Source organism: Oryza sativa, chromosome 7 (assembly GCF_034140825.1).
Source record: "Oryza sativa Japonica Group chromosome 7, ASM3414082v1".
Lineage (NCBI taxonomy): Eukaryota > Viridiplantae > Streptophyta > Magnoliopsida > Poales > Poaceae > Oryza > Oryza sativa.
Window position 1 is genome coordinate 19,265,601 of NC_089041.1, and position 70,096 is coordinate 19,335,696.

The 70,096-nt window shown below is 44.7% G+C and overlaps 8 protein-coding genes, 3 long non-coding RNA genes, 1 other non-coding gene and 1 pseudogene across 12 annotated transcripts; 8 read left to right on the forward strand and 5 right to left on the reverse strand.

Moving 5' to 3' along the window:
* Positions 1–5,437: 5,437 nt before the first annotated feature.
* Positions 5,438–8,065, forward strand: LOC4343322 (anthocyanidin 3-O-glucosyltransferase 6). The gene is made up of 2 exons (XM_015789792.3): positions 5,438–7,443; positions 7,505–8,065. Exon 1 carries the CDS (start codon positions 5,992–5,994, stop codon positions 7,414–7,416), a length of 1,425 nt encoding a protein of 474 aa, XP_015645278.1. The 5' UTR covers positions 5,438–5,991; the 3' UTR covers positions 7,417–7,443; positions 7,505–8,065.
* On the reverse strand, positions 7,343–7,837 carry LOC112939679 (uncharacterized). The gene has a single exon (XM_026027197.2). It carries the CDS (start codon positions 7,835–7,837, stop codon positions 7,493–7,495), a length of 345 nt encoding a protein of 114 aa, XP_025882982.1. The 3' UTR covers positions 7,343–7,492.
* A 5,676-nt stretch (positions 8,066–13,741) lies between the features above and the next one.
* Positions 13,742–16,068, forward strand: LOC4343324 (eukaryotic translation initiation factor 3 subunit E). Its single transcript, XM_015790939.2, has 7 exons — positions 13,742–14,119; positions 14,231–14,458; positions 14,577–14,698; positions 14,914–15,133; positions 15,263–15,405; positions 15,715–15,852; positions 15,987–16,068. The coding sequence occupies exons 1-7, from the start codon at positions 13,742–13,744 to the stop codon at positions 16,066–16,068; spliced, it is 1,311 nt and encodes a 436-aa protein (XP_015646425.1).
* Positions 16,069–20,911: 4,843 nt separating this feature from the next.
* On the forward strand, positions 20,912–22,723 carry LOC4343325 (anthocyanidin 3-O-glucosyltransferase 2). The gene has a single exon (XM_015789990.3). The coding sequence runs from the start codon at positions 20,940–20,942 to the stop codon at positions 22,410–22,412; it is 1,473 nt and encodes a 490-aa protein (XP_015645476.1). The 5' UTR covers positions 20,912–20,939; the 3' UTR covers positions 22,413–22,723.
* A 2,047-nt stretch (positions 22,724–24,770) lies between these two features.
* LOC107281626 (UDP-glycosyltransferase 71A16) lies at positions 24,771–25,817 on the forward strand. The gene is made up of 2 exons (XM_015790509.1): positions 24,771–25,215; positions 25,705–25,817. The coding sequence occupies exons 1-2, from the start codon at positions 24,771–24,773 to the stop codon at positions 25,815–25,817; spliced, it is 558 nt and encodes a 185-aa protein (XP_015645995.1).
* A 2,539-nt stretch (positions 25,818–28,356) lies between these two features.
* Positions 28,357–29,649, forward strand: LOC107277507 (transcription initiation factor IIB-like). The gene has a single exon (XM_015790836.3). It carries the CDS (start codon positions 28,421–28,423, stop codon positions 29,483–29,485), a length of 1,065 nt encoding a protein of 354 aa, XP_015646322.1. The 5' UTR covers positions 28,357–28,420; the 3' UTR covers positions 29,486–29,649.
* A 3,104-nt stretch (positions 29,650–32,753) lies between these two features.
* LOC136357377 (uncharacterized) lies at positions 32,754–35,181 on the forward strand. Its single transcript, XM_066312612.1, has 9 exons — positions 32,754–32,900; positions 32,992–33,316; positions 33,403–33,471; positions 33,546–33,840; positions 33,922–34,120; positions 34,192–34,290; positions 34,380–34,636; positions 34,713–34,788; positions 34,877–35,181. The coding sequence occupies exons 2-9, from the start codon at positions 33,244–33,246 to the stop codon at positions 34,988–34,990; spliced, it is 1,182 nt and encodes a 393-aa protein (XP_066168709.1). The 5' UTR covers positions 32,754–32,900; positions 32,992–33,243; the 3' UTR covers positions 34,991–35,181.
* A 2,252-nt stretch (positions 35,182–37,433) lies between these two features.
* On the reverse strand, positions 37,434–38,915 carry LOC136357231 (uncharacterized). Its single transcript, XR_010742429.1, has 3 exons — positions 38,836–38,915; positions 38,683–38,757; positions 37,434–38,601 (listed from the first exon to the last, which is right to left on the reverse strand). It is a non-coding gene; the product is annotated as an uncharacterized lncRNA (long non-coding RNA).
* A 4,860-nt stretch (positions 38,916–43,775) lies between these two features.
* LOC107275702 (transcription initiation factor IIB-like) lies at positions 43,776–44,965 on the forward strand (annotated as a pseudogene).
* Positions 44,966–45,822: 857 nt separating this feature from the next.
* Positions 45,823–46,466, reverse strand: LOC136357508 (uncharacterized). The gene is made up of 2 exons (XR_010742829.1): positions 46,220–46,466; positions 45,823–46,087 (listed from the first exon to the last, which is right to left on the reverse strand). It is a non-coding gene; the product is annotated as an uncharacterized lncRNA (long non-coding RNA).
* Positions 46,467–49,155: 2,689 nt separating this feature from the next.
* LOC107281491 (uncharacterized) lies at positions 49,156–51,190 on the forward strand. The gene is made up of 2 exons (XR_010742592.1): positions 49,156–50,251; positions 50,329–51,190. It is a non-coding gene; the product is annotated as an uncharacterized lncRNA (long non-coding RNA).
* Positions 51,191–52,852: 1,662 nt separating this feature from the next.
* LOC107275779 (uncharacterized) lies at positions 52,853–54,303 on the reverse strand. Its single transcript, XR_010742591.1, has 2 exons — positions 54,188–54,303; positions 52,853–53,095 (listed from the first exon to the last, which is right to left on the reverse strand). It is a non-coding gene; the product is annotated as an uncharacterized protein (transcript).
* Positions 54,304–59,973: 5,670 nt separating this feature from the next.
* Positions 59,974–63,632, reverse strand: LOC9270355 (squamosa promoter-binding-like protein 13). The gene is made up of 2 exons (NM_001404895.1): positions 62,935–63,632; positions 59,974–60,957 (listed from the first exon to the last, which is right to left on the reverse strand). Exons 1-2 carry the CDS (start codon positions 63,399–63,401, stop codon positions 60,774–60,776), a joined length of 651 nt encoding a protein of 216 aa, NP_001391824.1. The 5' UTR covers positions 63,402–63,632; the 3' UTR covers positions 59,974–60,773.
* Positions 63,633–70,096: the final 6,464 nt, after the last annotated feature.

The following is a 70,096-nucleotide window of genomic DNA, read 5'->3' on the forward strand; positions in this document are numbered from 1 at the left end:
AGTCTGATCCACGATCAGACTATCCGAAAATATCAGATAGTCTGATGTTGGATCAAACTGTCTGATCCACTAATGAAGCACAACAAATAGATCTATCACACAAACAAGAGTAAAGCACAAACAACGACTAGATCTATAGCGGCACAATTAAGCAAAGCTAAAAGGAGGATGAAGGGAGATCACCAATGATGAAGTTCACGAAGTTGTTCCCGGAGTTCAAATCCTTGAGGGGATTCTACTCTCCGTTGAGGAGCTCACTAAGAGCCAGGTCTTTGCTAACCCTTTCCTCAAGAGGTTGCACTAAGCACTCCTCATTCCACTAAGGGTTATCTCTTTCCTTGCGAAGGCGAGATCCGGCCTCCACAAACTTCTCCCGGCCAACCACACGTAGATCGGTAGCTCGGGAGTGACACCTAGCCGTCTAGGAGTACTCAACCTCCAAGAGTAACAAACACCACACAACTCTTGGTCAAACCCTAGCGCTCAAGATCGAGTTAAACACACACTAGGCCCTCAAACACCAAATCCACAACCACCAAGATCCACCATACAAAGAACGAGAAGGGATTTGAGAAAGGGAGAAAGAGCTCAAAGATCCAAAGCACCTTAGCACCAAGCTCAACCCAAAGTGAATGAGAATGACATGAGTTGGGTAACCTTAGAAAAAGGTTAGGTGGGGGGGTTTATATAGATCCCCCAAAATATGACTGTTGGAGGGAAATCTTTCAGCCCATGTCGGATAGTCCGATATTTTAAACCTCTAAGGCAACGAGAAACAGAGAACGAAGTTCCATGAAATTTCGGACTTTCCGAGACATCGGATTATCTGATGTTAAATCGGAGTGTCCGATATTATAGAAGCAAAAACTTCGTCCTCAAACAGAGACTCAAGTTCCATAAAATTTTGGAGTCTCTGTATCATCGGACTATCTGATCCAACATCAGATACTCTGACACATCGAAAAACTCACTCGAAAGGATTTTTCAAACAAAGACTGAGAGTGAAGTTATGTGAAAAATCGGATAGTCCGATACATCGGATAGTCTGATGTTGCTCAAGTAAAAATGCAATAACTTTTTACTCCGAACTCCGATTTCGAAGATCTTGGACTCTACGGAAAGCTAGTTTCGTGGGCTATCAAACCCAACATAAAACATGGTCCAAAACCTTCAAGAGATGTTGAAAAACTTGAAAAGAAACCCGGTGTAAGTGTTGTGACAAGTGAAACAACTCGGAATTGAAATTTTGGCTTAGGTTTTTCAACTCACACAAAGATGAAGCATTTTGAGCACTAGTGTTCTACCAATAATATGCATGTGGTATCCCTCTTAATAGTACGACATTCCTACGACACAATGCAAGGTAAAAGATACAATATACCATTTGATCATTGCCGCATTGCATCGTGATGTCGCATTCACGGGGTATGCATCTTATTACAACATGTTGAGGACATAACAACCTTCACATTTGCTTGAATAAAAGTGTTAGTCCTCTCTAATCGCATTGTAATCAATCATCAAAATTATTAGGTGCCTAGATGCACTTTCAGAACTAAACACAGTCTCAGAGTCTGGACACGACCTTATAGACCTAAATCCAGATCCTTTAAGTGCATCATCAACAGATTAGTAATAATACAACCCAAAATTCTGCTTTTAGGTTTTCTAAATTGAATATAAGAAGTGAAAATACTCACCCCTCCGAAAGAAAACCTAAAATTGATTTCCTAAAACAAAAAAAAACTGGGTCAATTAAACTAGGAAAAATATCGAATTACGACCTGAACTATTGTGGCAATCCGAATTACCCTTCTCAATTCAACAAACAGATATTCTTCATTCTCAAACTATTCATACTGGACGAATTACTCCCTCCTCGACTCCAAAACGATTTGGTCTTATGTAACGCACATGTGGCAGTCCACTGAGCATAAAAAAGTTAAAAAACATGGTGGGGGTCCACTTATCAGTTCAGCTTCTTTACTCGGTCACCACCTTTTTTATATTTTTTATACTGACTGGACGGTCACATATGTGTCACGTAAAATCAAAACCGGTCCGAAGTTTGTCAGGAGTAATACGTTCTATAAAAAGTTGAAGGTGAATAATGTTTGGTTTTTGAATTTGCTAGGGGACGGGATACCGTCCCCCAACGAGATGCTCCTCCTCCACGACGTGATTCTCACCCACGCGACGCGGTCGAAGCCTTCAACGCGCACCAGGCCTCCTCTGTAGTGCCACACCTGCCCCCCGCTGCCGCCGTCGCGCTCATCCCTGTCGCCGCCGCCGTCGCGCCCACGCCGCCCGTCTTTCACCCTCAACACGCACCAGGCCTCCTTTGCGGCGCCGTCGGCTCAGGCTCGGCCTACCGTGGGGGCGGAGGTCCCAACATTCGCGGAGTTCTCGCAGGCAGAGCTTCGGGCTGCCATGGGTGGGTTCGCGGCGTCGAACATTGTGTCAGAGAGCGGCGAGAAGGCGTCCAACCTGGTCTACAGGGGACGGCTGCAGGGGGCTGGCCGCGCCGTCGGAATGCTCCTCCCCCAACAGGATGCCCAGCTATATCTAGTAGGAATCACCTGATACCTGATAACTCGCGAGTATCATGCGATTCATGGTAGAAATCGTCTGATACCTGACACGTATCACATGATACCTCACGAGTATCATGCGATACGTGGTAGAAATCGTCTGATACCTGACAGGTATCACATGATAACTCGCGAGTATCACGTGATACGTGGTAGAAATCGCATGATACCTGATAAATATCACCTGATACTCGCAAGTATCACCTGAAACGTGTGTAGAATCGTCTGATACCTGATAGGTATCACACCTGATACTTATTCAGGATCATCCCGTTCGAAAACGGGATTTCGTTATATAGCAACCCTCTTTATATAACCATAATAGTTTAGTTTGAGAGGGTAATTTGGATTTTTTTTCCCACTAAACTACTAACAGAAATCCCGTTTTTCTCCTGCTCCCGTGCGGAGCGCGATCGCGCGTCCCTTCCCCGAAACCAATCTCCCCCCACGTGCTCCTGCCTAACGCAGATCTCCCCAGCGCCATCAGGAACCAAGCAGCAGGAACCAACAGTTGTTTTCATCTAGCAGCCATCATGAGCGCTATTCCAGCGGCTTTCGTCATCAAACCGCCATACTAGGAGTAGCTTTCAGCACAGTACAGTCATCAACCATCACGAAGAAAGAACAGCGACAGAGCAACCACACATCAACACGACAAGGTGCATCAGGCAACTCAGGAAATTGAAGCAATCAACAGCTCAGCTCCATAGCAGCAGCAAGATCAATAGAAACACAACCCTTATGAGAGTTACACCTCATGCTTGCTGGACAGAAATGAACTAAATTTGAAACACTAAATCATTGCAATTCCCTAAATGCTGGATGTATCTTAAAGAGAAATATAGCATCAGATCAGCTTCTGTAGTCCGAATGGAAACTCAAGTTAAAACAGAAATGACATACTGAACATTTTATTTGTCAGACCAAAATTTGCCAAAATGTTCTATATATCTAAATCTTTGAGGTAACAAGAAAAACACTGAACAATTATTTATCGTCTCATGTTTTCAGCTTACTATTTTCCAGAACAATCAACCTACATACCATCTTGTGTTCAGAAAAATCAACCTACATACCTACACACTGCATTTTTCTTGATGAGTGGAAGACAAAATTATTTCCTTGGCTTTGCCACATCTCTTTGGTTCATCTAATTCTACTGTACTGCCACTGCTAGTGTACTACTCCTACTTACCAGCTTATCCATAAAAAAGTCCCAACTTAGTTTCATCAGCTACATCATTCCATCACAGAGTCATCGCTGGAAATTTCATAACAGTGAAATTTTACTTATAGAAAACTTACATGGTTTAAGTTTCATTTTTATATCACAGGCAATTTCATTGCTCAGCTTTGAAACAAAACCAAAAACAAACAGGAACAGAGTCTCATGGTACTGGAATAAAAAAAGTTCAGGTAAACACAAAAGCCACTACCGGGGACAACAGCAACCATCAAGCTCATTCTCGCCTGATAGACCTAGCACACAATTTCATACATACACCAATGTCATGAACATTTGTCAGTTGGTAGTACATTTGTCACCGAGCTATAGCACGTGAAAAGAGCAAGTACAATATTTTTTGAATATTTATTGGATGAACGATAGAGACTAGAGAGAATTACAAAATGATCCCATAGCAAGTAGTAACATATTACAAGATAGCTATTGCATTACCGATATAGGTCCCTTTTGGTTCAGATTAGATTTCTTTTCTAATGGTTTGTATTAGACCTCAAATTAATTTAAGATGAGAATCCTAATTCTATTTCATACAAATAAAAAAATTACTAAAACCATTTCTTTTTTGATATCCTCGTTAGGTTTAGACTTATTAGTTTAGACTTTCAAGATGATTTCTGTTTTCCTTTCAGAATTTAAAAGTCAGTAGCTTTTTACGACTTAAGTTTAAAGGTGAAGTCCTACCTTCACTTTTTATAAGGAAAAATTAGAAACCTACATCAACCTATCTTTTAGTGTAAAAATAATTTATGACTTAAAAAATCAAATGAAAAGATACATGCTTGTTTAGCTTGATTTTTTGAAATCCTGCTTTAAACTTTTGAAAAATTGTAAAAATTCAACAGTTCTGTTATATGTTTGCTTTGGCTTTAGGGTTTGACTTGTAAGCCGACTCACCTCGTGTGTTCGTTTGGTCAGGTTGGGAACTAGCACGTAAAATGGAGCGACTCATTAGCACATAATTAATTAAGTATTTGCTATTTATTTTAAAAAAAGAATTAGTATGATTTTTTGAGAGCAACTTTTATATAGAAACTTTTTACAAACAACGCACTGTTTAACAATCTGAAAAATGTGTGCATGGAGAACGTGGACGGTGAGTTCCGAGGATAGATTCTAATCTCTCAGGTGGACATCCACCCGTTTCTTTCATGCCACCTAAATGATTATGAAAAAATTCGAAAAAATTTTATAAGATAGGTTAATATGTAAAATATCACTTCACAAACATGCAAGTTCAAATTCGACTTCTACAAGTTGTAACAAAAATAAGAAATTAAACTCTAACTAGTATACGTATATTCACAGTCAGATTTGTTATTTTTGTTACAATTTGTAGAAGTCGAATTTGAACTTGCATGTTTGTGAAGTGATATATTACATATTAATCTATCATGTCAATTTTTTTTAAAAAAAATTCATAATTATTTAGATGTCATGCAAAAAATGGGTGGACATCCATACGAGTGTTTAAAACAGTTTCCCGGTAAGTTCCTCGTAGACTAGACAAAGATGGCCTCACTTGAGGGGAGTGGATTTTGATCTCGAGGGGATATCCCCTTATTGTTGAATGTCACTTAAATAGTTATTAAAAAAATTGAGAAGATGTATTAACATGTAATATATCAGTCCACAAACATACAAGTTCAAAATCAACTCCTATATCTCATAAAAAAATGTTTTTTTCCCCTCACGTGAGCTATAGCCTATAGTCAGCGGCTACCGCTCTTGTTGTGCTTGCTCTAAACAGTCTTGCGGCTACATTTATTATTTTATTTGCGTACTTTCTCTAAACTACAACAATTCAGTGCCGCTTTGTAGATAAGGTGCCTAATTCTACTGTTCCGTGTAGAAAGTGCTTCGGCGATTTGAGCTTTGATCTAGTAATAAGATCTACCGTAAAAAGTTACCACCGGATACGCATCACTTCATGAGAATCGTCCCAAATCCCACAGGCCCAGATGGGCCGGAGAACGTGTGGTGCAACGCAACGCAGAATTGGTACCTACCCACCGGTGGTTGTACACACGCAGCTCGCGCGTGCTTTGGATGCAACCAACAACCGCAATAATTCACTCACCTTTTATAGCTTCTTCGCAACTCCAAACTTCCCGAGCATCTTATCTTTGCAGCTAATAGTAGCCATCTCGCACTAAAATGGCGATCCCGACCCTCGTGCTGCTGCCAACCTGGGGCACCGGCCACCTCATGTCCCTGCTCGACGCCGGCAAGCGGCTGCTCGGCTGCCGCGGCGGCGGAGGCCTCTCGCTCACGGTGCTCGTCATGCAGCCGCCGAGGAAGGAGTATGCGTCCGCCGTCGCCGCCACCGTGCGCCGGGAGGAGGCATCGGGCCTCGACATCCGCTTCCGCCACCTCCCCGCCGTCGAGCCCCCGACCGGCTGCGCGGGCGTCGAGGAGTTCGTCTCCCGCTTCGTGCAGCTCCACGCGGACCACGTGAGGGCGGCCGTCTCCGGCCTGGACTGCCCGGTGGCCGGCCTCGTCATCGACTTCTTTTGCACGACGCTGCTCGACGTGGCCCGGGAGCTCGCCGTCCCGGCCTACGTGTACTTCACCTCCAATGCCGCGTGCCTCGCTCTCTTGTTGCGCCTGCCGGCGCTGGAGGGGGAGGTCACCGTGGAGTTCGAGGAGATGGACGGCGAGGTGGACATCCCTGGGTTGCCGCCGGTGCCGCCGTCGTCGCTGCCGATGCCGGTGATGGACAAGAAGAACCCGAACTACACGTGGTTCGTGTACCACGGCAGGCGTTTCATGGAAGCCAACGGCATTATCGTCAACACGGTGCGCGAGATCGAGCGGAGCGTCCTTGCCGCCATCGCCGACGGCCGCGTCACGCCGGGAGTCCGTGCCCCGGTGATCCATCCGGTAGGCCCGGTGATCTCGTTCACCCCGCCCTCCGATGACCCGCCGCACGAGTGCGTGCGGTGGCTCGACGCGCAGCCTCCGGCCTCCGTCGTGTTCCTCTGCTTCGGGAGCATGGGCAGCCTCGCGCCGCCGCAGGTGCTCGAGGTGGCGCACGGCCTGGAACGCAGCGGGCACCGGTTCCTGTGGGTGCTGCGCGGCGCTCCGGCCGCCGGCGGCAGCATGAATCCCACCGACGCCGATCTCGACGAGCTTCTCCCGGAGGGTTTCCTGGAGAGGACGACGGGGAGAGCTCTCGTGTGGCCGACGTGGGCGCCGCAGAAGGAGATCCTCGCGCACGCCGCCGTGGGCGGGTTCGTGACGCACGGCGGGTGGAACTCGACGCTGGAGAGCCTGTGGTTCGGCGTGCCGATGGTGCCGTGGCCGCTCTACGCGGAGCAGCACTTGAACGCGTTCACGCTGGTGGCCGCCATGGGCGTGGCCGTGGCCATGAAGGTGGACAGGAAACGGAACAACTTCGTCGAGGCGTCCGAGGTGGAGCGCGCGGTGAGGTCGCTGATGGGTGGGTCGGAGGAAGGGAGGAAGGCAAGGGAGAAGGCGGCGGAGATGAAGGCCGTGTGCCGGAAGGCTGTGGAGGAGGGTGGGTCGTCGGACATGGCGGTGCACAAGCTCTACGAGGAGCTCTCCACGCAGACGGCTTAAAATACTACTCTCTCTGTTCCGTTTCAGGTTATAAAATATTTTGACTTCACTTAAAGTTAAATTATTTAAAATTTGATTAAGATAATAGCTGCTGCATGAACCGGGAGATGAAGTCCTCGCCGCCGCGGAAGTCCGGGAGCTCCTCGGCGGGGAGGCAGTGGAACCGGACGTCGAAGCCGGAGTGCTCCGACGCGCCGGCCGCTTCACGGCGGATGATCTCGTCGATCTCGGGCGCGCGGTGGGACTCCGGCAGCTGCGCGAGGAGCACGGTGGGCGACATGGCGCCGCGGCCGTCGTCGGCGTTGCCGCAGAAGCCAACGCGGAGCATCCGCTTGCCGACTTCCAGCATGGGCGTGAGGTGGCCGGGGACGCAGAACGGGATCAGCACCACCGTCGCTGGGCTCGCCGTGGCTGGAGCCATAGCTCACAGATTACGCGCGGGAAGCAGGCCGGAAACGAGATTGTGTTGCGTGCTTTCGTGAGGCTTACAGCGTTTCTTCTTTCTTCTTTTCGCGTGCACATGGGGTGCCTCAAATGGGGATGTCTAACATGAATGAACAGACACTGATCGGCCACCGGCCGCGTCACTAATGCACTGTTTGGTTGGTTGGTTGTCTAACATTCAAATATTCCTGGCTACTTTAAATTACTTCCTCCGTCTTAAATTATAGCTACCTAGTACACTGTCCAGATTTCTAGTACTAGGTAATGTCCCATCCAGATAGCTACATTTTGGAAAAGGGAAGTAGAACATATGCGATGTGGGTTTTTGAGAAGTTCCTAAAGAAGGAGGGTAGATTTTAAACTCTCAAGGTGATGTCCCCTTATTGTTTGTATATCACTTGAATAGTTGTGAAAATTTTTTGACAAATTTGAGTAATGTATTAACATGTGATATATCACTCATAAACATACAAGTTAAAATTTAATTTCTACATGTGTAATGAAAAAAACAAATTGTCGATGTTTGGGATCGTGACTACGGTATTTACATATTATGGAGATCGTTGGTACTAGGGTATATGCGAAATTGAGGTAAAAGAGATGGAGACAGGGATTTTTATACAGGTTCGGGCCTCATATTTGACCGGTAATAGCCCTACATCCTGTTGGCCGAAACCGGTGTTGCTCTTTATTCATCTGGATCACACAAGTAAAATATTTGGGATAACATATTTAGCTGTCGTCAACTTGGCGGCTAGATAACCAACTCGTAGTCGACGACAGCGTAGTCTTCCTCCTCGAATCCGTACTCGGCGAGATCAAAGATAGCGCTAGATCTCTCTTGTTGGCCTCCACAGACACCATATTGAGTTTGTCTAGGCTTAACTCTGATATCGATATCTGACGACTTGTCTTGGCGTGTGTTGGCTTGTATTAATCTATGTTGATCTTGGTTTTGTGGCTTGTCCCCTCTCCTCCTAGAGGGGCTTGTATTTATACCCATAGATGCCCTTTTGTCTAAGTAAAATTAGGGAGACCAATATAGATACAATCCGATTTGTCTTTATCGTTTCCATATAGAACTTTATTCGTCCTTCCTTATCCGGAACTTCTTCTATATATGAGGGGTTTGTTTCCGTATAAGACATGGTATGTGGTGGGCCCTGTCGAGCTTAGTCAACTAATATTAGGTATGTGGTATCCATAACTCTGACACAAATTTAACTATGGATATACGTTAACTAGTTTTAGTTTAATTTGTTTTTCCGTTGCAAGATGCAGAACTTGAATTGAATTTAAACTTACATATTTGTATAGTGATATATCACATATTAATATATATTTTTAATTTTTTTTATAACCATTTACGTGACATGTAAAAAACGAACGAACATCCCCTAGATTTTAGAATAATTTTCCCCTAAAGAAGAGAGAAAGAGATAGTACCCACCCTAAACATTGTATAGATGTTTTGTCAACCGATTCTAAGATGGACGGTACTAGCTCTAGTATTTAGTACCTTGTCCCATAGGAGAGACAGAGAGAGAGTTTAGAACAATTGTTAGGTTCTCCAACTTTTTTTAAATAGTAGTGGGTCTCACATATGCCCATTTAAGAGTCTTTTCAGACCCATCGTTTCACTTATTGGGAGAATAAGCTAGCGAAACAACATATTTGCAAACGAAAAATAATTTGTGAACACAACTTTTATATATGTGTTCCTAGTGATCTAAAAGCAAAGGCTGAAAACTAAACTTCGATGAAAAAACCCCTAAAATTAACTCCAAATTTAAGGTCGAAAATTCAAATTTTGGCTGATAAGCATAAATATAAGCGAAAAAAATGAGGCCCAAATATATATATATATATATATATATATATATATATATATATATATATATATATATATATATATAACTACGATGGAAGCCCGCGCAAGTAGCGCGAGCACCATATTTAATATTCCATAAAAAAATTACAGTAAATAATTGAATATTTAATTTTAGGTGATTTAAAAGTAACTATCTTTTCTTAAAAAAATATCAAATTTTTTACGAGCATTCTTTAATGGTTTTGTCGAAAGGACCTAATTTAAATTATTAAAGCTATGGAACATTATTTCTGCTCCGGGTCTAGTGGAGTCTTGGGGACGTGAGTCGTGACGTCCTCGCATAGAGCCCCTGTCTCGTAGCCACTTTGATCCCCTCCCTCCTCTCTCCAATGCCCGCGCTGATGACGATGGAGAGGGGGATCTTGTCTCTGTTCTGGTTCAGTAAGCTTTATCCCTCCCTTCTCTCTCCAATGCCCGCGCCGATGACGATGGAGAGGGGGATCTTGTCTCTGTTCTGGTTCAGTAAGCTTTATGGTTTCTTCATCACAAAGTTTTTCAGTTACATCTATTACAAAGCCTAGGGTTTAGATTTGTTTTTTTGTGTTCTTTCATTTTATCCATGGTTTCTTTATTTGTGAGGTCCTCTATGAAGACCTAGAGAGTCTTGTCTGTCGGGTTGTTGATAATCCAATTGGCAATGTCATTTTTAGGGTTTGAAAAAAATACACAAATATTAGGGAAGGATCTAATATCAAATAAATAGAAGGGGTGAGGGTTCGAACCCAGACCGGGTAGCCTACCACCTTATGAAGTTAGCCAGAAGACATCTGGGCGTTTCTCTCTTTTTAAGGTTTGGATCACTGAATTTTTATGGCATCTGCCTGAGGTTCTATTAAAAGAGTGAAGATGATGGCTAGCCGAGGATCCCCCACGACAAAGGGGAAGGGGTGGTGGGTTGTCAAACATTAACTTTCGATGTGCATATTGATCAATCAATCTTCGTGTGTTGCTAGTTGCTAAAGTTCACAATGAAATACTACAATGAACTAAAAATGATAGAGTAAATTTCATAAAACTACAGGTATTTTGGTCAAATTATCACAAAACTACAGATTTAAAGAGTTGTATCATAAAACTACACATTTAGCATCAAATTTATCACAAAACTGCAGATTTTAGGTTAAGTATCACAAAAATGCATATTTAATATTGAACTTATCACAAAACTACAACTTTTGGAGTTTAAATCCCTAGCACCATTGTTATGGTGGAGCTATAAACATTATTACTTTGTGATTAAATTGGTTCTAAACATGTAGTTTTGTGATAAATTTGGTGTTAAATGAGTAGTTTTGTGATACACTGAGTTAAATCTGTAGTTTTGTGATAATTTGGTCATAGTATCTGTAGTTTTGTGAAATTTAGTCAAAATGATACTCCCTCCATCTACTTTTGATAGTCATATTTCTAAATTAAAAAATTTATTTTTGATAGGCATATTTCAATCCAACAAACTTATCATCTTAATGGTTTTATTGGATTTAATGCATGACTCTCCATTCTTTCACACAAGATTAGCTACATGGGCGTCGAGAAATGTAAATATTAATGAATCGCTTGTTTACAAGGAATAATTAGTAGCATATTTAAATAGATGATAAGTAAAATCACTTATCTTTGGTCTATGTGCCAAGATGAAATATGACTATTAAAACTAGATGGAGGGCATATATAGGGAACGTGGTCGCATGCTAAAAAAGTGGGACCACTGTTTTCAAGAACGAATTAAGGTTAAGATAAAAAAAAGAACGAATTAAGGTTTGATTTTTTTTAGTTTATTTTAAGAACTTTTTGAATTTTGTTTAATTTCTTATAGGCTTTCATAACCGGATGGGTAGTTTAATTATATGCATGTTTACCAAGTAGTATGTGACGATATAATCTAAACTACTGGTCTTTGGTAATTTTTCTACGATAGTTGGGTGTACAGATGGTCGTAAGGCCCGAGGCCCGATGGCCCGGCTCAAGCATGGCACGGCTCGACAGTTGGGCCGTGTCTGGTCCGAGAGCTTGGCACGGTGGGTCGGCCCAGCACGACACAATAAAAAAAATAGTAGAGGGGCCCAAAATAGATTTAATCAACCATATAAGGCAAAGCCCAAATAAAAGAGAAATACAAAATAGACTTATTTTTAGCTATAGATGACAAATAAACTTATTCTATGGAGAAGCACGATAGGTTGTCGTGCCTTCAGGCTGACCTGGCATGACCCAAGTCTTATTGGGCTGTGCCTGCAACCCGTGGGCTAGCACAGCATGGCTCGACGTGTAGGTCAGGCCGTACCAGCCCAACTAACCTCGGCCCAGGAACGGTCGTGCCTAGGCCGTGTCGGGTCGGACGGCCCATTTGACCATCTATCGTTGGGTGGCATGTAAAGGGTGTATTACCAACGGGACTAAAGATTACCAACCAGAATTAAAGTTCTCCAGCAACCCCGACAGGGGTCTGAGAGGCCCTGTCAGGAGGCAAATTGGGACTAAAGATCTCTTAGTCCCGTTGGAGTAATAAACTGGAACTAAAGAACCTCTTTAGTCCTGGTTCTTTTTAAAACCAGGATTATTGTGGAAATTATCCGATCCAGATAACTTCTCTAATAGTGTGTATATGACAAAGAAACAGTAGAGGGAATACAGTACATGCATGGGGACAGATCGACGTACGAGAAGATCAGCGCGGGTACGCGACACGGGTCGTGACGGAAACATATATACGTGCATCAGATCGAATCCCGTTGGAGACTTCACCGTTCCATACACGATACACGTACGGACCTAGCTTGGTTCAGTTCGTTACGTTACGCCTACCGAGAGTTCGAGCCGCTTCCGACCTCTTTTTTCCAATAGTACGTAGTAAGAACCGGATACACTGGTAAGTGGTAACTCTTTCCGTTCCATATTATATAAATGCTGTCCTTTTTTCCTTGTTAAATCATTTTAGATTTAATTAAGTTTATAAAAGAAATTAGCAACATCTTAAAACTAAATTAATTTTATCTCTATCTCTATCTCTTCTCTACCATTATAAAAATTGAAGATGTTTTTGCCAGAATTTTGGTACGTCATCCGTGTTTGAGTGGGTTTTAAAGTTCATTCTCTTTTGGAAATACAGATCCGTGTTTGAATCAGATTTTTAAGTTCATTTCCTTTTAGAAATACAAAAGGAGTCATATAAGAAATCTCTTTAAAAAAAATCTCACATACTAATTTGAGATGAAAGACAGACTCCTAATTGCAGCTCATGATTTTCTAAAAGAAAAATATATCCAAGCAAATTCACACAGTCAAGTTCACTCTAGCTAAACCGTATCACAATAATAAGATTAAAATATTCTTCACCCGTTACAATGCACGGGTATTTATTTCTAGTCAAATATAACATTCATTATATTTGATGATATATTTGTTTTGTATTAAAAATGTTGTTATACCTTTTTAAGATAAATTTGAAAAGGTTTGATTAGAAAAGGACAAAACGTTTATAAATACTCTCTTCTCTCCATCGTATTATAAGTCGTTTGACTTTTTTACTAGTCAAACTTATTTAAGTTTGACCATATTTATGAAAAATATAATAGTATTTTTAACACAAAACAGACATGTTATCAAAATATATTTAATGTGAGATTTATTGAAACTAATTTGATAAATTTTTTCTATAAACTTAGTCAAACATAAATAAAGTTTAATTTAGAAAAAAAGATGTTAATCGACTTCTAATATGAACATAGGGAGTAGAAAACAGAGTAAGTAGTTAATAGTTTCAGTTCGATCAGAACTTCCACTTAAAAAAGTTCGATCAGAACTTGATCATCTGCATTAAAAGAATCCTATAAATTACCTGACCTGCCTCTGCAAAACAAGGTTTTTCTTTTCTGAAAAAAGACCTCTGCAAACCCAAACCCGACCCTCCCTAACCAAAACCATAAACCCTACCAACATCACCCGCGCCAAAATCCACCGAAAAGAGGAAGCGAGACGACGACGACGACCATGGCGGAGCACGACCTGACGGCGCGGATGGCGGCGCACATGAACTGCCACCTGGTGTTCCCGCTGCTGGAGTTCCTGCAGTGGCGACCTGGTCGGGTCTACGCGGTCGAGGAGATCCTCCAGGCCAAGCTGCGCCTCCTGATCCAGGGCACCAACATGGTGGATTACGCCATGGACACCCACAAGCTGCTCCACGGCGACACAGACGACGACGTCGTCGTCCCCGTCCCCGACGACATGGTCGAGCGCCGCCACGAGGTCGTCACCAGGCTCGGGGCGCTCGCCGCCCCCGCCGCCCCCATCGTCTCCGCCCTCAAGAACCACCATCTCGGCCCCGACAAGGAGCACAACATCCGCATGCTCCATGAGCGCTTCCAGGTTTTCTCTTCCGCTAGCTAGATTTGTTCTTCGTCTATATAATCGCCATGATTATATATCCATAGTAATAATCGTATGCGTTCTTGGGGTAATTAACGATGTGATATGCAGATTGGTCCTGATCAGATCGAGGCTCTGTATCAGTATGCCAAGTTTCAGTTCGACTGCGGGAACTACCCAGATGCTGCTGAAAACTTGCATCGATACCGTGCTCTGTGCACGAGCAGCGAGAGGAGCTTGAGCGCCCAGTGGGGGAAGCTGTCGGCCGAGATTCTGAATAACAACTGGGATGTTGCACTGGAGGAGCTCAATTGTCTGAAGGAGATGATCGATTCAAAGGTTTGCTTGGATGACTGATTTTGAGACTATGATTTATCACTTTCTGTTTGGGGTGTGAGATCAGCTGTTTTATACTATAACTTTGTTTGTTATACTTGTTTGTTTATTATTCTCGCAGAACTCCTCTTCACCGCTAAATCAGCTCCAGAACAGGATATGGCTCATGCACTGCAGTATCTTCATCTTCTTTAACCATGGAAACGGCAGCTACGGGATCATCGATCTGTTCTTCCAGGACAAGTTTGTTTACTAAGATCCCAATATTATTTCTGTTCACTTGTCTTTCTCAGTTACAGCTACTCTGGTTTAACAAACAATATGCAATGCATGCCACTAAAAATCAACTCTAAATGACTTGTTTTCACTAATCACTAGCAATGTTTTGTTTGTCATATCAATTATCAAATATTATCTCAGCTAAATTTTTCAATTTGCGCTTTTCGTCTTCCCTCCAGGTACTTGAATGCGATCCAGACAGATGCACCACATCTTCTGAGATACCTTGCTGCAGCAATTGTTGTGAACAGAAGGAGAAGGAATATGCTTAAAGAGTTGGTTAAAGTCATTCAACAGGAGCAGCACAGCTACAAGGATCCCATTACTGAATTCCTGGAATGCCTGTACGTTAACCATGATTTTGATGGCGCACAACAGAAACTCATAGAGTGTGAGCAGGTAAATTAGCATGTCGTTTTAAACCTTTTTTTCCCATCCCTATGACTAATCTGCCTTTTTCTTTTAGTTACTGCATTATTGTTGAAATGTAAAATATTGAAAGATAATTTCCCCTCTCTTTCTTTATAGGTCATACTGAATGATCCTTTCCTGGGAAAGCGAATTGAGGAAGGGAATTCAATTACTGTTCCTTTGAGAGATGAATTCCTTGAAAATGCTCGTCTGTTGATCTTCGAAAGTTACTGCCGTATTCATCGGTGCATTCATATCGGGTTGGTGTTTCTGTCTTTCTACTCCCCTTTTTCTGTTGACAGGCAAAATTAGTTCATTCAGATGAATTGCAGAGAACTGTAGTTTTATAAAATATCAATTCACTAAATCATACAACGAATACAACTGTAATGCACTACGTGGAGTTATCGTTGCATCTTTCTTTAACCATATTCTCAGGGTTCAAATTAAAAGTTTTAGCACACGTTTTGTACAGGTTTATTATTCTTTATAGTTTATCATATGGACCATGTAGGCATGTTTCTTTTTTTCAAATCTAAGATGTTCTTCCAATGTTTTGCAATGAACAGCATGCTCTCTGAGAAGCTGAAAATGAGCTACAATGAGGCGGAATTGTGGATCATGAACTTAGTCAGCAATTCAAAGCTCGACGCCAAGATTGATACAGCGTCTGGAACTCTTATCATGACGGCCAATCATGCTAACATGTAAGTTTGCTTCAGCCATACATGCTGCACTATATGCCAATTCATGCTATGTGCTTATGCATACCAAATACTTATCTATTTCTCTATATCATCTATTTACAAGGGATTTTTTTCCAACATTTTCTTCATTGCAGCCATCAGCAGTTTATTGAAAGCTTGAAGAATCTTGACATGCGGACTTTCATGCTAGCAAAGAGCACTATGGAGCCAGCTTAAGCAGCTCAACAGGAACTCGGCAAGATTGACAGAGAAAATTACAGTTTTGAGGCGCCTAAAATTATTTAAGTAGACGGCCTTGTAAACTTTTGGAGTTATTTTGCTTTTATTTAGCTCCTTTTTCTTTGAATTATTCGAGAAGGAGAAATTTCAGAAATATTACCATCTTATGGTCTAGATTAATAATTTCTTTTTCACTGGCTAACTTCTAACTTGCCATCTGGCCCAGGTGACATCTCAGATAATTTTGTTCTTTCATTTGTATAGAAACAGCTTCAAAATTATGAATCATACGGACGTCTAAGCTCCAATTTCATTGTATAGTCCTTATCTGACAAATGTTTTTCACATCTACTGAGATGAACAAATTCCAATCCTCCATGATAGAGGCAATGGCTAGGATGCGCTTAACTAACACATCCAACGGCAGATGGTTAATTAACATTCTTGTCACGTCCATCCCGGCCTCACCTGTACCGTCTCCGTCTCTATTTCCTTTGTGCCTTCGTGTTTATCGTCACTTCACCTTAAACGAAAAACAAAAATATTAAATGGCTGTTGACATAAAATTTAAGAGACCACCTATACATTTGTCGACAAATTTTCTCCTAAAAATCTGACAGATGTAATTATAGTACAATCGTAGTGCACAATATAAATCATTCTAGTATTTCCCACATTCATATTGATGTTAATGAATCTAGATAGATATATATGTAAAAATTCCTTAACATCAATATAAATGTGGGAAATGCTAGAATGACTTACATTGTGAAACGGAGGGAGTATAAATTTTTAACCTTAGAATTGCCTTCAAGACTTGTGCACCAGCGACCCCCACCCTTCTCCTCTAGCTTCGGTTACCAGCGATGGCCCGGCGAGTTAGGATTTAAGATTCACTGTGTTGGTCTAAAAGAGAATGGGAAAATATTGGTTTGAACATCGAGACAAGGCCTTCTCCCCTGTGTTATTTTAGAGAGCAAGATGAGGCCTTCTCCCCCTATGTTGGTTTGTTGATTTGAGAGAATCTTGGTTCGAAGATCGAGATGAGGCATTCTCCCCTGTGTTGGTCTGAGAGGAATATACTTCAGGGAGCAAGGTGAGACTTTGATGACGTGAAGCCACGGCCCGCGACAAGTGGCCACGGCAGTTGGCGGGAGCAAAGCATTAGTGGCGGTTTAAACAATGGAATAAAGTATATCTTATTTTCTGCACGTTAGTGTAGTGTTAAAGTAATAATAAAAAAAAATCTATTTTCGTCTACTACCAGCTAATTGATAGAGCCTGTTTTAAGAACAAGCTGCCGCATGGTCTCATAGAGCTAATTCACGATGTTTGCCATTAGATCACCTCTTGATCCACAATGCAAATAATGGAGGACACTCGAAGAAAATTGCTACAGGGAGAGCATTACTAAAGAAGGTAGCCACTCAAGTGTTCCACTCAAGACGAGGATAATGCCTACAGGTTTTACGACTAGAGTAAAAGGGGACTGGAAGGGACGCTTGTTGCCGATGGAATTATAGTCTTTTCTGGTATGTAGACGTGATGTATAAGTCTTACTGATGTTTTTCTTTGTTTTTAGAGTAGTTGTGTTGAGCTTGTTGCTTCATAGTGTGTTGGCATTGTCGATGCGGTAATGTCTACTATTCATGTGGTTTTGTAAAAGAGGCGCGGTTGTTTCCTCATGCCGTTTTTAGTTTCACTGGTGAAATGGGAGAGAATATCCCATCTCTTAATTTTTTTTCAAAAAGGAAAAACTACTATTAGCAAATTGATGATGTCTGATTGGCAATATGGCCGTCCATATGGAACCAAAGTTCAAAGCCCCTCTGTGCATGGAGCGGAGTTTTCATGTTCTGCACGTGAGCACGTTCAGGAGGGGACACAAAGCATATGCAGAATGGAAAAAGTACACCGAAGGTCCCTCAACTTGTCATCCGGATACAAAATCGCCCTCCAACCGTAAAACCAGATATATAGGGTCCCTTAACTATATAAAACCGGTCAAAATAGGTCCCTCGGCGGTTTTAATCCCGGTTTTGTCCTACGTGGCAGCTGAGTTAGCGTGGGACCCACATGTCAGTATGACACTTCATCTTCTCTGTTTCCCCTCTTTTCTTGTCTCTCTCTTCCTCCCCTTCACTCGCGCCGAGCAACGCGAGGAGCGGCGAGCCGGCGAGGCGACGGTGGTCGCGACTCTGGCGGTGAAGGGCTGCGGCGGTAGCAGTCGCAGTGGCCGGCTCCACGGCGGCCAAAGATGGGACCGGAGAGGCGACAGCGAGGAGCCGAGCGCCGCCACTGCACTTCTTCCTTCTCAGCGGCTGGACGAGCCACCTCGTCGCCACGTCGGGAACCTGGAAGCGGCGGCGTGTTGGACGAGTAGTCCTCGTCAATCTAGAGGCGAAGCGCGTGCGGGGGCAGCGCGGAGAGGTGGAGCAGGAGCGGATGGAGGCAGGACGGGTGGGAGAGCGAGGCGGTGAGCGACCCGTCGGGGGTGACAGCCACCGCGCCACCACCGCCTCCTCCCAACCGAGGCGGCGTCTTCGCTAACCTCCGCGCCACCGCCGACTCCTCCCAACCGAGGCCGTCGCGGCCTCCCCCTCCTCCTCCTCCCTGCCTTCACCTTCCGCCACCGCGGCCGCCAGCCGCCTCTCCCCGCTCGCGTGGTTCCTCCTCGACGCGTTCCGCCGCCACCAGCGTTGAGGCCCGCCCGTCGTCGCAGACCTCTCCAAGCTCCGTCGTGTGGCTCCCAAGCTCGTCGCCGAGGTCCTCAGCACTCGCCCGCCACCGCCGCCGCCGCTCGCGTTCCCGTTCTTCCTGTGGGCAGCGGGGCAGAAGGTTCCCGGTGTTCCACGTGCACGCGAGAGAGAGGGGAAAGATAGAGAGAGAGAGGAGGAAGGGAGATAAGAGGGGAAAGAGAGGGTGACGTGGAGACCTGACATGTGGGGCCCACGTGGGTCCCACCTGACTCAGCCGCCACGTAGACCAAAACCGGGGTCAAAACCACCAAAGGATCTCGGGTGTCCGGTTTTAAATAGTTAAAAGGGACCCAGCATATCTGGTTTTGCGGTTCGAGGACGTTTTCGTATCACTATGACAAGTTGAGGGACCTTCGGTGTACTTTTTCCTATGCAGAATATGGGCTTCCACCAGCAGCTTCAACCCTCGATGGTCTTGGACTTTGGAGTGAAGTGGACCACTTGACGAGGCCGCGCAGTGGGCTACGCTGTGAGCCACGTGAAGCCTGGCTGCCGAGCGATCCATCGTTGGGCCGCCGAAGCAAACTGCGCGTGGGATTTGTTGTGTTGAGTGGCCATCAGATCGACGCGGAAAAAGTACTTTCAAGTCCTTATCTAAGGGTAAAATCAGGTAAAACGTATGGAGGATAAGAAAAGAGAAAATGAACGGATGACAATGTTCTTAAAAAAACCGGATGACATCAATTTTCCCTTATAATTGACAGGGTTCTACTATATTTATTTCTTTTTTTCTGATTGTTATACCATGTAAGCTCTACCACGTGCCCACGTTATATGGAGATCGAGTCAACACATCACGTGGGTATCACATTTCGGCTGATACCGCCCTCTAAACCATCTTTGGACTATATGGTTTTGAAAGATGAGGTACGTGTTGTATAAGGTTTTATAGTCTAAGGCCCTGTTCTTTTCTCCAATAAAACTTAATGAAAATAAAGATTTTTGTGATACGTTTTTCAAACTGCTAAACGGCGTGTTTCGTGTGAAAACTTTTTATATGAAGTTGCTCTAAAATGTCAGATTAATCTATTTTCTAAATTTTTAATAATTAAAACTCAATTAATCATACGTTAATGCCACATCGTTTTGCGTAAAAAACTTAATTTTATCTTCAGGAGAAAAGAACACCACCTAAAGGATGCAATCGAAACTTGACGCTTAGATGAGGATCTAAAATGAGCTTTTCGGATCGATGATAGGTCGGGATTCAATAAAAGGCGGTGTATCTAGAGAGAGTAGTAGCGAAATTTTAGCAAAAGTTCATAACTTTCCTGTGTTACTTGCGCATAGTTACAATTGAATTACATGCTCGGCCATGCATTATGATATATTTTTTTCTTGTAAGTTCATGTCTGAGGGGTGATTTCTGTAGATTTAGACCATTAAATTTAATAGAATAGCTTTGGCGTACATTATGGTTATTTTTTATCGACGAGTAGGCCTACTTGTTCTGAATAAACATGACGCCATGTGCGGCGTATTTCTTTTTTTTTTTTCAAAGCAACCCGGGAAATCTGGACAGTCAGCGGGAAAAACAAGGGTAGTCAGCATCCATTGTGACGTGGTCCATTGACTGCATTCATGTTACCCCTCCCCTCTGGCACCCGATGTGCACGCCAAAATGACAAGCCTCCGCAGGGTCTGTTTAGTTTCCAAATAAAAATTTTCCACAATGTCACACTAGATGTTTGGTTATATATATATATATATATATATATATATATATATATATATATATATATGTGTGTGTGTGTGTAAAATATTAAATATATAAAAAAACTAATTATATATATTACATGTAAATTACGAGATAAATCTTTTAAGCTCAATTACTCCATAATTTGATAATTTATTAATGACGGATTAATTAGACTTAATAAATTCTTCTCGCAGTTCTTAGACGTAATATGTAATTTATTTTATTATTAATTTATATTTAATATATATTTAATACTTTAAATATGTATCTATATCCGATGTTACATTTCAAAAATTTTCGTTTGCGAACTAAAAAGGCCCTCAGTCCTCAGCTTCAGTGCCTCACGCTTGCAACAATATCGTCCTCCCTGTCCGTGTACTGTGAATCTGCCATCTGTGACTTCGTGAGACATGGCTCCAGCGATGGCGAGCTCAGCAGCGACGGTGGTGCTGATCCCGTTCTGCGTCTCCGGCCACCTCACGCCCATGCTGGAAGTCGGCAAGCGGATGCTGCGCAGCCGCTGCTGCGGCGACGACGACGACGGCCGCCCCGCCATGTCGCTCACCGTGCTCCTCGCGCAGCTGCCGGAGTCCCACCGCGCGCCCGAGATCGACGAGATCATCCGCCGTGAAGCGGCCGGCGCGTCGGAGCACTCCGGCTTCGACGTCCGGTTCCACTGCCTCCCCGCCGAGGAGCTCCCGGACTTCCGCGGCGGCGAGGACTTCATCTCCCGGTTCATGCAGCAGCACGCGTCGCACGCCAGGGAGGCCATCGCCGGCCTCGAGTCCCGCGTCGCCGCCGTGGTCTTGGACTGGTTCTGCACCACGCTCCTCGACGTCACCCGCGACCTCGGCCTCCCCGGGTACGTGTTCTTCACGTCCGCCGCCTCCATGCTCTCGCTCCTGCTGCGGTTGCCGGCGCTGGACAAGGAGGTGGCCGTGGATTTCGAGGAGATGGGAGGCGCCGTCGACTTACCGGGGTTGCCGCCTGTGCCGGCGGCTCTGTTGCCGACGCCTGTGATGAAGAAGGGTTGCAACTACGAGTGGCTCGTGTACCACGGGAGCCGCTTCATGGAGGCTGCGGGGATCATCGTCAACACGGTGGCCGAGCTCGAGCCGGCCGTCCTCGAGGCCATCGCCGACGGCCGGTGCGTGCCGGGACGCCGCGTCCCGGCCATCTACACGGTCGGCCCCGTGCTGTCGTTCAAGACGCCGCCCGAGAAGCCGCACGAGTGCGTGCGGTGGCTCGACGCGCAGCCGCGAGCGTCGGTCGTGTTCCTCTGCTTCGGGAGCATGGGCAGCTTCGCGCCGCCGCAGGTGCTCGAGATAGCCGCCGGCCTCGAGCGCAGCGGGCACCGCTTCCTGTGGGTGCTGCGCGGCCGTCCACCCGCCGGCTCGCCGTACCCGACGGACGCCGACGCCGACGAGCTCCTCCCGGAGGGGTTCCTGGAGAGGACCAAGGGGAGGGGCATGGTGTGGCCGACGTGGGCGCCGCAGAAGGACATCCTCGCCCACGCCGCCGTGGGAGGCTTCGTGACGCACGGCGGGTGGAACTCGACGCTGGAGAGCCTGTGGCACGGCGTGCCGATGGCGCCGTGGCCGCTGTACGCGGAGCAGCACCTGAACGCGTTCGAGCTCGTGCGCGACATGGGCGTCGCCGTGGAGATGGAGGTGGACAGGAAGCGGGGCAACTTGGTGGAGGCGGCGGAGCTGGAGCGCGCGGTGCGGTGCCTGATGGACGAGGGATCGGAGGAGGGGAGGATGGCGAGGGAGAAGGCGGCGGCGGCGAAGGCGGCGTGCCGGAACGCCGTGGACGGAGGCGGGTCGTCGATAGCGGCGTTGCGGAAGCTCACGCAAGAAATGGCCCACATGTCATCCATATAGCTAACATAAATACGGAGTATCAGGCAGCGAGTATGCACAAGATACGGTAAGTATCGAACTATCGACAGCATCAGGCAGCGAGTCATCAACCGATCATCATGAACAAGTGGAAGTCTGGATGAGATAAGTCGGCAGTCAGATGGACGAGGGGATGGACAAGATCATCCTTATTGCCAGATCCTAGAGAATGTGATGGGTGTATGCCAAATCCATGATTTTTTTTCTTTAATATATTGATTCCGTGCAAAAATGTAGACACTTCTCTATCTGGACGAATGTTTGCCAATATATATAGCTAAAAGTTACTACTCCCTCCATCTTAAAATTTTTGACACCGTTGACTTTTTAGCACATGTTTGGCCATTCGTCTTATTAAAAAAATTTGTGAAATATGTAAAACTATATGTGTACATGAAAGTATATTTAACAATAAATCAAATGATATGAAAAGAATAAATAATTACTTAAATTTTTTGAATAAGACGAATGGTCAAACACGTACTAAAAAGTCAACGGTGTTAAATATTTTGAAACGGAGGGAGTACTTCACTATAAGTCACTTATCCAATATAATCGTCCTCACTAAATTGTAAGCTATAAATAGAATCCCTTCTCTCAGAAAATTATACTCCCTCCGTTTCAAAATGTTTGACACCATTGATTTTTAGTACGTGTTTGACCATTTGTCTTATTCAAAAAATTTAAGTAATTATTTATTCTTTTCATATCATTTGATTCATTGTTAAATATACTTTCATGTACACATATTTTTACATATTTCACAAATTTTTTTGAATAAGACGAACGTTTAAACATGTGCTAAAAAGTCAACGGTGTTAAATATTTTGAAATGGAGGGAGTATAATCTTAAGATGAATGATCAAAAGTGCAAATTATTTGAAAAACAACACAACAATATAATATTCTCATATGTACATATATTAGCGACTGCTCTCTTACTCTTTTTCTCCACATTTCTATAGTTACACCCAGGATTGATAATATTATGGTAATTGGTGCGGCGGACCTAGCCAGGAGATAAGGCCTGGGGCGGATTATGTAGTTTTGTTGGGTGATGTTTCTCTGACGTACATCAGTGCGACGTGTTTTAGTGACGAGTAGGTTCATGAAAGTAGGCCCTATAAAGATAGACCCACCTGTCAAGCACTCATATCCCTCTGACTTTATGTCAGAGGAGCTGCATCCAATTTTGTTATGACTTTATATCAATTTTTTATTTTACATTTTTATTAAAATATTAAAAAATAATACTTTCTTAAAAATTTACTCATCTAGACATCTCACGCCTTTTAAAAATCGCACTTCCAAAAAAACGTTAAGGAGCCTAAATGCAAATATTTTATTTTTATTTAAACTTTTTTCATCGATTTTAATTGGTAAAATACTAGTAATGCTTATTCTATACTTCAAATGATTTTAAGAAAAAAAAATTACGAAGTTATAGATCTCATCGAGGAGCACGACGTGAACGCCCAACACTATCAACCGTCGCTAGGGCTCCCACATTGCCTCCTTTTCCCTTGCCCGCTCTTGGCTATAGATGGCCAAATGGGCCCCCTGGCATGGTCTGGCCCAGGCACGATCGGGTACGAAGTTAGTTGGCCTGGCCCGGCACAACCTACATGCTGGGCTAGGCTGTGCCCGCTCACGAGCTGCACCAACGACCCAGGCATAGCCTAATAAGACTCGAGCCGCGACGGGCCGGTCCGAAGGCACGACAACCCATCGTGCTTCTCAATAGAATAAGTCTATTTTTCCTCCTCAACTCTTTGGGTTGTGTTTTATATGGCTGGATAAGTTTATTTTTCATCCCTCTTCTCTTTGGGGCATGCCTATATGGCTAAGTTAAGTCTATTTTGCATCCCTCAACTGGTTTTCTTTGATCATGCTATTTCGGGCCAGCCCACCGTGCTAAGGCATCGGCCCAGGCACGTCCCAACTATCAGGTTGGACCGGCATGGGCCTAACACCAATCGTGTCATGTCGTACTTGGGCTGGGCCAAATGGCCGTGCCATGGGCCGGGCCTTGGGCCTTATGGCCATTTATACTCCCAGCCACCCCAGCTCTTGCCTCACTAACCCCGAGGGAGGCGAGAGGGCGCCGCACCCCTGCTTCCCCGAGCCGGTGTCGGGCTCACCGCCTGCCTTCATTCTGATTTTTGAATCGCTGAAGAAAATGGGGTAGACTATTGGTACACTAAACCTAGACGGGGAGAAAAAGGAAAGGGAACCGACCACCTGGCGTTTACTCACTCACTAACCATTCATGTGAACATTCACTCATTGGAAGTCAGCAAGAGGATTCTCCGCAGCTGCTGCGACAACGACGGTCGAGCCATGTCACTCACCGTTCTCCTTGGGCAGCTGTCGGGGTCCCACCGAGCGGACTCTGGCTTCGACGTCCGCTTCCACTGCCTCCCCGCCGAGGAGCTACTGGACTTCTGCGGCAGCGAGGACTTCATCTCCCGATTCATGCAGCAGCACTCGTCGCATTCCAGGGAGGCCATCTTCGGCCTGGAATCCCACGTCGCCGCTGTGGTTTTGGACTTGTTCAGTACCACGTTCCTCGACGTCACCTGCAACCTCGACCTCCCTGGGTACGTGTACTTCACTTCCACCGCTTCTCTGCTCTCGCTCGTGCTGCGGTTGCTGGTGTTGGACCAAGAGATGCTTGTGGATTTCGAGGAGATGGAAGACGTCGTCGACTTACTAGGGTTGCTGTCAGTGCCGGCGACTCTGTTGCCGACGCCTGTGATAAAGAAGGATTGTGTGGAGATTATGGGTACCATATGCCCACACGGTTGGATTATCCGACTGGTTATAGAGGATAGATCATATGAATAGAATATGTATAGGATTAGAACTTGGTTGTTATGTTTACTTGTGTATCAAGGAAACATCCCATAGTTTTGGTTTGGTCCAATTGTAAAATAGTTATAGAGATTTAAACTGTGAGGAGTAAAATTTCTATCTTGTAAACCTGCCTCCTCTTACTATATAAGGAGAGTAGGGTGTCTCTCGAGGGATATAACCACACTTGAGATTATTAGATCAATACCACAATTGACGGATTTAATCCTCAAACAGTAGTAGGGTATTACTTATCATCAAGAAGGCCTGAACATGTCTAAAATCTTGTCTCATAACCCATCCACTTTCCTTCTTGTGCACTACTCCTTTTCATATTGCTAACTTCTAGTTTCAATAGTTGACACGCCAGGTAAGGGCAGGTCAAGTTTCTTGTCGATTAGTGCGATGGGATCTCCTTCAGGCAAGGATGATTTCGTCTTCCTGCCAGGGCAGGCGTCCCACTTCGGCAACCTCAACTTTATTACGGACGACTTCAGCAAGATCTCTCTCCTCGACTCGGATTCTCAGATTTGAGAATCATATTTGTTATTTTTGTTACCACTTATATAGGTTAAATTAAGATTATGTATTTGTGGATTGACATATTATATATTGATCTCATCTTATCAAAATCTTAACAAAAGAAAAAAACGAGCGGATATTCTCTTATGCGATGATAATCCATCTCCAAAAGAAAGGAGCAGTGATTAGTAGTCCTTACCAAAAAACAAAGGTAATTAAAAGCACAGGGGTGTTAAAATCACAAAAGATAAAGGGACTATCGGCAAAATGCAACATCTAAAACTGATGATCTCAGTGTCCTTCGAAGCCTACAACAAAAAGACAAGTAGAACTTTATAATTTTCAACCAAAAGAAGACCTGTGCAAATTGCAATAACTAGGTAAAAGTAAATACATTACTTTTCAATATTTGTTTCCTTGCATGTACTTGAAGCGATGAATCACGATTGGCCTGATTGGTAACTTATCAACCTACTGGGCGATCGTCACTAACCAGCTTATGTTGAAAATTGTACATTCAGCTGTATTTTTTCTTCTCTCGTCCAGATTCCCAATTCAGACTAAAACCCAACAATCCCATAAAAAAAATAGGGGGAGAGCACATTTTGCAAATATATAGAAGCTTTGATCCAACAAAAAAAAAATCCTCAATTCATATAATCCATATCTGGTTAGTGGCTTTTTCTCTGATTCGTTTTGCATATTTACGCCAGGGGCATCAATATTTCCTAGATTTCGGAAATTTCAGGCCCTCGACACAACACTATTTCACCCAAGATTTTCTCTTTTGTTTTTGAAATTACGCAAAATTTGTAAAAGAAAATGTAATTTTGGGAACTCTTTTAAAAAAGGGAAATTTTGCTATAGGACACTGCTTATGTGTGGTTTTAACCCTAGGACACTGCCCAAACTCACTTTTGGAGAAAAACACTCTATAAACGTGGTAATTTGCCAGTGGACACCGTGCCGATTAAAATAATAATTTATGGTTGAAGAGGAGAGAGAAATCGCGTGAAATATCAACAATGCCCTTGGGCCCATGTGTCGGCTCTATCTCCTATCACTCTTCTCCTCTTCCTGCCCACATGTCGCTCCCCATCGTCCGCCGGCCGCCGGCCGTGCCCGCGTAGATGGCGGCGGAGGCAGCGGCGAGCAGCAGCAGCACCCCGGCCATCTGGCGGCCCACCAGCCGCAGCGCGCGGTGGAGCTGCAGCCGCTCCTTCTCCCCGCCGCCTCGCCACCCCCACCCCCTGCCCCTGCCCTTCCACCCGCCGCCGACCGACGCGAGCGAGCCGTAGCTCCCGCACTGCATCCCAAGCGTCGACGCCGAGCCACTCATCGCCACTGCCGCAGCCGCCGCCACCCTTCTCTCATCCCAATCGCCAACTCACGACGCCGCTACGGGGCGGTGGCTCGCGCAGCACGCAGGCCGGCGAGGCGGTGGCTCGCGGATCCGACGGCGTGGAGCAGGGCGGTGGCGGATGACGACGACGATGGTGACGAGTTCGAGGAGGAGGAGGACGCGCGCCGCTCCTCCCCTACCGCCCGCTGCTCGTGCGGAGCTCCTCCCCCTGCCGCCCGCACGCCGCTTCTCCCCTGGCCGTTTGGGCGGCACAGGACTGCGGCGACAACGGTTCCTCCCGCCGCCCCCGCCCGCCACCGCTCCGCCAGCCACCGTGCGATCGCCTGCCGCCACCGGCGCTCCACTCCACCTGCCACGCAATCAGCTGACGCTGCTGCTCCACCTGCTTCGGCCGCCAGCTCCGCTCCACCGCAGCCGACGCCCTGCTCCACTCCGCCGGCCGCCGTCCTCGCCATCTCCTCCGCCGCGACGAGCACCGCCCCATGCGCCTCTGAGAGAGAATATAGAGAGAGAGAGGAGAAGAGAGATAGGAGATAGAGCTGACATGTGGGCCCAATGGCGTTTTTGATATTTCACGCGATTTCTCTATCGTCTTCAACCAGAAATTATTATTTTAATCGGCGCGGTGTCCACTGTCAAATTACCACGTTTATGGAGTGTGTTCCCCCAAAAGTGAGTTTGGGCAGTGTCCTAGGGCTAAAACCACACATAAATTGACTCAATTGACTCAATTTGTAAAAGTAAATTGAAAATTTCAGGCGAAATAGTTGCAAACACTGCTCCAAACAAATAAGAACTAAATACCCAAAAAAACAGAGACCCTTGACGTACTGTTGACTTGTTGAGTATGTTGACATGTTGTGCCATGGTCGGAACAAGAGGAGACACGGCGGCAGCGAGCGGCGAGGACGTACATCCCCGCATGCATCTGCGTCTCGCGATCGGAAACACAAAGGCGAGTCGGGACAGCGCCGGCAGAACAGTAACGGGAAGCCGCTCCGCTTCCCACCCAACAACACAATTCGACTCGGACTCCATCGATCGGGCCTCGGTGTCAATCCGTATCCGTGTAAATAAGGCGGTTGATTTCTCCCCCCTCGCGTCACGCTATAAAAGGCTTAGCTCCACGCGCACGCCTCACCTCATCCCGTCATCCCTCCGAAGCCACCAAACAAAAAGCGCGCAAACGCAGAGAAGAACAAAAAAACAAGAAAAAAACGTACGAGAAGAAGAAGAAAAAAAGCTTGAGGCGATGTACGGCTCCCCCGACGGCGTCCGCTACTGCCAGCAGTGCGAGCGCACCACGTCCATGGTGCTCGACCACGACACCGGCGACGCCATCTGCACCGAGTGCGCCATCGTGCTCGGCAACGGCAACGACCCGCGCCGCCCCGCCGTCGCCTCTGCGGCCACCAAACACGGCGGTGCCGACGCTCCTGCCGATGATGATCCGTTGCTCCAGGGCAGCGACGTGGTCGCCGCCGCCGCCGCGGAGGTGGCATGCTCCGTTGCCCCGACCAAGCTGCAGGCTGAGGGCGCTGCGCCGGCGGCGCCGCCGAGGATGCGGGGCGCTGTCGTGGCGCCGAAGGTGCGAGGCGGCGGTGGCGGCGCCGTGACGAAGGCCCGGGGCGGCGTCCCCGACACGAACAAGTCGCTCGCCGAGGGGTTCGACGCCATCGACAACATGGCGTCCCGGCTCGGGCTCGCGGGCAACGTGCGCGACCGCGGGAAGGACGTGCTGAGGAAGGTGGAGGAGGCCAAGGTTTGCGCCAGGGGGCGGAGCCGGGACGCGCTCTACGCGGCGTGCCTCCACACCGCGTGCCGCATGGAGGGCGCGCCGCGGACGCTCAAGGAGCTCATCGCCGCGACGCCCGACGCGGCGGCGACGAAGAGGAACCTGGGCAAGTTCATCCACGCGATCAAGAGGCTCCTCGGGAGCAACGATGAGGAGGCCGAGGCCGGGCAGGATCAAGCGGGCAGCAAGGCGACGAACGGCTGCGGCGGTGGCGGCGGCGCCGGCGCGGTGGTGCGCGCCAGCAACTACCTGCTCCGCTACGGGTCGGCGGTCGGGATGAGCGGCCAGGAGGTGAGCGCGGCGCAGCGCGCGGCGAGCAGGCTGGACGAGAGCCTCGACGTGCGGCGAAACCCGCAGTCCATCGCGGCCGCCATCATCTACATGGCCGTGCAGCGCGCCGGCGGCGGCGGCGGCAGGAGCAAGAGCGTCCGCGAGGTGTCCGCCGCCACGGGCGTCAGCGAATCGACCATCAAGGACGCGTACAAGGACCTGTGCCAGCACGCCGAGGTGCTCTTCGGCTAAATACATATGGCGACGCGACGCTACAAAATTATTTTCGTTTGTGTTGTTTGATTAGTTATTTTTCGAAAGCCCGCATGTACACTCGTGAGTTTGGACTTCTCATTTGAAATCGTATACTGTTAGTAATTTTTTTAATCTGAAATCATCTATAATAATTTCAATTCCTTGGGCCTTCCCAATTAACGTCTAGTCTGCTTCTTTCTTTGCCGGTTTGCCCTAGTAGGCTAGTACGCATGGCCGCCGCCATCCTCCCGCGCACGCGAAATTAGTGATAGCCTGTTGATTAGTTTTTTTTGCTCTGGTATGGTTTTGAAGGTAGAAGTGCTCCAAGATTTATGGACGCCAGGTGGCGAGATCTTGATGGGGTGCCATGCATGCTTTGTTGCATGGGGTGCTATACAATTTTTTTCCTCTTTCCATTGGCTGAATTGCACGTGCATTGTCACGATAAAAGAAAAGATAATGTCTAAAACAAATACAAATATATTAATTTGATTCTATATGTGGTATTGTTTTAATATTAAGAAGTTGAGGAGTTGACATATTCAGTGCTACATTTTTCAAAGGATTATAGATTATATATGGCTTTTTCTTTAGATTTTATTATTTTTTTATTATTAAGAAGCAGTCAATATTACTACTTTTAAAAGAGTGTATATTTTATATATATATATATATATATATATATATATATATATATATATATATATATATATATATATATATATATATATATATATATATATATATATATATATATATATATATATATATATGAAAATGGTTCTATACACTGGGTGTATATACTCCCTCTTGCATCCACCGTTCATCCGAACAACCAGATACGAGTTAATCCGTGTACACCTTAACGGGTGTTGACTCAGCGGACCCGGTATGTATATCGTGAATTATGGAATTAATTATTCAGGGCAAAATTATCTTACCGCTAATATCGGAACAGATCCAACAGCGCATCACGAAATTTCTGGGTTTTGGGAGGCAACGAGGCGACGACTCCTCCTCGGATTGACCCCACGGTGATTCAGCGGCGACTCGGCGGCTGGTGGAGGATCATAGAAGCGATCTATACTGATCATTGAATCTGCTTGTTCCTTCCTCCAGTGATGGCTCCTCCTTCACCAATCGGAGATACTGAAGCAGAGGTAATCATTCTGGAGGATCTGCCACCCGTTGGTGTCCCAGGAGCAGAAGTCATCGATCTGGAGTCGCCTGAATGCAAGAGCGGGGCAGCCGGGGCAAAATCGAGGAGTCACAGTAGTACAGGTCATCCAAAGCAGCAGGTTAGTATTTGTGTATTTTATACGGCAAGATCGGCTCGATTCCTAAATTTTTCTCGTTTGCAGAGTCACGGGAGAATCAGTTTGTCACCGCAGTCCAAGGTATGTCACCAGAAATTGATCATCTTGTTGCCTATAGAGAGGGGTTATGCATAGTTCGGTTCATGCATGATCTCAGTTGTGGATGGCAATTTCTTGACTCTGAATGCATATGCTGTTTTATTTGGGATAATGTATATGCCGATTTTACACCTGAAGTATATGCTTTCCATACATGGGTATGTACTTATTTTTTTTAAACATAAGTATCTATTGAACATTGTATATTCTGCATTTCTGTGGATTGGTATATGCTTCTTTTTTCCATAGAGAGGTATATACTGACTGGTACATACTGGATTGGTATATACTGTAATTATCCATAGAGAGGTATATGCTGTTTTTTTTCCGTCAGTAGTATGTTCTGAACTTTGCATATACTGCATTCCTATGGATTGGTATTGAACCTTGTATATACTGCATTTCTATGGATTGGTATATACTTCTTTTTTCCATAGAGAGGTATATACTGACTGGTACATACTGGATTGATATATACTGACTGGTACATACTGGATTGGTACACAGTATGTACTGCATTTTACAAAGATATACTGCTTATTTCCATAGACATGCTTACTTTTTCAAAGAGGGGGCAAATACAGGCTGAATTTGCTTCACAGAAATATATCCTTCATTTTTCCAGAGAAGGTTATATGCAGATTTTTTAAAACAGAAGTACATGTTGAATTTTTAAATACGCTCAATTTTTCTCAGCCTTAGTATTTGTTATATTTGTGTTCTGAAAAATAATTATCAGCAGGCTTTCAAGGTCTCAGGCACAAGGGGTAACCTTCAAAAGACGGCTGCACGGGTGGTATCTAGGTATCGGCAAAGCAGGGTACTAAATAGACAGAAGAAAGACAACACTACCTTTGGTATCAATTGTAGGTGCCAGCCCAAATGCATAGTGAATATCACTAAAGACTTCGATGATAGGAAGAAGGAGTTGATTGCTGAAATTGGATTTGATGGAATTTTGGATATCAAACTTACTAAGGTAAACAGGCAGTTTTGGGCATGGCTTCTGAGCAAGGTTGATCCAAAATCAGGCACTATTGTTACAGATTTCAACCAGGAGTTGCCATTTGGTCCCAATGATGTCAATGCAGTTTTTGGCTTGCCATGCTCAGGTCAACTTATTATCCCTTGCTCACAAGATGAATTAGACGGGAAGAAACAAAAATTGTGTGAAATATTTGAGATTCCAAACTTTTCACACCTGAAAATATCACTCTTAGAGAGAGTCCTAAAGAAGCAGTATGTTCATCCCATGACAATAGATGAAAAGAGGGAATTCAAGGCGGCTTTTGTGTTATATGTCACAACAAAGCTCTTGGCACCGCAATCCTGCGCAAACTTCATATCTCCTAGGTATATTAGAGCTGTGGCTGATGTTGACAATACAAAACAGTACAACTGGTCCCAGTTCGTCGTAGATGAGGTGAAGAAAGCAGCAGAATCATTGCCCAAACGCTTTCCGAATACGACGCAACAATCCATTAACGGGTGTATCATCTTCCTAATGGTTAGCACTGATACTTGTCTTCCTAATGCAGTATATAATCAACACACATATTGACATTTTGAAGCAATTGTGCAGGCAAAATATTTCAGCAAACTCGTGATACGGAAGGTTGGGATCACGAGTGTTAAATCATGCCACATTTCTTAGTTCGAGGACAATCAAATTGCTATGATGATCCAACAAGATATAGTCAGTAAACATAATCCAGGATACCCTTTCCCTCGTTATGGGAAGCTCCAGGTATATATGGTACCCTAACTCTAATATACCTATTTAAGGCTGCAAAAATAAGCTAATTAGCAACGCATATGTTCTTTAGTTGATGAAGGCTCCAAGAGAAAACTACCCCCAAGCGCCAGAGGTGTCTCCCCTCAACTTATCCTCCGTTTCGAAGATACAATGCAGAGGCAATGATGGAGGCGCCAATTTAATCAAATTCCTGGAATCACACTTCAATTCGTTAGACGTGAGTGCAATGGTTGGGCCACAGGTACGTGAACCATAGTTACAGTATTCTACTTCAGACTATATCCGACAATGGGATTAAATATAATTTATGGTTACTATGATTAAAAACACAGGCCTATAAGGAGTTGAAATCTTACGTTCAGGATGGATTCAATCAGATTGATGAGATTTTGCCTAGCATAGCAGATTTCGTAGACATAAGCAACCTCAAAACTGCTACTGAAGCAGCAAACATGTTCAAGAAAGCTTTCAAGTATAATATGGCAGCGGCAGTTAAGATAGCGACGAGGGCAGCAGTTAGGAATGTTATTGATACCATTGAGGATATGCAAGGGCCTCTCCATCCATAGGGAGACCCCTCTGCCATGGGATACCACACACCCACGAACTACTCCACACATGCTACAGAATATGAAAATCCAGTGGAGCAACCAACAGGTAACGCTTGACTATTAACAATATGAACACACAAAATCCTTACAAAATGTGACTTTAACAAATTTCTTACATTCTTCATTTATCAGATACCCGACACTTTGATCACAAATTTGGAGCCTCGCAGTGCACTCCTAGAAAATTTAATGGAGCTCCAGGTTGGTGTGCTAAAAGATTAAAAAATCAAATAAAAAACCTGATTACTGCGTACTAATCAGTCTCACATATCCAGGTTCGAAAGAGACTAATTCTTCAATGTCGCCTACGTCGGGAACACGCATGACTAACAAATGTTCAATTATGCTAATTGAAGAATTTGGAACCGACGAGCAGAAGAAGCGCAAATATACTGTTGAAAAACCACCTTCTCACTTGCTGAAACACAAATCAAAGCGTGCAGTTAAACCAAACAGGAAACTCATGTCGCCTTTCCTGTCAAAACAATGTTCGACTGAGAGGATGGACTCCAGGACTGCTGATGAATTGTATTCCTATGTTATGTCTATTTCTAACGAGGCATCGTTAGAGTAAGTCCTGATATTCAACTATACCAAGTATCGCACCCCACCTAACCTGACATCCCTTTATTCTCTTATGGTTTATTTCAGCGCAAAATGGCTGCAAAGTTCCTATCTATTCAGGATTTCATTGACGCTACGAAACATCCAGAAGACTATAAAGATTGGGAGCCGAATGGATTCAGATTCTCTCAACCTTGCTATTCGAATAATGTTCCAACAAGAAGTTGAGAGATTTCAAAACACAAACTACTTGGGTTGGAGGCATTTCATTAACCAAGATTTTGGGGTAACATTGCACACGTCAAAAAAATATTCTTCTTTTGCTAATGGGCATTCAAATTCAATGATTTCTTTTAGATGTATGCTGTAGCTGGAGATGAATTTTGGGAAGCTAGTCATCAACTTGCACACTTCACGGGCCCCGAAGTTGTATATGATGTTTTAGATAGTCACATGGTGAGTTTGATTTTTCAGTACGTAATCTGTAGTCTTATTTGTGAACAATAACAGATAAGCCATCCCACTGAGAAACAATTACTTTGCAGATACTGATACCTGTTCACCTACTCAAACATTACGTGTTGTACGTATTTAACATGGAGAGTAAGAAGGTATTAGTCCTTGATTCACTGAACACCCAAGATCCACTGGGGGAATCACGTTTCACCAGGCATGACAAGATTAAGATCATGGTGTCCCGGTGCGTAATGGAATGCATGCGTCTGGCATTTCCAGGGTGGAACAAGGACATACTGAACTGGGACTTTGAGGCAGTGGAAAATATACCAAAGCAGCAAAACGGGTGAGTTACTACTCCACCAAACAGTATACAACCTATCCACAGTTTGAATTGACAATACTTTTACAAAAACACACAGGGATGACTGCGGCTTTCACGTATTCAACAATATGGTGAACTGGGATGGTCTTCATCTTGTGAACTCTACTTCACAGGTATATAATGGCTTCCACCCTTTGTAGACCACACTCTACCATAAAGTCTTCGCCAATAAGCTATAACGAAAAACTGTAACATTCACAGGACCCGTACTACCTCCGGCGACAATTTTTGATCCACCTATTGACTCTGCGTGATAACGAGGCAATACTTCCAGAATATGTGGTGCACCGTCTTCGACATATTAAAGACAATTAGTTCAACAATTTTATCCTTATAGTTTTACTAGAACTTTTCATGTAATTTTCGATATTCACTTATGTCTTCGCTTGACAGAATCTTAAATTCGTTGCTATGCATGGACAAAGAAACATCTGTGTTCAAATGACAGTTCCACGTACTTAGTTATTTCAATTTTTCGCTACCCCAAACAATAACAGTATGCACGTGTTTATTCAACTGATTGTATGGCTTATTTTTGTATCTACACCCAATGGTACCATCCATAGGGATGTGGTTATTCACTCAATCATCCTTCTAAAATCCCCGCTGCCGCGCTGCAGCTTAAACATGACCTGGATGGAGCAAACCAAAATCCTTCGGTCCTGGCCTAATGAAGTAGTACGTGTCTTCGTTGATGTAGAAAATACAACTCAAACCCACACAAGTGCACATACCTTTTCCAAAGGATAAACAGCACAAAAAAACACTTCCATTTCTCTCTTTAAAGAGAAAATACCATCATGCAAATGATATAGATTCCTGTTAACACACATCCATTTGTTTCCACTGAAGATACAACCACCAAAAATATCCAATTGTAAAAAATTGAAGCAAAATTTACTTAATATAGAAAAAACTGACCAATCCACCACTTCCATAATCATAATAAATTGCTCACAGCAAGCAAACACAAACATCTCTCAACTTAATAGGAAAACAACTTAAAGCAAGACCACTTTAAACATTCAGAAGGGGCTATACAAAACTACAATGAACCATATACTAAAGTTTTCTCTTGTACATAGACATCCGGCCGCAGGTTCTTGAATTATGTCCTGCTTGGTGGCATGTGTGGCAAAACCTACGAGGAAAAGGCATTTCATCCGCATGATCATTGTCTTGGTTTTCTTCTTCAACGGAATCACCCTCATTTGCTGCTTTACTCTTTTCACTCCTTCTTTTCTTCTTTTCATGCTGGCAGCCTCACCGCCAGATTTATACCTATTCACTTTTGGCCTTCCTCTGCTTCTCTTTCTCACGGGTGGAAGTACATCACCAGTATTATCTCCACTCTCTTCCTCACTCGACATATCATACACACTGTCGACGTCAGCAGCGCCAACATCTTCATTTCCATCTTCGGATAATACCGTTGGCCTTGATATTTGTCTAGTTGCTCGCTTTGGGGCTGCTCCACTATTGTCATCGTCATCCAAAGATAACCGACTTTTCATGTCTTCCAAAAGTTGATTCATGACTGTCATTGCCATCTTAAATGTCTGCACATCTTTGTTTGCAACACTAGCCACCTCCACAGACTTTTTATTCAGCATTACATGTCTGTAACTCCTCGATTGTGAAGCATCGACATCATCTTTGTATCCATGTAGATGAGGTGGAACAGAATCCCGTGCATTCTTCGTCCATCTTTTCAATATGTACCTATCTGGAATTTTTGACAACCCATACTGAACAAGCACCTAGCAGGACAAAACAATGAATTACAAAATAATCAAGAATACTTCAATAAAAGTTGCAAAGGAAAAAACATATACCCTGAAAACGTGGCTGCACAGTATCCCCTTATGCTCAAACATCTTGCAGACGCATGAAAATTCCTCTCTTTCCACATCATAGTACACCTGATATTCCTTCCGAAGGAATGAGCTAGACTCTTCTGTGCACATTCGTACAACTTGCACTGTGCTTTCGTCCTCCCTAGGTTTCACCATGTATGATAAACTATCAGTTAACTCCTCAGAGAACAACTGAAAAACAGCTCTAGTATATACTTGGGAAGCATGAATCTCTATCGGTGAGCTTGTTTTAATTTCAACCTTGTCCTGCACCGAGTGACACCAAAAGATGATTATAATAATCAATTAAATAAGAACAACAAAAATGCCAAAATGGATACTTACGTTACTAGTTTGGAATTCCTCTGAGTCGTCCTTTTGCAGTTTCTCATTGAAAAACCGGTCATACCTCTTAACAAACCTGTTCATAGAACTAGAGGGTTTCACAAACATTTTGAACACATGGTTTGCAGACTCACTTCTTTGCGTAGTAGTCATCCCAGCAAAGAACCTATGGGCAAAATATACAAACGCCCATTTGCGCCTTATGTCCCAAATGTGACGCAAATATACACTGTTTTCTAGTTGGTAATCACTAATCAGTTTGTGCCAAGCAGCTTCAAAGTCCTCCTCTGTCAGTGTCTGCGTGAGAACCTTGTGAAATGCTTTCTTGAATGATCGACGCTTCGAGTAGATGTTCCCCATAAATTCTTTTGCTTTCTTCAGAACGTGCCACTTGCACACACGATGGATTGTGTTGGGAAATACCTTTCGAATGGCAGCTGCCATTGAAGGACAGTTGTCTGCAATAAAAAGGTCAAATACTTACAATAAGCACAGTAAACTTTGAAATCCTATCGAACTCTGAAAACGACCAAATACGCGCATACCTGTTAAAATTCCAATAGGTTCCTTCCCATTCATGCACTCTTTGAATGTCTCGAACAACCATGCAAACGATTCTTTGGTCTCTTCTCTCAGCAGGGCACACCCAAAGAAGGTACTCTAAAAGTGATTGTTTACCCCAACAAATGGTGCAAATGGCATATTATACCTATTTGTCTTGTACGTAGTATCAAATGTAATGACATCACCAAAATGCTCATAATTCAATCTAGACACAGCATGAGACCAGAATATGTTCTTCATACGGCAAGCCTCGTCGAGCTGTATACTATAAAAGAAATTCTTACTCCTTTTTTGCAAATCCTTCAGGACATTTAGTGTTTTTTGCATGTCGTCGCTGCACTCATCCCGCCTAATTGCATACGCTAGCCTATCCATAGCTTTTCTCGTGAATGGAACAATGGAAGCTCCGCCATGCATGCCAGACAACAAACCATACATATTTGTCAGACTCATGCTATTGTCCACCATCTCTTCAATAATACCCCGAGTCCCCTCATCTATTTGATTGTGTGAATGATAATTCATTGTAACCCCTATACTCTTTTTCATTGGATAGTTGTGTGCAGCGACGACCTTAGTTACTGTCCAGCTTCCTGCACCTTTCGACCTATTTATCTTGATCATTGCTGGGCATCCAATTCGAATAGAAGGTTCTTTGGTATTTGTGTTCTTCCCCTGCAGGGATCAATTACAAATTAACACATACTCCATCACAAAAAACTATCAGTTCATTGCCACAACAAACATACTGTCATAAATGTTGGTACCTGGTGTGAACAACAAATCTGTCGCATTGTTCTCTGCTTATTAACATTAAGGCGCTCTTTATTCAGACGGATCCCAAATCCTTTACTAATAGCATAAACATTATAAAAATTAAAGGTATCTCTCTCAGTCTTAAATCTTTGCCCCAATGCGGGAGCAAGAATATTAGGATCAGCATACTCCGGAGGAATGGCAGCACTACTGTCAACATTATCTACTACCATTCTGAAAAGATTGTATTCATTCAGTCTTCAGAACATACCACCAACAACATGCCATTAAAATCAAATAAAGTGAAAAGAAATCAACATGAGATCCAAACCTTTCCATCGGTATCCCTGCCCCCTCTTTTTCAGCTGGGTTTCCTTCAGTCCAATCTAGTGAAGGAGCATACTTCTGTAATAGAGACAGAAAAGGATTTTATACTACTCAATTCCAAAGTATATGATCAACTGACAACTATGCCAAGAAAGATACCTTGTCACCGGAGTTCCATGACCTGAATCATGCGAGCCAACCGTCAATGACACGTCCTCCTCCATGGCTACAGGACTGCAGAACACAACTCAATATGCATCAGTATCGGCCGATTATTTCTACAATTCAAAAAATATGGTATCTTGATCTCACCTTGTCTAGACACCATGTGGGATTGAATCACCATCAGGTATGCCGAAGGAAGGGTTGCATTCATCCATAATAATTTGACTGAATCAATGATCCAGAATCATTCTTGTTCACACCCATAAATCAAACGAAAAAACCCAACGGCACATACTGAATAATCAATCATCAAATCAGTATAACATACCTAGACCCTGTGGTACAATTGAAATCGGTGTGGTTCTTCACTCCGTCATCCATCCAAAATCACCAGCTCCGCGCGGCGGCGTATACTCGACCAGGACGGAGCAAACCAAAATCCTAATGAAGCAGTACGTGGCTTTGACGATGCAGATACCGTTCCTCACCACCCACTAGCTGCACTGACCTATTCTTCAGGTGGTTAGTTATGCATTATCGGTAATTAATCACTTTTCAAATTAATACCACGCATCGTTCGGCTAATGGGTACATACTGCATGACTCTGCACTGCCAACTCATTAATAGGTACGGATCTCAAAGTTAATCAATGGTATGAGGGGAGGGAGTATGTACACCCGTATATATATATATATATATATATATATATATATATATATATATATATATATATATATATATATATATATATATATATATATATATATATATATATATATATATATATTTTTCAGAGATACTATGACAGTTATACCCTTGCCTCTTCCCTCTATTCTGGCCTCCTAGGCGGCTAGGCCCAGCGCTCAACCGCCACGATAGCCTTAGCCTGCAGGATTGCCACGATCTCCTCAACCTTGCTTTGATTTGTTGTTGCCGTTTGTCATACTTGTATTAACAGTAAAATTTAGTAAGCCCATAATTATCACGTCGCCAATAGTCGAATTCATGCTATATATTCGGTTAAGGAAATTAATCTATTAAAGAAAGCTTATCCAGAAGTAACCGAGTTCAAGAGGATGCGGTATGGCAAGTTATCTATTAATTAAGAATAGTTTGTTAGTTTCCTTATATCTATAGTAAAGTGTGTTTAGTGTCCTATAAGGACTTTATGTTTTCCTTTTATCTTTTAGGAAAGTTTCTTTCTTGTCCTACCAGGACTAGTATATCCCTATGGGTATAAATATATACACTCGGGGTCAATTTAAACTATCTCTCGATCAATACTACTCTCGGCGCATCGCCACCCTCTTTTCTGAAGTTTTACTTATCAACCGGCGGAACTGGGCACCTGACGCGGGGCTGCATCGTTTTAGTTTGATCTCCGGCGAAGGGGTAAGTCCTATGTTCCGCCGGCCTAGCAATTGTATCATCTATGTCGGCATCGTTTAAGGCTGCATCAGTACATTCAACCTCTTGGATTACTCTGGTTCGGTTGATATATTTGACTACCTGATATTTCAATTCTATCTCTAATTGCATTATGTTTAGAGACACATCGGTTTAGTTGGGACTGTCTCGGTTAGGTCTGATCTCCTATCTTAGCCGATATATCTCTACAATCACAATATTGTTCTAAATAGATTTGTCATATCGATCACATTAGACAGATCTATTGGCTCATCGAGTATTAGATTATCATATACAATCTCGTGCTGCATCAGTTAGTTTCGGCCTACTAGATTGTTGTTGATAATATAAGTCTTGTTAAGCCGATAGGTTCATGCTAATGTTTTATCGGGGTGCTAGCCAATAAGTTATCTGGACATTGCATCGGCTTATAAGGATTGCATATACATATAAGTTGGATTTAGCCGATGACAACAAATGTTTCATTGATTTATCTAATCTTGTGGATTTAATGACATCGGACTTCCAGCCGATGTATTCTTTAACCATCAGATTAGTACTTATACTATCATATTACTATTAGCTGATTGGTTTCTATATTGGATTATATTATTGTTATACTCCCTCCATTCCAAAATATAAGGCACAACCACCCTTAATCCAAAGACCAAGAAATAATTAATATCTCATCGTTGTCATGAATCACCACAATTAATACAATACATGCAACCAATAGAATTAAAGATCTTGTGAGTATAGGATTTATAATAATAATAATTTAGGGGAGAGAATGTGCTAATTAATTACATGCATGTATGCACGTCTTATATTAGAAACCACATTAAAAAGTAGTTGTGCCCTATATTTTGGAACGGAGTAGTATTATATTATCATCAGTTGATCGCCTTTATATTGTTATTTACATCAAGCATCAGAATCTACATCAAACATACAGTCGATTGCTCAAAACCCTATCGCTATCGGCTGGTATCGACATCAGCTGGAGTTACTCCATCGGCTTGTCAGCCGATCGGCTCATTGATCTACAATTTGCATATCTTGTCAGTTGCAGGGTCAAACTGACTGGCACGCCCGCATCTCATCAAGATTTGGACCTGCACTGGAGTTAAGCATATCTCCTAGGCCAGTGTGTGTTTTTTGCGTCAACAACTTGCGGCTCCTAAGTTTACTGTTCTATCATTTGAGAGCCATTTTTGCTCATTTCTCATGCAAAAGAGTCCTAAGGCCATGAAGAATACAAGCCACACCTAAAAGTAGGAGTGATAATGGGATGTGTATTTTCCGTCCGACCGACCGCCTGATCCAAAACTCGCGGGAAGAATATGAGAGAGAACTATGGATTAGGATAAGAGAATACTTGTATCTTGTCCGTATATCCCATATTATAAGACATATATGAAAATCCATTTTAAGTCCACCGACAAACATGATAAAAGATTGATTAATCACTATTTACGAGCTTACATGTAATATTATATAATTTTTCTATTGATGTACTCTTTTAACACTTTAATTATCTTCTTATATTTACTATCTAATTCAAATAGATATCCGTTCTCGAAATTAACTCAGAGGAAATAATATTGGATACGATATGGGATGAGTGATATGTTATCCGGCACTACCCGTACCCGGCTTCGAATTTGAAGGAAACTATGGGTTAGAATATGGGAATGCCAATAATCTGATTGTACCCCACCCATTTTCATCTCAGGTGCTACATAAGCTTAGGCCACACCTTCTCTCGCGCAGTGCAAAATGATTTTAGTGGTGGCTTTAATTTTTCATGTCAAACTTGGTATTTTATATATCAGTTTTCATTTTTTTTCTAATTTATATTTAAGTCCAACATTTTACATTAGGCACTCTAAAAACTACAACTAGTACAAGATACCCCCTCCTCTCCTCTCCCCTTTCCTTTCCCCCTCTCTCACTCTCACTCTCACTCACACACACTCTCATTAAGCTCTGTTGCAGTGAGATCCCCTTTCTCTTTGGCATATGCTACCCCTTCCACCCATCGCCGAGGCAATATCCAGTAGCGAGGTCGTGGAGATCGAGGAAAAAGCCGAGATGATCATAGATATTGGCATATTTTGTAATGACCACAATATAAAAATGATAATGATGTTAGAATACAGTAAAATTAAAAAACTGTCGGTATAACAGAAAATTTTTTTTATGTTTCTATTTCCATATTTTTTATCATTTCTATTTTCATTTTTATATGTAACCATCTCCACACGACTTGATTAGATAAAAATCAGAAACAAGTGTCGGTTGGTCAAGAATTTACGTGACTGTTTTCACCCCTCCACCCAAGAGAAATGTGATATCATGACAAAAATAAGGATAGCGTTGTGAGATCTCAACTACTCAGTAAAAAGAGGGGTACACCATTTATATGTGGCCATATATAAAATTTCCAAGCTAAAAAACAATATGTTTCTGAATGGTTTTTATGTTAAGCGGGACTATATATACATTTGTCGACAAATTTTCTCCTAAAAAATTATTAGATGTAAAATTTACATGTAACTACATTGTAACTGGTACGTAACTTTCATGTAATTTTGAAATCGTTAAATTTGCGATTTGCTTTAAGATTTGTACAAACGGAGAAAAAAAATCACGATGCATACACAAGTGAGGGAATTTAGTCATGTTATCTCCACATCACGAAAATAGCATGTTATCACAAAATTTTTTAAAGTTACATACGAGTTCTATTATAGTTATATGCAACTTAGTAATAACACTACGATTATAGTACAATATTTACATCTGTCAAATTTTTGGAAGAAAATTCGTCTACAAATGTATAGCAAAACTGCAAGTGATCAGGATTTACGGCAGCGAAGGAGTAGCGATTACAAGTTCTTACCAAAAATAAAGTTGAAGTGAATGGGACATAAAAATCACAAAAATATATATTAAAAAAAACTAGAATATTAGGGAAGGATCTAATATCAAATAATTAGGAGGGGTGAGGCTTTGAACCCAGGTCGTCTAGCCCACCACCTTGTGAAGCTAGCCGGAAGACCCCTGGGCATTTCTCAACTATATATTGACTATTAAGAAAAAAGAACCGATCTCAATGTCCTTCATAGCCAACAGCAAAATGGTAGTAGAGTTTTATAATTTTCAACTAGAATACTCTACAATAACTATGTAAAAACAAAAAAAAACATTAATTTTCAATATTTACGTTCTTGCATGTTCTTGATGCAATAAACTACGGTCTCATTGGTATCTTATACCAGTAAGGTCGTAGGCAAGATAATCAGTAGCCAATTCAAGGTGAAAATTGTTCATTCGACCGGAATTTTGCTTCAGTTCCCCCAAATTTCCCAATTCCAAGTTTAAACCCTAACAATGCAATATAAAGGAAAAAAAAACACATCAGAAGGCAATAATCACATAATCAGTACTATCTTATTTTTCATCTATAGAGGTTCTTATTTGCACTAATCATTGCATAGGCGAGTGGCGATCGCCGATCGGGCTTATGGGCCAGTCCGAGTCCGAGTCCGATTCTCACTCCCGAATGGCTGGGCCGGACCCGAGCCCGACTCCCGAATGGGGTGTCCGAACTCGTGTCGGACTCCTCCTCGTCGCTATAAATCCTCACCCACCTCACACCACCAACCTCACCACAAAACCAAGCAGAGCAGCATTCGTAGGTACTACTAGCAAGCGTATCAACCAGAAGCCAACGCAACGCAATCCAAGGCTCCAAGCACAGATCGAGACGCTGAATGCTCGCGCGCGCCGACGATGTACGGCTCCCCGGACGTCGTTAGCTACTGCCAGCACTGCCAGCGCACGACGCCGATGGTGCTCGACCACGCCACCGGCGACGCCATCTGCACCGGGTGCGCGTTCGACCTCGGCAACGGCGCCAACGCGTGCCCCGAGCCGCCGCGGTGGCGCGCCGCCGCTGGTCATGGTGACAGTGATGGCGACCGTAGCAGCAGCAGCAGCAGCGTGGGAGGAGACGTCTCGCCAGCTGCTGCCGATCCGTTGCTCCAGGGCGGCGAGGGCGTTGCCTGCTCTGTCGGGGCGCCGCCGGTGCAGCCGAGGGTGCGCGGCGCCGTTGTGCCGCCGAAGCAGATGCGCGCCGGCGGTGCCGTCCCGCCGAAGGTGCGGTGCGGCGTCCCTGACACGAGCAAGGCGCTCGCCGAGGGGTTCGACGCCATCGTCGGCATGGCGTCCCGGCTCGGGCTCGCGGACAAGGTCAGCGACCGGGCGAAGGAGGTGCTGAGGAAGCTGGAGGAGGCCAGGGCGTGCCCCAAGGGACGGAGCCGGGACGCGCTCTACGCGGCGTGCCTCCACGCCGCGTGCCGCGTCGAGGGCGCGCCGCGGACGCTCAAGGAGCTGATCGCGGCGACCTCCGACGCGGCGGCGACGAAGAGGGACCTGGGCAAGTTCATCAACGCGATCAAGAGGCACCTCGGGATGGAGGAGCGCGGGCAGGATCAGGCGGCGGACATGAAGGCGAGCGGCGGCGGCGTCGGCGTGGTGGTGCGCGCCGGCGACTACCTGCACCGCTACGGGTCGGCGGTGGGGATGAGCGGCCAGGAGGCGAGCGCGGCGCGGCGCGCGGCGGGCAGGCTGGACAGCCTCGACGTGCGGCGCAACCCGCAGTCCATCGCGGCCGCCATCGTCTACATGGCGGCGCAGGGGAGCAGCGGTGTCCGGAAGAGCGTCCGCCGCCACGGGCGTCAGCGAGTCGACCATCAAGGACGCGTACAAGGACCTGTGCCCGCACGCCGCCCTGCTCTTCGCCTGAAACACACGGCGACGGCGCGACGCGACGCGGCGCTACTTAATTTGTTGTGTGTATTGCGTGTTGTTGGTTACTGACTAGAGATATTGTTAGACAGACCGCATGTACAATTTACTAAGATCATACTATGTACTACTACATTTTTTGTCTGAAATTATCTTCATCTTCTGCAAATATATACAGTACTCTGTTTCTCATATGATTTGTCACAGTGTGATTATGCCCTTCTACCTTTCAATCACAGCCTCACAGGCTATTCGGACTAACGTAGATAAGTTGACAATTACTCAGGAAGATCACAGCCTAGATCACATGTAGTTGACAACTAATTGTAAACAGGCGACTTAATCTAGGGTGGAGCCGATCCAGCTTTGGGCCTCATGGACAGCAGGACAAGCAGCATTGGGCTACTGTCAGCTTGATAGTGGGCCGTCGTTCGTTTGAGTTATCCATTGGCCGCCTGTTGTATCTGTAGGGTTCTAGCGCCGGCTCAACTCGTTAACATTTTCCAACGAGCCAAGCTGAGTCAATCATGAGTCGAGAGAGATAATGAGACATGAGCTTTTCATCCAGCCATAATGAGTACTCCTCCATACTCGTAAATAGGATTGCAAGTGGGACGGGTTGTGGGCCGTCCCGCCCCGCCCCACAACGGCCGCAAACTCTCTGTGCATGCAAACGGCAACACGCCCCGCACGGCTCACGGGATTGTTCAGCCCGACGGGCGCCGCGGGACAGCCCGCAATGTGCAGACATTCGTTTAATTAGGTTCATCAACCAGCAACAAGACTGGATTATTTCACGTGAAAACAGTTATACAAGCACATAAGCACTCCATGTCCCAAATCAAGCTAGGATTAATCCTAGCAAGAGAAGGAAGAAAGCTATAAAATTGCAGATTAAACCTATCAAGAGAGGGAAGAAAATACAAAATTGCAAAAAACAAGAGGGTAGTGAACAGGAAACAGTTTGAAAGCTACTAGCTCAAGAACATGCAAGAGAACTCACAGATTTAGCAGAGCCACAAGCACTAATATTAATAATTGACATGTCAAGTGATTAACAACATCAAACAGCTACAATCCTAACACAGCTCGACATTGCTCAACTTTGTGTAATATCTTGATTAGAAAATCCTCAATCTCACTCTTCGTAGTATGGTTTAAATTCGATTCCCTGCGCTGAAGTATAAATTGATCAGTCAATACATAACACATTTGATTACTTTGCTTGCACACATCAAACAAATCACAGGAAGTGGCACATCAAACAAATCTTGAACAAGAACCGAAGAAGAAGGAAAAAGAACTGACCGGCCGTCGTCGCTGCCGCACAAGGTGTGCCAGCCAAATGGAACTGCAACTCCCTGCTCCCTTGCCGATGGAGCCCGTAGTGGGTAGAGAGCTGGAGGCGGCAACACGGGCAGCGTTGCAGCGATGGGGGGAGGTGGATTGTTGGAAGAGCGATGGAGGGCGTTCGCTGCTGGATGGATGGGCGATGAGGAAGTCGGCGTCGGCGACGAGAGTAGCAGCGGCTGCGGCGCTGTCTCGCCACCGCCGAATCCAGCGGCATCTCCCCTTCTGGCTTCTCGTGCAATCGTGCCCTAATGCCATGGCGCCCAGCGGGCTGTGCGGGATGGGCCAAACAATTTTGCAAGGTCCACGCGGGATGGCCCGCCCGCAAATTTGCGGGCTTTTTTTGTGGGGCGGGACTGCGGGCCGAAAAAAAGCCCGCCCCACTTGCTCCCCTACTCGTAAAGGAAATCGGTTAGGATAATGTTTAAGTCAAACCTTGGGAATATAAATCATGAATAACTTTTAAGTTGTTGAGTTTGAAAATATAAAAATTATATGAATAGATTTGTCTTGAAAAATACTTTCATAAAAGTATACATATATCACTTTTCAATAAATATTTTTATAGAAAAAAAAAGTCAAAGTTGTGTTTTGGAGACCGTGTCACTGTCATAAACGACTTTCTTTACGAGTACGGAGGGAGTACGCATCTGATTATTTATGTTCTCTGTTGTCGTTGTCGTTCGATTTCCATGAGGTCTCTTCCTTAGTGCTCGAGCTTCTTCTTCCTATGCTTTGCTGGCTCCAACCACCATTGTGATGGTCATCTTTGCTCACAACCCTCATATCCTCCATGCCGCTCCTAATGGGGAACAAACCTATTCTACCTCTCTCAGCTTCTGCCTTTAATCGAATCACATCTCTCAACCAAAAAATTGGGCATAATGCCTACCGAACTCTAAACCCCGAAGCAAGTATAGTCCTAAGATAGTATATTGAGCCCGTTTTGACTTATGTGACATCCACATGGCATATTGATTATGTCTTCGTCTCATGTGATGTTATAATCGGTAACAAAATATTTAAAAGGAACAACCCACATGGAGCCCATATGTCAGTGGCACTATATTCTTCTTCCAACCTCCTCTCTTTTTTCATCTCTTCACCTCTTCCCTCTCTTCCTCATGATCTCTAGGCCGGCAGTCGCAGGGAGAAAAGAGGTGGGTAGTGGGAGAGGAGCAAGGCGGTGGCGGCTTCTCCTCTCTACCGAGCGGCGCAAGCGGTGGTGGCCAGATATGGAGTAGCTCCCAACTGCTCCAACCCCTGCGAGCTCACCGAGGTCAGCTGCCTTTTGACTCCCCGGTAACCTCGATCTCAAGATTTACAACTGTTGCCATGTCATGGAGCTCAATGACGCCATTGTCACCCGCCGCTTGAGATAGAGGAGACGGCAGCCGCCAAACCAAAAGATCCCTTGCCACCCACCATCAAGGTTAGAGAGGGGCAACGTGGGAAAGGTGGGCCAAGCCCAGATACGGCCGTCCTTTTGCTCCAGCTCCATGTCCTCTTCCTGGATCCCCTTCGCCTTCGTCATGGGAACCCGAGCTTCGTCTGTGTCGCCACAAGCTCGCCGGCCACTAGGCTATAGCGGTCAACGCACTACACCACCACCAGCCATTGCTGATGAGCTCGTGGTGGGGTTCACGTGAGCTTAGATGGGTAACTAGGTTCACCCGTCTCCTTATCAGCAAACTCGCGCCTCTTGTTAGATTGAGGGGTAGCAGCTCTATAGTCCGTATTGCCGCTAGACTGTCCACCTCCACTGTTGAGTCATTGACTCCTTGGACAACAACGGCCGCCTGGTGTGTATGCCTTATTCAAAGGAACGGAACGTGTGTTGATCTAGTATATAGAGTACTCCCATCATTCCATATTATAAGTTGTTTGAGTTTTTTACTAATCGAACTTTTATAAGATTAACCTAGTTTATAGAAAAACACAGTAACATTTTTAACACAAAACAAACATATTATTAAAATATATTCAATGTTATATTTAATGAAACTAATCAAATGCAGTAGATGTTTTTAATTTTTTCTATAACCTTGGTCAAAACTAAAGAAGTTTGATTAGAAAAAAAATAAAATGACTTATAATATTAAAAGGAGGAAGTAATTGATTGCTAAGAAAAATAAATTGAGTCACTCGACAAATAAATAGCCCCTAATAACTTTGGCTATCTCGGCCTCGAGGTAGCGAAGTAGTACAGATCAAGTGACTCAGAAGTAGCTCAATACACTTGTGTAACAACTTTTGGATTTATGCAAAGCAACTAGTGAAAGTGATAAAATGCCCTATTTGATTCAGCTTAAGATTATTATAATCTAGCTTATTAGGAGTAAGCTGAAACAAATAAATAGATTATTATAGTAGATTATTATAATCTATAAGCCAAATTATTATAATCTGATAAGCTGCTTTAGATGAGCTTTTTTTAAATTATTGAGTGGCTAAAGACCCAATATCCCTACATACTTAAGAAAAATTACCCACCTATGCCATCAACCGAACAGATAGCTGAGGGCATTATAGACTTTAGCCATTCAAACCCAATAATTCATGCCTTCAATAATCCAGACAAACAAACAACTCACAGCTTATTCTATGCCAGCTTATTATAATCTAGCTTACAGTAATCTGGCTTAATAATTTAGATTATAATAATCATAAGTTGAAACAAATAGCGCCAAAGTTAATTATGTCGTTATTGGCCTTAAAAAGTCAAAGCAAAATTGCTTCGTACGAAAATAACGCATATGGCTCTGCTAGGTTGCTATCCCTAGGTGCAACCGTGCAAGCAGCGGCCAGCGATCACTCGAGAGCTCTCACGGTCACGGGCTCACGGCATGCTGGCGTTCATCGTATCGGCGATCCAACAGGCAACAGACTGACACGAACTAATCTGAAAATGCAATTTAATATTGGGCCTATTTGGCACAGCTTCAACTCTAGCTCCACCTCTTCTGGAGCTAGAACTCAGCTAAACAGTTTCAACTTTACTAAAATTGGGAGTGGAGTTGGGTGAAGCTCTTTCATAAAAAAGTAAAATGTACCAGCGGTTCTTAAACTTATCAGGAGGTTTCACTTGGTCCATGAACTTGCAAAGCGCACATTGAGATCTCTAAATTTAGTTTATTGTATCATCTCGGTCTAAAACCGCGTTTGACCGTGGTCATGCCTATGTGGCACGCCACGTGGATGATGACATGGACTTTTTTTATTTTTTCTCCTTTCTTCCTTCTTTTTTTCTCCCTTCTCCTTTTTTTTTTCTCCCGCGCCTCCGCCGGTCGACGCCGAGTCCACACCAACGCGCCGGCAGCTCCTCGCCGCCGGCAAGCCCATCCAACACCTCGGCTGCTCGTCGTTGTCCACCACCACTCCATCAGCGCAAACAACAGCCAAACAACAGCAACAAGTCAGATCCAGTGCCGCCGTCCTCCTCGAGTCGCCGCCATCCCCCTCCCTCCCGTCAGTGCTGTCGTCCTCCTCCCCCAGTCACCGCCCTTCTCCACCCATCGCCGCCGCTGTCCTCCCCCCATCAACGCCGCCGTCTTTCTCCCCGCGCGCTTGCCACCGTCGCGCGCTCGCCTCCAGCACGGCGGCTCAGCAAAACCGCGGCAGTGGCAGCTCCCATGGCGTGCGGTGGCTCGGTTGCCGCGCACGCCATCATCTCTTTCCCGTTCCATACTCTTCCGTCCATGCCGATCATTTTCTCCCTTGACACCAATTCATTTCATCCACTGCAGCGACGGGAACGCCGACGTGCCCACGAGAGCTCCAGAGCGCGCTCCAAGCGTCGCCGTGGTGGCATCGTTGCCGTCGCAATCGATCTGGACCAAGTCGGGCCAAGCCGTCGCGCCATTGTATTCGCCTCGTACTCCTCTCCATTTCCCCTCAAGAACCATGAAGAATGGAGCTCCGAAGAGGGAGATCGACCTCACCTTCCTCAACATCTCCCCCTGACTTCAATCTTCGATTCCAGCCGCTCCGGTGAGCTTCACCTCGATTCATCACACCTACACCATCCTAGGGACTTCACTAACATCAAGTGACCCCATGCATGCCAGGTTGTTTGATAGATCGAGCCATCGCCGTTCACCCGAGAAGGAGCGCCGCCGCCGAGCCATTCCACGAGCCGCCACTGACAACCAAGGTTGCCCAACACTTTCTAGTGCCTCGGTGAGCTTCCTGAGTACCCAAGAACACACATGCATGCACCAACCCGAGTAGATCCGGTTCACTTTGTGACATGCATGTACAACCCGAACACCGCCGCCGCTTCCACCGCCGTCGCCATCTATTCCGGCCACCTCCCACCCGTCAGTGCCGCCGTCCTCCTCCCCTAGTCACCGCCCTTCTCCCCCCATCGCCGCCGCTGTCCTCCCCCTATCAACGCCGCCGTCTTCCACCCCATCCGCTTGTTGCCGTCGCGCGCTCGCCTCCAGCACGACGGCTCGGCAAAACCGCGTGCAGGAGAAAAAAAAAAGAGAAGAGGGAGAAAAAAAAAGGGAAAAATGGAGAGAAAATTCCATTTCATCGTCACGTAGGCAAGACCACGCGCGGTCAAACGCGGCTTTGGACCCGGATGACACAATAAATCAAGTTTAGGGATCTCGACGTGCGCTTTACAAGTTTGTGGACCTAAGTGAAACCTCCTGACAACTTTAAGGACCGCTGGTGTATTTTACTCTTCATAAAATGTACTAGAGTTGTGGTGCTGGGTTTAGGCAGCTCCACAACTCCACTCCAGACTCAACTCCTGGAGTTAAGTTTAGGAGTTGGAGCTGTACCAAACAAGCCCTTACTACTACGTTGGCACGTAAACCAATCAGAAAGAAGCAGAGCTCGAAAAGATGCAGAGAGTTGAAGTGCATGCAAGCAAGATACTACAAATTATGATATGAATTCACATTCCCAATCATTTTCATATACGTTACATCGCATAGAGATTAGGCATTCTTACATATGACAAGAATTGATCCTATACAACTCAAAGAAAGAATCGAGCAAAACAACTAAAAACTACTACTCCCTCCGTCCCACAATATAAGGGATTTTGAGTTTTTGCTTGCAATGTTTGACCACTCGTTTTATACAATTTTTTTTTTGCAAATATAAAAAACGAAAAGTTATGCTTAAAAAATAAATAATAATTTCAAAAATTTTTGAATAAGACGAGTGGTCAAACGTTACAAGCAAAAACCCAAAATCCCTTATATTCTGAGCAGAGGGAGTACCAAAGACTAGTAATTAGTTGCTCCAGCTAGCTCTCTTCCTCTCCTCCGCCGTCAGCAGTCGCAGAGACTTGCCGGCGACCGTCGGTCTTCCGGGCAGTACACTTGTCCTTCGACTTCGCGCGTGGTCATGGCCTGGAGCGCGGCGCACGGCGGCGTCGGTGGCCGTGGAGGAGTCGACGGACGGCGCCGCGGCTGCAGGCTGCAGAATCACCTGAACCTGGCCCCTGGCAACGCGCACGGGGCGGAAGGGATCGTCGTGCGGGAACCCGACCTTGTAGACGACGTCGAGGAAGCCGTCCTCGTCGGCGGAGACGACGACCGCGTCGAGCCGGAGCACGAGGTGGCGCGTCTGGTGGCCCGTGACGCTGATCTTGCCTACGCGGGTGCGCACGCTCACCTGCGTGCCCTTCTCGATCGTCGGCGTCGGCTCGTTGGCGGTGGCAGCGGCGGCGGCCGACGTCGCGGGACGACCGGGCACGGGAGGCGGCGCCGGCATGGCCAGGACGTCGGCGGAGCGCTCGTCGTCAGGCGAAGGATGAAGTGGAGGAGGCGTCGAGGACCTCTTCGCGACGCGTCCTGTCGGCGCGAGCTCCGGTGATCTTCTTCTCCTGCTCTCCATCTCACGGCGGAGCCTTTTGATGCCGGCGGACCGCACCATCATGGAAGGCATGGTGGCGCGGTGGAAACAATCTAGCAATCGTGGATCGGCGACGACTGCGGTTGAGGTTTGGTTGGATCGAGCGAGAGGCCGATCGATCGAGAGAGCAATATATTCCAAAGAACAAGCGCGAGGTGATCAGAAGTGAACGCGAGATGATGAGAGTGCAGAGGAGGAGGGGGTGCGAAAGTTATATAGCCGGCGTTTGGCGTGTTCAAATCAGAATCGGAGTCGGAGACGCGAGACGCCCTTCCCGCCATCTCTGCTTTGCTCCCACTCTGTTATTGAAAAAGTCTCCAACTGGTATTGGGCTGGGCTGGGCCGGTAGAGGAGAAGCGGGCTGAGATGCATAGAACAAATATAAGTTTAGGCCTTGTTCGGCACGCATGTTTCCAATCCAGGCCAGGAATTGATCCAGGCCAGGTTTCAGTGGATCCGGGTGGATTCACTGGAACCACCTGTGGATTGAATCCATTCCTTTTTTCAATCCACCTCTTCAAAAATCTGTGTTCGGTTTGACCTGGAATGGAATGAAGCCATTCAAGCTGCCGTGGATTGTCGATCGATCAGATCCAGTGATTCAGAACTCAAAACATTCAGTTAATGTCATCACTCATTAGAATTCAGAATCACGCACATTTCTAATTTCTAACAGTAATAGTATATTGCAGGAGTTAATTAACCAAAATTCCCAAATGGAAAGACAGGGAACACCCTGAATAGCATCATGACAATTCTTCACCATATTCAGTTGCTGTCATCATTCATCAGAATTCAGAACATCATGCATATTTCTATCTAGTTAAGCATGAACAGTAATATATTTCAGGATTAAGCACATTCTTTTCAGGACTTCATCACTAATCAATCTAGCTTCGCCTTCCTCCGGTCCCTCTGGTAGCAATCCATCGACATTTGGGAATATCAACTGATTATCCGCTGCAGCCATAGCAAAGAAATCTTGCGGTTAGACTTAGACAGTGTGATATAAGAGGCAATTTAGCTGAAAAAAAATATTTGCATCATCTGTATATATGTGATACAAATTGTTCTAACAACAGGAAAGTTTCTATAGCTGCAATTAAGGCATTTCAGTTTGAATAAGACCTACTTAACAGGAGACAGATATTCACCAATAGCCCATATTTTCATTACAACGATCCCTTTAGTGCAAAATACAATTGATTTCATAACTTGCAAGACACTCTTACATATAATGTTCTATATTAAATGTAGGTTTGCCTTCACACATGCATGTACTAATCAGACAACTAACAACAGGGGCCAATATTACAATAGTAAAATTCATCTTAGTGCGAATTCCAGGGAGAGGAAAATGGCTAAGATTTAATGAATCAGAAACAGAAAGATGGAAATGGAAAAGGTTTATAATTAGCATAGTAGTTTCTTGAGGCAGCCAGTGTTGGCTAAAATTAAGTATCCAAGCTAAAAAGCAGCTAATCCATGAGGACATGTGGTTATCAAAATCTGAATAATGAACAGCAATGCCATCAAGAACTGGCAAAAACTGGTTATCAAAGGATTTTCTCTTATGCAACACTGAATCTAATAATAATCTTGACTTAGCCTGGATTGGGTGAGTACAAAAACAGAGATGGAGCACCAGTCCAGTTACAGTGACATGTTTTTTTTCAGCATAATTTCCTGGTTCATTCGAGAAGAAGACAAACTAAAAGGGAAGCTGGTTGACAGATCCATGGCTATGCAACACATCGATCCATCCGCCAAGATCTAGGGCAAGAAACAGAAGCAAGAACCTAGGGCTCTTCCACCAAGAATCCCCCGCAACACCGCAAGAACCTAAACCACAGACCAAATCTCCAAGAACCCATCACGATTCCTTCCCCTCTCCCCCACCCTCTACGCGGATCGGAATCCCCAAGAAACACCAGCCCTTGGAAAGCCCCCATTTGGGCGGAAGAAGAGCAGCAGCAGCACAAGAACCCTAGCAAGCAAGAACCCTAGCGCCGGGAAGAGAAAGGAACAAGGAAGACGACGGTGATGCGTTACCGGCGAGAAGGCGGCGGAGAGCGTGGACGTCGGATGGGAAGCGGTCGCCGTCGCCGTTGACGTCGGTGCGCCGCCGCGCCGTTTCCTCGCTTCTCCTCTCGCGTCGCCTCGCGTCCGGATTGGAACCGGAGGGTCGGAGGTGGGGAATGAATCCGGGCCAGGAACAGGGGGAGGCAGGCCAAACCGGGCCCGTTTCCAATCCGGGCCAGCCGAAACGAACGACGCTTCCGGGCCAGACCAGATTTGGAAACGGGCCACTTCGTTCCGGCCGGAACAGAGGCCGTTCTGGGCCGTTCCTGGCGCTGCCGAACGAGGCCTTATTGGGATATGATCACCAAAATGCACTAAGTATTATTATTATTATTATTGCCTGGCATGATAGAAGAATTGATTATTCCTCACCCGACGTACTGATGCTGAATCACTCCTCACGCTTCTCATGCATATAACTTCATCTTATTAATGGACCATCTTGCTATATAAGAATCTCTGTAAAGGTGATTACGACATTGGTGCTAAATCGGGTGAAACGTGTGTATATATATTCGGATTCCAAATTTTAAAAAATATATATATAAAGAATGTCTCTATATTAATTTTTTTACTTATAAATTTGTATGTATAAGTTTTAGTGTATAATTTTTTTAACAGTTTCTCATGATGGACCAGTGCACGTGGGCCGGTTCAAATGTTTACAAGTGCCAGGGCACGCGTGAGCTCTGCTCATTAGACCTACCCTCTCTAATTTTTTTTTCGGGAATCCTACCCTCTCTAAATTGTACACTACATAACTCTATAAAAGAATTTTTTTTAAAAAAAGAAAAAACTCTACAATTTGACGTTGATTACAGTTGTATTGATTGTTTTTTTTCACATTGGGCGGGTCTAATAGGCGAATTATTTTTCCGTTAAAGCAACTTCTCTAAGGTCAAAGTTGTCAATCACAATATGAAAAGGTCAATTGTCATTATCTCTATCATTGTTCTTTCCGGCGCGCATCTCTTAGGTGGCATAGGTGGAACCCTAAGATCATGCTTTCGCCACAGTTTTCCACTTGTCTATGTCCCTCTACCGCTGGAACATGCCACTGGAGGTATGGATGGTTGTGAGGAAGGCGGTTTGGGTGCCCATGGAGATGACAACGTTGACTCTACCCGAGGATTGCCGGGGAGGTCTCTTCCATTGTCATTATGTCTATCATTGTATAATTTGGTGTCTTCCAAGTAGTGGCCGCAACGAAGGATGACGGTGGCCGACGATAGAGGCTGCCATGCAGGGTGGCCAGTGGTGTGAGGAGCAGAAGGTGATGAGGAATAGCATCATTGAGTCATCTCCTTACTACCGACGTCTTTGTTTTCTCCTCGAATCCCCTCCAATTCTATGTGGGTGGGGCTTCTTCTCTACCTTCCCTAAATGGCATCGGCGAGTGAAGGCATTAGGAGCGAAGAGCTGCTAGATCTAGATCTTGCAAGGATCCTACTAGCAGCAGGGTACCAGAGGAGTGGTTGGAGGCGGTACATATGTGGCAGTATGGCGTATTCATGACGATGGTGGGTGCTGTGAATTGGGGCAACAACACGACAGTGACAATGTCCTTACAATCCTTCTGCTATGCGTCTTATTTCTTATGCCAGCCATGCAACAATATCTTTCCGTAACTTTGCTCAGGTCAAATGATAGTTTATTCAAATTTCAACTTTTGCTTGGAAAATTCATTAGAAATTTCTACACCCCATGTTTTTGCTTTCCGCAATATGAAACATCGTTTTCCAGTTTTTTTTTAAGGACGATCTCCTATATGATGACACCGAATATATGCTAATGAATTCCCACAAATCACAAAAACATCTGCAGAAGTGAACGGACGCCCCCGTTGGTTTACTTCAATAAATAGCATGTAAGAGTATATATTAGCACTAAGGGCCGGCCTTGGAGGGGGCGAGCGGTGCGGCTGCTATGGGCCCCCAAATCATAGGGCCCCACCCCCCGGGTGCCAAAGCCTCTCTGCTGCTGTGCCATGATGGCCCAACGGGAGGCAGCAAACCGATGCGATGCGACGATGCGAACGGAACATCCCAATTCCTACGCAAGATCGCTGCCGCACGGACTGTCGCACGTCCTCCGGATTCCCAATTCGAGCGACGCGAGCACGCGTTCATTCCACATCGGCCGCGCATCAGCCATACCTGCGCGAGCGACGACCGTGCGCGGCGCGCCTTGCCGCCTGCCAAGTTGCCGTCGACCGCCACGGCGTCGTCATCGTTGCCTGCTGCTGCAAGAGCCTGAAGTCTGCAACTGCTGATTGCTGTACATATTGCGCGCCTCAGCCTGACGATCAAGACTGAAGTCTCAACTCTCAAGAGGTGTCAAGGATGCGAGGTGATCAGGTGAGCATAAGCAAGCCAGCAACACCATCGCCATCGCCAATTGAAATTTTGTAGTTCTATATGATTCTATCTGTTGGCTGTTAGCCTGTTGCCATCATGCCATGTACTGATGAACAGACGTATACAGTGCATTACTACTATGTCCTATGTTACGGTAATAGGTTCGTAACTTAGGGTGTGTTTAGTTCACGCTAAAATTAAAAGTTTGGTTGAAATTGGAACGATGTGATGGAAAAGTTGAAAGTTTATGTGTGTAGGAAAGTTTTGATGTGATGAAAAAGTTAGAAGTTTGTGTTGAGATTATAGGTATATAATGATTTAATCTATTCCATAAATAAATCATGACATTACAGATGAAAACTAGCATGAACGCATCATTAGATCTACACATGTAAACTACACAGTATAACATGAATAGATCAAATATGCGCAACATATTGAACACGTACCGAGGTGGCGGAAAGACTGGCTGCTCGATCGAAACTTTTCGCAGGCGTCTACGAAGGCACGCAGCACGCGAGCGAAGAGGAAGACGAGCCGTCGCGGACGAACAGGGAGCAGTCGCGCAAAGCGCTTCCCAAAAACCTTATTGCCGCCTTCTCCCGGTGCAGAACGTCGAAGGAAGAGGTTCCGGAGACCTGCTCTCCCGATCGCAGGTGCACGCCGGCGAGCGGGGTGGAGTAATCTACGAGCGACGGCGCAGCACATAGTTGAAAGCAAACCCTAGATTGATTTCGCGTGTGTTGCGTGAAGGCGGCGGCTCAGTTTATATAGAGAAGGGTCGCTTGATCAAGGCGCCCGCACGATCTCCACTGCGCGTAACCGAACCGGATAAGTCGCGTGTAACATATCCGAACTCCACGCCGTTTGCACGCACCGGATTTTTCGGAACGTTTCCAAAACAAAAACGAATCCGAATTTGCAGCAAAACAAAACTGCATCTGCGCAAGGTGAGGAACCAATTTTGACAGACCATTCGACGCGTACGTTGTGCACGAGCACCGCCTGCCCGGTGAGGCGAGCGAGCGCACGCGTGTGTTCCCCACATGCTTCAAGTGGCTAGGAGGGCATCCTCCCTTTTAAGGAGGTCCCCCTCTCCTAGAATAAGCAAGGTGGTATTAAACTCCACATGCATGCCATCCCATGAGGTGGGCTTTTGTGATTTTTCAAAGAATTAATCTTCGAGTGGGCTAAGGCCCATTCATTAATTCCAACAGTTTTAAAAAAAAAGTTTGGAACTAAAATCGGCCTTACTGACTTTGTGTCTCTCTCTTTTTAGTTGTTTACAAAATCAGAGTTCAGAGAGATTGAGCTTGGATACTGGAGTTGGACACTTGGACCAATAGTTGGATGAGGGCGGGAAGCTGTGCTAGTGTGTGTTGCCGGTTCACTTGCCGTGTGCACTGCGATCAGTTAATTGGTAAGATTCGTAATTTGAATTTATAGTTTTATCATGTCATTTATATGAGTTAAGCTATCATAAATAATATTATTTTTTGCCAGTGCCTGTGACCGTGCCATATGTTGAAAGAAGCATTTTAAAGTTGAAATTGTTGAAGAACTATTTGAGATCTAAAATTTCCAAGAAAGACTAAATGGTTTGACAATTTTGGGCATTAAGAAGAAATTATTGATATTGACACCATCATCAATGACTTCACGTTTAAAAATGTCCAAAGAAAATTTTTAAGGTAATAGGCATGATTTTTTATATAAATATTATTTTTGCGATTTAAGTGTTTGTCGGTAATATATATTTACTGGCTATTATTTACATACCTTAAGGTTATTATGTTTAGTTTCCCACTGAGACTCTAAAAACTTAGACCGGCCGCACTGCATCCCGGCACACCAGCGTACATAACACACGCACACAGCCGCTGGAAAAGTTTCTGCTCGGCATAGGCAAAATACAGTTACACATTTATACATCACAAACAGAGTGCCATCCTAACATTCTCTTAATTAGTACCAGTTACAATTAGCTTAGGGTTGTTAGTTGTGGCCCATATAGCACGCATACCTTCAGTAGCATATATATATGTATCAGTATTAGTATGGAAGAGAGATGGTCGTGCCAATTAGTACTTTATTTTGCTGTTATAATCCTATGTTCAAAACACTGACCCAAGATCCTCTGGTGAATGGTAGTTAGAGTACTAGATTAAGTTAGGCATTGCTATGACAAGAATCCTGTACAAACTCAAACAAGAATCGATGAGAAGAACACAAGAATTTGCATATAGGCACATCGATCGGCAACATCGCAGTGTGCCTTCAGTGACGCAAAAACATATACTTCAGACTACTGACCGCCTGATGGCACGCAGCGACGCGAAAACCCGAGTGCTTGACAACATCTCGAGATGTCAAATGTATGGTTCTTGAGATGCTAGACATGATCTTGCCAACCCGGTCGCGCACCCTCACCCGCACCGCCCGCTTCTTGACCGGCCCGTCGCCGGCGCCGGCGCCGGCCAACGCAGGGCGCCCCGCCGACCGGGCGAAGACGGCGGCGGAGCGCTCCTCGTTGTTCTCTATCCATGGCGACCACTTCACGTCCAGCGCCGTGGCGTGGCGCGGGCGGTACGACGACGACGCCGGCGGGAGGACGACGCGGCGGCGGACGCGCTCCCTGCTAGGAGGAGCCGCCGCGGCGGCGGCGGCGGTGGAGTCGGCGGTGGTGGCGAACCTCCTGGCGGCGTCGCGTCCTGTGGTCGCGATCGTGACGCGCTCCGGCCTCCTGCTCCGCCGCCGCCGCCTCTCGAACTCGCAGCTGATCCTTCGCCTGTAGGCTATCGTCGCCATCAGCATAGGCAGTACCAACTGGAGTTGTGGATCGATGGGAGACTTGGTAATTGGAACGATCGATGACAGAAAAAAAAAATCCAAGAACAAGTGCAAGAGGAAGACGAGATCGCAACGGAATCGCGATGCCGGAGACGAGGGAGTCACAGTTATAGCCGGCGATTTTCCGGCCGTGTGCTCGTCGTGTCGGAGTCGGAGACGTTTAGCCCAGAGCAAATGTCGGAGACGTTCATGAGAGTTCTTACCAGACCAAAACAGTGAAATACGTATACTAGAAGTCTAGAGCGAGTCCTTCGGGGTCCTGTCATGATAGGTAAGCTGATTATGCCTCAAGTTATTGTGCTTATGATTGCTAGTCACATTGTCTCGCTGATGCATATGCTTATCCATAACGTTTATCGGCAGTAAAAATAATTTATGGGTAAAATTTTTGTATACGTGTCCTTGATGACTCAGAAGCAGATGTTGTATAAACTACGATAAAAAAAATCACTAAATCTACTAAAGATTTAAGTTTTAAAATTTAAATTTTAGCTTACAAGTATAAACATAAGTGAAACAATGATACAGAGGTGCTAACACGGGGGGGAGATAAATCTTATCATCGTGTATTGTGACTATACTCTCTTGAGGCACCTTAGAAATATTTTTGCATTCTATGGATTGTACATATCTATACTACAGTTCTACTCCTATTCGGCTTTCGATTTTCTCCAGGTTTTGCGCGCAAGAGAAAATTTTGGAAAAGGTCAGACGCCTTCACTAAGTGAAGACCGGTCAAAACCGCAATTTCCCATTCTTGTTCTTTGATGAAACACCTAATACGATCAAACTGAATGTTTACTACAGTACGAAAAATTCTCACAGAACAGCCCTGCAGAAAACGGTGACTCAAACAGCATATATTACCACTGCCATCCCGGCACAACAGCATACATAGGCACACTGCAGCCTACAAGTTTCTGTTGGGCAAAGGCAATAGTACAATTACACATCAAACACACCCTCACACAGAGAGAGAGAGAGAGAATCCCTAGAACACCTGCTTAATCAACAGGTTACAATTAGCTTAGGGTTGTGGCAGAGAACATATATATAGCACATTTATGCCTCTCCAGCATAGCACTGCATATATGTAGCAGCAGTAGAGGGAGATGATCACACTGCCAGTTAATCAGCAGCAGCAAAGCACACCGGATAGAGATAGATTCAGGGATAGATAAATAGATAGATAGATAGATTTGATTGATTTGAGGAAGAAGGGACGTAGGTGGTGGATATATATAGGTAGATAGATCGATGTAGACATGTAGTAGTAGTAGTGGCACGAACACACACACTCACACTAGCATGGCTGCATGACAGAAGAGAGGGAGCATGCTTAGGTAGGTTTATCTGATCTGGAACGGCGGGTTCCCGGTGCCCTGGTGGCTCCGGCCGGCGTCCTGGTCGGCGTGGCGGCAGTTCTCGCCGTGCGCCGTGTCCGCCGCGCTCTTCCGGCGCCGCTCGTTGTGCCCGGCCAGCCGCCGCCGGCAGCTCCTCTTCGCGTCGTCGAACTCCGTCAGCTCATGGAACCTGCACATCAACACATACACATTACAGGACAAGATGATGATGAAGCTTCATCACAAGCAGAAACACACAAAAGACCTGAAGGAGCTATCTATTGGAAGCATGTGTGTGAGGGCAGTGACTATCATGCATAATGCACTCTTGTCAAATCGGCGAAAAGATGAGAGGTACACAAATGCATTCAACGCGAACCACCGAAAGCTATAGCATTTGCATCCGGACAGACAAGGGTTTTTACTGCCGGAATCTGCTGCTGCTGCTGTGCCAGCAGTGCATGTGATGTGCATGCAGAGAGAGAAAAAGCAGAGGACAAGAAAAAGCAAAGCTTGACGCGTATTATATGCGTACTGAGAATGATCAAAACCTATTTAAATACCAAAAGCTGAAGAAAACATTCCTTAATCCTACTTGTTTCAGATCAAAAAAACACCTGAGGAGTAGAGAACAAGTGCTTGTTTCTTTCATCTGTTCCTTAACTATCCTTTTCGTCAGAAATTAAAAAAACTGTGTTTCAGATATGATGATAATCTCACTAGTGTTCTACCACTGAAGCTTGCAGCTGAAGAGGTTCTACAAACTTCATCCTTTGCAAGCAATTAAAGATGTACTCCTACATCTACTCGAAAGGCAGATGGTGTCAGGGTGTCATTATTCATTCTTGCTGAAGGTAATGAGCATGAGCAGCATGATCATTGTCCCTGCTAGGACACACTAAACCAAAAGGACCACAAAGTGTTTTGTTTGATCCACTTAAGTTGCTCTCACTTATGAGCAATCAATAACTGCTGTAGCAAGTCTTTATCAAACCCATAAACAGCACCAGGACAGCATGAACAAGGCCAGGCCAGCGACCAGCTGCTCTGGCAAAAAGAACTGGTCCAATAGCGTGATAATATTTATTAACTTTTTACTTAAGCTAGCCAGCAGCTTCCTATGATCATGTGATGCACATGAATCTGAAAGGGTCAGCAATATCAAAGACCACTAAAAAAGAATAAAACCTAACAGTGGAATGACTCATCTAACCTGGGAAATGCCAACATGGCACCTGTTTGGAACATGCAACTGCAGTGTCAAATGTTCCCAAGTGATAAAACAGAGAGAGATAGCACAAGAAACATAAAGCATCAGAAAATAGCAACCGGACGAGGTTTTGGCCGACAGTGAACCAATCTTGGACTGACAAAAATCTTCCCACGGCATCAAACACACCACACACAAACATAGATAGCAGCAAAGATCTGCTTGTTTGCAGCTAAAATTGGGACCAAATCAAGGAGCTGCCTTGGAGATGCAGAGCAAAGTTGGATCTGGTCAAGCTCTCTGATCTCTCGCCACCGACAAAAGATATTAGAGTAGTAAAGTTCATGGCCACTACTACCCTTTCCAAGCAAGCAAGAAATGGAGTAATGGACAATGATGTCCACTATGGTGTGTGCCTCTATATGGTGCATAAGCAAAGTGAAAGAATCCTGTGAATGTGATGAAAACCTAGTTTCCTTATCCTACTTTTCACCACCCTGCTGGAACAAACGGATGCATAGTTACAGTGACAAGACCCAAGAACAGCGACTTGCACTAATGCAACTTTTTTTTTTTTGAGGAGAGAAATCTGTAACACTGGCCTAAAATGACCATTAATCACAGCCTCAGTATTAGACCTTTTCAGGCTTACAGCCTCAAAAAGCAGCACCCAAGGACACTAATTTGCACTTAAGCACAAGGAAAAGAATCAGAGCAAACATGGAGAATATAATATTGGAATTCTTTTTTGCTTGGAAATTAGAAGGATGTAGCCCATGATCCAAGAACAGTTCATCATATATGTTGCTTAGACCCTGAAAGCCATCCATGATCCACCATCAAGACGAAACGATTCTTAATCTTAGAAAAGAGATATTTCACTTTTTTATTTTTTATTTTTTGGGGGTGAGGGGGAGTCGCAGGAGGAAGAAGTTTTGGGTATGAACATGGCCGTACCGGCTGCATTGCTGGCAGAAGCGCTGACGGAGGCCAGCGACGAGGACGACGGGCTCCTTGGAGTGCGTCTGGCACACCTTGTGCCTCCGGTTGTACCGCCCAGCCTCGCTGAGGTCGACGCCGCACCTCTCCACCTGGCACCTCGGCCCGCCGCCGCCGCCCGACGGGGCGCCACCGCCGGCACGGCCCGCGCCCCTCCTCGCCGCCGCGGCCACCGAGGAGGAGGAGGAGCTAGAAGACGCGCCAGCAGCAACAGCAGCGGACGAGGAGGAACCGCCGCCGCCGCCGCCTGCCACGGGCGCCAGCGACGACGCCACCAGCCTGGGCTTCTTGTCCTCCTCCATGGGGGACGGCAGCGCCGCCCCGCCGTCCCCCGCGGCCGCCGCGGCGGCGAGCGCGGCCATGGACGCGGCCGAGGAGGAGGACGACGAGGAGAAGTTCTTGCGGGCCTTGTCCTTGCGGTCCATGGGCGGTGGCGCGCGTGATCGACGACGAGCTAGTGCTACTGTGTGCTGTGTGCTAGCCTCCTAGGGGAGGTGGAAGCGGTGGCTGGAGGAGGGTGGAGAGAGCTAGAGCTAGCTCGAGCTCGAGCTCATGAGTGGAAGTGGAAGTGGAAGGCGGAGGAGGAGGAGGAGGAGGAGAGAGGGAGAGAGAGGAGGGGGGGAGGTGGAAAAGGTTGAAAGGGATATAAAGGCGGGTGCCGTGTGTGTGGAGGCAGGGTGCACATGTGGGCGTGGTACTACACACACGGCTACGGCCTACGGCACAGTATTCAACAGAGGACGTACGTACGTACGTGTATCGGTGTATGTATCTCTATACGTCAATACGTGCAATACGTCCATATTTTAGTTTCTTTTTGAGCCAAAGGCCGTAGCTAGAAATTAATTGGAGGCCTCATATGAAACGCATAATAAGACCCAAAATTTTGATGATACAGTCTAGAAAGCGGATCCAGACAGAACTAATAGAAGGGGCTCATACAAAACTATAGCCCTCTCTTCTAATGAATGTATGTATGACATAAAATTTTAGTGGGGCTTCATGGGAGTTCTTATGATTGCAACACCGGTAGTGGGGACTCGAGACCCCATATTCCTCATGGTAGATCAGCCCTAAGTAGAACAGAAATAACGAAAATTATACTGGTGACTTGAAGTTTGTTCGTGTCCTAGCGGCATCTTGACAATGTAGGTAAAAGAAGACCCGAAGAGACAAAGAGTCAAATACCAATAGAAACGCAGCGTTGTCTCCATTTTTTCTCCATTCAATAATTACTAGTGCTAATAGATTTGGGGCTTTAGTTTTTCAGGGGGTCGTGCGCAGGTTGCACTTGCCTACGGCTGTTTTGAACATTTCACTGAGTTATTATTAACCGTACTTCCACTAATAAAAAATACAAACAATTTTAGGTATTGGTAGGCTCCAATATACTCATTCGACCTTGTCTTCGTAACATTTAGATGATGTTGTTGAAACCACTAGGCAGGAAGAGAAAGATGGTGATGGACATTAGAGTTGGTAGAGACATCGAAAAAAAAGTGGTTAAATGGTGATTGATGATAGATCAAGGAGCAAGAGCCGCTAAGGCTGAGTTCGGAAGGAAGGGTTGAGAACCTCTCCCCTCCTGCACACAAACGAAGCATATATTAGCACACAATTAATTAATTAAGTATTGGCTTAAAATTTTTTTTGTAGAATCTTTCTTTGTATAAAACGTACTATTACTAGTTCGAAAAACATGTGTGCAAAAAAGAGAGAGTAGAGGTTGAGAAAAGTGAGAAACGAGCAGAGCTAAGGACGGAAGAATGGTAATAGGCAGAAAAATAAAATGTGCTAAGATTAAGGGAGAGAGGTGGAGGCAAGCGAGACCACATGACGTATCGTTTATTGGGTCTAGCATCGAGGGGACTATATCAGGAGCAGAGTACTCGGGCTCTTGGACTATTGTTGCTACTCCCTCCGTCCCAAATTATAGGGCGTACCCTTTTTAAGAAAAATCAAACTTGGTAGCTTTTAACTAATAATTATACTAACTATATCTATACTAAGTATTATGCATGTTATATTACTATATTCATATTTTGAATTATTTTCATGTGATGCTAATTTCATATTTATTGGGATCATCAAATAAAATAAAATACTCGGTTAAAGTATATTATTGAAGGCCGTATAAAATAAATATATGTCTTATAATTTGGGACAGAGGGAGTACTCCAATTAGTGTTGATGTCCATTAAAATTGGTTTATCATCATAAAACGCTATTAATCATCTAACCTCGACGGTGCCACTAGCTCTGCTATTGGACTCTTTCATTCTTCCTACATATTTTGTATATATACCTATAGTCGTCCCATTAAGTTTGGTGTGCATAAATTTATCAACGTACTCGCTGCCTAACGTCCGGAAGAATGAAATTTCAGCTAGCGCACGCCACTTTGAAAAACAAAGCTTGGACACTGTAGCACGTACTCCGCATACGGACGTCGCCCCTTGTACCACGATTAATTCCACGATCATTTTTTTTCTCCCTAGGCAGCAGATATACTAGCCCACGCCCCCCCGTCTACCACGATATGGGGATCGATATATCGATCACTACTCTCAAGTCGACCCAACCCGCCCGATCCGCACGCACGCGCGCGGCCGTTGATTTTCGTAGTAGAACCGAGCACGACGACGTGCGACCCCGCGTATGCAGCAGCTAGCGGCGACCGCGTACGACGACGTCGAGGAAACCGATCGCGATACAGCGGGAGTTTGCTCGTGCGAGACGGGGACGGACGACGCGCGCGCGCGCGCCGGGGAGAAGCAAGCAAAAGCTAAGGTCGTCGTTGTCGTCGTAGCAAATGCTACTGTACAGTTTAGTAGTTGGGGGTCCGGGCGCGCGCGCGGGCGCATTCACGGTGCAGGAAAATGTGTGGAAGCTATGGGCGCAACCGCGCAAGCGACGCCCGCGGCCGTACTAGTGTACCGGCCAGTTTCTCGCCACCACCAAAGTTTGACGGGCCGGGGCTCGCGCGCGCGGCGGGGCCCGCCACGTTAGCTGGGTGGCCGCGGTACTGAGGGGCCCCGGCGACCCGGCCGGCGCGCGCGGGGGACGTACGTACGTACTCCGGCTAGTGCCGTACATACGTGCGCGTGCATCGCGCAACGTGATAGTGGGGGTTACTACCGCGGTAAAACAGAAGGGGAGTCCTCGGTCAAACCCATGGCAGTATGCGGATTGTTCACGGTAGGAAAAGAAAGGAGATGTAGGCTGTGTTGAATTTCACCGGCAAAAAAAAAATACCGGGTCACATCGAATATATGAACACACATTTAAAGTATTAAACATATACTAATAATAAAATAAATTACATAATCCGCATGAAACCGCGAGATGAATTTATTAAGCCTCATTAATCCATCATTAGCAAATATTTATTATAGCACCACATTGTCAAATCATGGCGCAATTAGGCTTAAAAGATTTGTCTCATAATTTACACGCAAACTATGTAATTACTATTTTTTAATCAATATTTAATACTCCGTACATATGTTCAAATGTTTGATGTGACGGAGAAAAAGATTTGCCGGTGGATCTAAACACTCCCGTAGTAAAAGAAAAAGGATATGTGTACTACGTGGAAAGATGCACACACTACTACCGAAAATCAGATTGTTATCGATAGAAAAACCAGTAAGTGCCGGACTTCTCAACCGACATCAATGTAGAACTGGCCCCTATAAAAAATATAGGTGTTGGTTTCTACAATCACATACCTATGCTTACAAGAAAGGCTACTAATAGATCACTAAATGCTTGTTGAAATCGTGTCTATCCGTGCATAATATATATGTGGCACTATAATCTAAACTTTGCTATGTACATAGCACCTAAACTCCACCACTTTATATTTGATGTTTCGACTCATAACTGCTTTTTCTATTATATAAAAGATGCACACTTCACAACTGCTTAAAGAGATATGTATTAGCAATAAATCACTAAATTCTTATCAAAAGTGTAATCGCATGTGGGCAACAAAATTTATACGACTTTGGTTGGGAGAGTGGCACCAAGTGACCGACTCTAGCGTTGCATATTTGGTACTTCATTATTCATTATTGACTGTTCGGACCGTTATCATATACTTGGGTGTATATATAAGGATATGGTATGGAAAGAAATTTGAATGTTAGATGATTGATGGGATAAGTGCTATATATTATAAGTTCATTATATTCATGTATAAATTTTAAATGCTTAGAATATATACTTATATTTATATTAACTAGAAAAAATGCCGTGCATTACAATGGGTGAATGTTATTTTAATCTTATTATTGTTATACAGTTTAGATATGATCAAATTCACTGTGGGAATTCGCTTGGATATATTTTTTAGAAAATCATGAGCTGCAATTAGGAGTCCAACTTTCATCTCAAGTTAGCAGACAAGTTTTTTAAGAAATTCATACGACTTCTTTTGTATTTCTAAAAGCAAACGGACTTAAAGTCCGACTCAAACACGGATCTGTATTTCCAAAAGAGAACGAACTTAAAAACCGACTCAAATACGGATGACTTACCAAAATACCGGCAAAAACATCTTCAATTTTTATAATAGTATATAGAAGAGATTTATAGATAGATTTCCACGGTTAAACATGCTGTGAGTGGACATAATACATGCGTTTGGAGAAGAAGTATGCTCTCCTATTTTTGGTAAAGATTGAAACTACGATGTTTAATGGGAAGCAAACTTTTGCTTTTGCAGCATTCTTTTAGTGGACGAGATCGATGTACGTTATTAGTAAATCCATTCTACTAGTAGTAAATGTGGCGCTTTCACCTCTTTGTGAATTCCTGAAATGATGTCGATCTTTCGTTGTCATTCCAGTTGTGTAATCAACGATCGATTTTTTCTAACCTTGCATCAAAGAGATAACATTCCACTTATAAATATAGCTTCAGTGGTGGTGGTGAATTCCCTCTCGGGTTTGGAAAAAAAAAGATGCCACATATTATATATCCAAGCTTCTCTAGCATGTATTGCAGCAAGGACACGCACACAAGTGTGCCGCATGTTGTGTGAAGAGCGCTAATTTGTGGGTGTGCGTATTTTGTGTGTAGGACATATGGGGTGAGCATCCTCAATTGTACTCTCTCTCTCTCTCTCTCTCTCCAAATAAGTGATGGATTAAGAATCGACAATGGATTTCCTATTACACTCCCTAAAGTTAAAACTTTGTAAATCTCGCCTATAAATAAATGCTATAAGAGACTCCATATCCCAACCCCTCAATTTTTGAGGCACCATTACTTGGTGATCCCATATCGCACTTATTCTCTTCCAACTCACGCTAGTCAATCAGCCAAGCATCCTCTTCACTTCTCTCGCTTGCCTACCTGCCCGCCGCCTCTCCTCTTATTCATTGTCATTGGACAATTAAAATTAGTATATTATCATCATTGGGATCTACTTTTATTGTTTTAGAAAGTCTTGCTAGTTATCGTCGCCTTGGTTATTTACTGCCCCGCTATTTATTACCCCTCCGCTCGCCTGCCTAGTCCTCTTAGTTGTCGTCGATACCTTAGAAAAATAAACCTTATCATTACCTAGGTTTCTTTTCTAGTTTTTAAAGTCTCGCAAAACGCCACAGCCTTCCTCTCACCCCTCGGCTTCCTATCCACCATGATTCTATCCGTACCATCTCAATTTAGTCGTCTTTACAGTAATATTTTGTTATAAATATAGCTATAAAAATAATTTTATTGGACATGAATGAAAAAATAGAAAGTTACATATAGGTGGTAAAATTTAGGTGCGGGTAGTTGGAGGAATGGAGGGTACCCCAGTAAATATAGAGAGATAATCTTTTCATGGAGATCACTATATAAAGACTTAGGGAGTGGAATTTATAGCGTCCCTATTTCTTCATTTTCTGTGTTATTTCTCTAAGTATAAATCCAAGTCTTTGTAAGGTCATAAATCACGACAAATCCACTAACAGCGCTAGGCTTCTCTTTCAGTTTCAGCTCATTATGTCTGTATTTTTTCTCTTTATTTTTTCTCATGGAGAGAGGGACTAGCTGCTCCATTACCGGCCATCGTTCTCACTGGCCCATACGTACAGTAGAATAACATTAGCGCTATATGATCGGCAGCAAAGAGTAGTGGACAAGGGTTGGAATAAGTTCTTCCTGGATTGGACATTTCACCTGTGTGTTCTAGCTTGATGATACGCCAATCAGTCATGCAAATCCACACTTTGTGACAGATCCAGGTACTGATCCTCGAAGCTATTTTTCCTTGATCGGTAGTTGGTTTAATCTTCCATAAACAACTAGATCATGTGTGCATATATTTTTTTGTTGTGAATCATTTATGATTTCTTTCAAGGAATGTATAATTTTTTTAATGTTTAAATGTACTCCCACTGTTTCATATTATAAAAAGTGATTTTACCATACTCAAGGAGTACTCAAGGAGGTGCCACATTTTTACTATGAAATTTAGTAACTCTCGGTATCTCCAGGAATAGAAGGCATAGAAATTTACACTGAAAATTTTGGTACCTCTTGGTACTCTCTTAAAATTTATGTATTATTTATTAGTTTGATTTTTTTCCTAGTCAAACTTAAGTTTGATCAAGTTTGTAAAAAAATATATAGCAATATTTTCAACACAAACAAATATATTATCAAAATATTTTATATTTAATGTTACATTTAATAAAACTAATTTGGTGTTATAGATGTTGTTAAATTTTTCTATATGCTTAGTTAAACTAAAAAATTGATTAATAAAAAGACAAAATGACTTATAATATGAAACACGGAGGAGGTGTCATATATATTCTTTTGATAATTCCATTGCCGCGTGTGTATATCGGGCTATTATATATTTACATATATATTGTTAAGTTGATCGTGACTAAAACATGAGGAGCCATTCTGCAATCGCAATCAATCAATCTCGATGAATAGGTCAATCATCCTCTCAACGTCCCCCTTTTTTTCGGGGAAACATCTCAGTTCATTTTGCGTGATCCTTCTACAATTATTAATTTCACAGTAGAGGACTATTCAGTTTTTATACGTGGAGAACTTGGAATAGGACGCGTGAATTTCAGAAAAGGTGAAATTAAAGCTGCTCTCGACCGAT

Bases quoted from the DNA above. Each gene is read 5' to 3' on its own strand.
- LOC112939679 (XM_026027197.2), bottom strand. From the start codon at position 7,837: ATGGCTCCAGCCACGGCGAGCCCAGCGACGGTGGTGCTGATCCCGTTC.
- LOC136357377 (XM_066312612.1), top strand. From the start codon at position 33,244: ATGGGATACCACACACCCACGAACTACTCCACACATGCTACAGAATAT. The intron at 34,637-34,712 runs GTGAGTTACTAC...AAAAACACACAG, and splicing joins ATACCAAAGCAGCAAAACGG to GGATGACTGCGGCTTTCACG. The intron at 34,789-34,876 runs GTATATAATGGC...TAACATTCACAG, and splicing joins TTGTGAACTCTACTTCACAG to GACCCGTACTACCTCCGGCG.
- LOC4343324 (XM_015790939.2), top strand. From the start codon at position 13,742: ATGGCGGAGCACGACCTGACGGCGCGGATGGCGGCGCACATGAACTGC. The intron at 14,459-14,576 runs GTTTGCTTGGAT...TTATTCTCGCAG, and splicing joins AGGAGATGATCGATTCAAAG to AACTCCTCTTCACCGCTAAA. The intron at 14,699-14,913 runs GTTTGTTTACTA...TCTTCCCTCCAG, and splicing joins GATCTGTTCTTCCAGGACAA to GTACTTGAATGCGATCCAGA.
- LOC9270355 (NM_001404895.1), bottom strand. From the start codon at position 63,401: ATGGACCGCAAGGACAAGGCCCGCAAGAACTTCTCCTCGTCGTCCTCC. The intron at 60,958-62,934 runs GTACGGCCATGT...GTTGATGTGCAG, and splicing joins TTCTGCCAGCAATGCAGCCG to GTTCCATGAGCTGACGGAGT.
- LOC107277507 (XM_015790836.3), top strand. From the start codon at position 28,421: ATGTACGGCTCCCCCGACGGCGTCCGCTACTGCCAGCAGTGCGAGCGC.
- LOC107281626 (XM_015790509.1), top strand. From the start codon at position 24,771: ATGTCACTCACCGTTCTCCTTGGGCAGCTGTCGGGGTCCCACCGAGCG. The intron at 25,216-25,704 runs GTACCATATGCC...GATCTCCTTCAG, and splicing joins GGATTGTGTGGAGATTATGG to GCAAGGATGATTTCGTCTTC.
- LOC4343322 (XM_015789792.3), top strand. From the start codon at position 5,992: ATGGCGATCCCGACCCTCGTGCTGCTGCCAACCTGGGGCACCGGCCAC.
- LOC4343325 (XM_015789990.3), top strand. From the start codon at position 20,940: ATGGCTCCAGCGATGGCGAGCTCAGCAGCGACGGTGGTGCTGATCCCG.